The 60,948-nt window shown below is 33.8% G+C and overlaps 9 protein-coding genes across 12 annotated transcripts in view; 5 read left to right on the top strand and 4 right to left on the bottom strand.

Annotated features, from left to right (window-relative positions):
- Positions 1-5,938: 5,938 nt before the first annotated feature.
- On the top strand, positions 5,939-7,599 carry LOC7466318 (xyloglucan endotransglucosylase protein 1). Its single transcript, XM_002321051.4, has 3 exons — positions 5,939-6,330; positions 6,691-6,884; positions 6,975-7,599. The coding sequence occupies exons 1-3, from the start codon at positions 6,064-6,066 to the stop codon at positions 7,366-7,368; spliced, it is 855 nt and encodes a 284-aa protein (XP_002321087.1). The 5' UTR covers positions 5,939-6,063; the 3' UTR covers positions 7,369-7,599.
- A 7,682-nt stretch (positions 7,600-15,281) lies between these two features.
- LOC7466317 (phloretin 4'-O-glucosyltransferase) lies at positions 15,282-17,027 on the top strand. Its single transcript, XM_002321050.4, has one exon. The coding sequence runs from the start codon at positions 15,404-15,406 to the stop codon at positions 16,805-16,807; it is 1,404 nt and encodes a 467-aa protein (XP_002321086.4). The 5' UTR covers positions 15,282-15,403; the 3' UTR covers positions 16,808-17,027.
- A 72-nt stretch (positions 17,028-17,099) lies between these two features.
- LOC7462011 (uncharacterized) lies at positions 17,100-20,917 on the bottom strand. The gene is made up of 2 exons (XM_002320395.4): positions 20,019-20,917; positions 17,100-18,065 (listed from the first exon to the last, which is right to left on the bottom strand). Exons 1-2 carry the CDS (start codon positions 20,586-20,588, stop codon positions 17,370-17,372), a joined length of 1,266 nt encoding a protein of 421 aa, XP_002320431.2. The 5' UTR covers positions 20,589-20,917; the 3' UTR covers positions 17,100-17,369.
- An 8,189-nt stretch (positions 20,918-29,106) lies between these two features.
- On the top strand, positions 29,107-32,940 carry LOC7462010 (secoisolariciresinol dehydrogenase). Its single transcript, XM_024585787.2, has 3 exons — positions 29,107-29,337; positions 29,504-29,578; positions 31,966-32,940. Exons 1-3 carry the CDS (start codon positions 29,315-29,317, stop codon positions 32,768-32,770), a joined length of 903 nt encoding a protein of 300 aa, XP_024441555.1. The 5' UTR covers positions 29,107-29,314; the 3' UTR covers positions 32,771-32,940.
- A 1,341-nt stretch (positions 32,941-34,281) lies between these two features.
- LOC7462009 (aspartokinase 2, chloroplastic) lies at positions 34,282-41,124 on the top strand. 3 transcript variants are annotated; one of them, XM_024585784.2, is made up of 14 exons: positions 34,282-34,537; positions 34,685-35,171; positions 35,256-35,338; positions 35,423-35,463; positions 35,673-35,827; positions 36,864-37,013; positions 37,148-37,243; positions 38,463-38,579; positions 38,969-39,088; positions 39,168-39,260; positions 39,352-39,474; positions 39,608-39,724; positions 40,290-40,352; positions 40,596-41,124. In XM_024585784.2, the coding sequence occupies exons 2-14, from the start codon at positions 34,791-34,793 to the stop codon at positions 40,740-40,742; spliced, it is 1,686 nt and encodes a 561-aa protein (XP_024441552.2). In that variant the 5' UTR covers positions 34,282-34,537; positions 34,685-34,790; the 3' UTR covers positions 40,743-41,124. The 3 variants fall into 3 exon arrangements, with proteins under 3 accessions (XP_024441552.2, XP_024441554.2, XP_002321084.3); XM_024585786.2 differs by having other exon boundaries at positions 34,681-35,171; positions 39,352-39,468; XM_002321048.4 differs by having other exon boundaries at positions 34,681-35,171.
- A 935-nt stretch (positions 41,125-42,059) lies between these two features.
- LOC7466316 (protein PXR1) lies at positions 42,060-42,930 on the top strand. Its single transcript, XM_002321047.4, has one exon. The coding sequence runs from the start codon at positions 42,212-42,214 to the stop codon at positions 42,788-42,790; it is 579 nt and encodes a 192-aa protein (XP_002321083.2). The 5' UTR covers positions 42,060-42,211; the 3' UTR covers positions 42,791-42,930.
- Positions 42,931-44,427: 1,497 nt separating this feature from the next.
- On the bottom strand, positions 44,428-45,798 carry LOC7466315 (light-regulated protein 1, chloroplastic). Its single transcript, XM_052447205.1, has 2 exons — positions 45,143-45,798; positions 44,428-45,030 (listed from the first exon to the last, which is right to left on the bottom strand). Exons 1-2 carry the CDS (start codon positions 45,322-45,324, stop codon positions 44,832-44,834), a joined length of 381 nt encoding a protein of 126 aa, XP_052303165.1. The 5' UTR covers positions 45,325-45,798; the 3' UTR covers positions 44,428-44,831.
- A 110-nt stretch (positions 45,799-45,908) lies between these two features.
- Positions 45,909-52,911, bottom strand: LOC7466314 (sialyltransferase-like protein 1). 2 transcript variants are annotated; one of them, XM_024585756.2, is made up of 11 exons: positions 52,658-52,911; positions 52,462-52,553; positions 52,294-52,380; positions 52,122-52,199; positions 51,949-52,040; positions 51,651-51,852; positions 51,314-51,404; positions 50,324-50,382; positions 49,826-49,974; positions 47,027-47,108; positions 45,909-46,910 (listed from the first exon to the last, which is right to left on the bottom strand). In XM_024585756.2, the coding sequence occupies exons 1-11, from the start codon at positions 52,758-52,760 to the stop codon at positions 46,518-46,520; spliced, it is 1,428 nt and encodes a 475-aa protein (XP_024441524.1). In that variant the 5' UTR covers positions 52,761-52,911; the 3' UTR covers positions 45,909-46,517. The 2 variants fall into 2 exon arrangements, with proteins under 2 accessions (XP_024441524.1, XP_024441525.1); XM_024585757.2 differs by having other exon boundaries at positions 52,462-52,550.
- A 5,117-nt stretch (positions 52,912-58,028) lies between these two features.
- Positions 58,029-60,948, bottom strand: part of LOC7462008 (uncharacterized) — a 5,710-nt gene continuing 2,790 nt past the window's right edge. Inside the window, exons 4-9 of the mRNA XM_002320392.4 lie at positions 60,637-60,725; positions 60,051-60,153; positions 59,866-59,970; positions 59,297-59,408; positions 58,495-58,671; positions 58,029-58,328 (exon numbers count right to left, since the gene is read on the bottom strand). Of these exons, the coding sequence (XP_002320428.3) occupies positions 58,174-58,328; positions 58,495-58,671; positions 59,297-59,408; positions 59,866-59,970; positions 60,051-60,153; positions 60,637-60,725 (741 nt within the window). The 3' untranslated portion in view covers positions 58,029-58,173. The remainder of the gene's footprint in view (positions 58,329-58,494; positions 58,672-59,296; positions 59,409-59,865; positions 59,971-60,050; positions 60,154-60,636; positions 60,726-60,948) is intronic.

Here is a 60,948-nt window from a genome sequence, read left to right as displayed (position 1 = left end):
CCCAAATATTTTCTTACTTTTCAAACCCAGATTCCAGGATTTAACTTCGAAAGTTGGTGACAATATTTCTCCACTGAAAGGATGCATGGGAGCCACATCCCTTCATTGATTTTGGTGCGATCCAAACTTGCTCGGCTGTATTTAGCAATGAAACAGTTGGACTTCGTAATGTTAACTTCAACTTTTTTCCTTCTTTTTTTTTTAAGAAATCCCTTCTCATAAGTAAACGTTAGTCACCGATATAATATTTATCAGGGGTGATTATTTTCAGTTCGGTTTGGTTTTTATTAAAAAAAAAATAACCAAACCGAATTTTTTTAAAAAAACCGAAACTGGTTCAAACTGACCGGTTTCGGTTCGGTTTTTTTAGGACAAAAACCGGTTCCAACCTGTTTAGCTCGGTTTTTTTTGTTTGGGTTCGGTTCGGTTTTAGGCTTATAAAACCCAAAGATTTTTTCAAAATTTTAATCGGTTTTTTTTCACGATTTGATTTTTTCGGTTATTTTTTTCTGGTTTTATCGGTTTTCTCTGTTTTTTCTCACCCCTAATATTTACTCCCACAAGAAAGTTGCTACAACAACTTGACAACAGGTTTACACCAAGAACATAAGAGAATTAAGGTGTTTCGATAAATTGAAGGACATGAAATGAAATGGTTAAAAGTCTTTGTCCCGTTTTGTTTGTTTGCTTCGAGCGGTGGTTGCTAAATGTTCAGAGTGTGGCTACTTTATGTCGAGGATAGAAGGGGCCTTTTGGCTGCTTTATTAACTTTATTATACTTGTCTATGATAAGAATGTAACGCCTTATAAAGTAATCCAGCAATTTTAGCTTGTAGCATATGATTAGATTTATAGTAAATTAATATTTGAATTAGCACTGATATTTGAATAATCATGAATGTTTGATTGTTGCTGGTTTTGATACATATCCTTTTTCGGTTGTTTTTATATTCTTAATATGTTTTTATTTCAAGGTAATAGATCTTTTTAAACAATTTATATATTAACTAAGTCTAATTTAAGGTTGATGAAAACCATGGAGAGTGTAGCCTATAGTTAGATAATTTCTATTTGGCTAGGCGAAACTAAGAAAAGTGATCAATTTATACTTATTAAATAATTTTTTAAAAGGCCGAGAAGAACCGATTAAGAGTTAAGCTTGTACTAATTTTTTTTAAAATGGTTAAGGGAACTTAAACAGGGTGAGCTTATATTTAGAATTTTTTTTAGAGATTGAGGAAGCTCATGGAGGGTGGAGCTTGTACTTAGAAGACTTTTAAGTGGTTGAAGGGAACTCATTGAGGGTGATGCTATTACACTAGGAAGACCAAGTTTATCCACTGGAAAGTAATGTTATTGTACTAGGAAGACCTTATACCCATCACTTGAAGAGTAGTGTTATTGAATTAGGGAGACTTTCTACCCATCCCTCGGAGAGTAGTGTTATTACACAAACATTAATGCGATAGAAATATGTTAAGCCATTGAAAGATTTTTTATACACTTAAAGGTGTAAAAAGAGCATAATCCAAATTGTAGCTGAGCTTATGAAGGTTAGGCTCTTTCCTAGGTTAAGCCTATGACATTCGCTTTTTTTCTAAAGTTGAGCTTATGAGGGTTAGGCTTTTTCCTTAGACTGAACCCATGAATATTTAAGTTTATGTATGTTGCATGAGACCGTGTATTTTTAGATCTTTAAAGGATTTTTAGGCTCATAAAATTTAGGTTTATCACAAACCTTGTAAATGACTAAATCAATCATTTAAGATTGCAAAATATACTTAATGGGTTGAAATCTTCACATTCACTAAGTGATAATCTTGTGAGAACTTTCTGATTCTTAGCTTATTTTATATTTTGAAATTTCAATATTTTTACTTAATTTTCTAAAAACTAAAATATCACTCCATTACTAAACATAACATGTTAGGTATTTAACATCAAATTATCATTTAAAAATAAACAACCGAAGAATCGACATCTTTTTTTGTGAAACAAACAAAGAAGGTGTCGAGAGTATGTAAGTACGTTGGTGGTGTGTGAAGCTATCTTCCACGATGAAGAGGATGTTTCCTTGTTTCCATAACGATGATGTTTCTCTGTTTTAGCTTTGAGATTACAGGTGTCACGCGTCTACTGTGATTTTCCAACTAGAATCGAATCTCTTTCATATTCAAAGGAACCCACTAGTCATATGAATAATGTAGCCGTTGGCCCTACCCACACCCTAGCTAATTAGGAGCACCGCCGCGCTTCCAGGCAATGCAGCTTACTTAATTAATTAACCCATGAATGAGTAATCATACTGCTAATTACTTTTTTCAAAATTAATTGCAATCTTGTATATATATGCAAATTAAACATTTCTTCTCTTACTTTTAATTATATATATGGCCTGTATATATTTCTCCCAGCGTATATAGCAACCACTCCGACAAGAATTTTCATGATACCACCGACCATAATATAATCTCTAATTAATTATATGGGACCTGCCTTTAGTTGTTGATCATGGGGTTGAATTTATGAGCTTATGTTAATAGCCAATTGTTTTTTTTTTTTTTCTAAATCTTGGTATCTAAAAGTCTACTAGGCTTCATCTAATCTGATCGAGCCATGTCAGTTCACTAAAAAGATAATTTTTTTTAATAATAATATATTTTATTCATAGTAGTACTCGAACTTAAGATAGTTAATTGTTAAGATGCATATAGATTAACTCTACTCAATTAGCTTTTGGAATGAGAATTTAGAGTAAACGATATATATATATATATATATATATCCCCGATTTATATTAGTTTTTTAGCTAAATCATCAAGACTATTAAGAATTCTTAATTGCATCCAGCAGGAAGCCAATAACACTCCCATTTACGTTGGAATATTCCCCATGGAGTTAAATATTATAAATATTGTTAAAAAAATATTCCTTATTTTTTAATTGTTAGAATTCAAAGCTTAGATAGAGTATTAAGAATTAAAATTCTCATGAATTTTCAAGTCCAAAATACGATATCAAAATTTCTTTGTTCTTGTCTTTCTGTCTCTTCGAATATTAACATCATTGGATTTGATTTTTTTTCTTAATTATGAGTAACTAAAATAACATGATAAGTAATCTATGGTGCCCTTGTTTTCCCGATGGCTCACGGGCTTCAACTCTCTCACATTTCCTAAACTTCCACTCATTTAATTTAGAATTTGAACTTGGAAGTTTTTGACATTAAAATTGCGTCTTCTAGGATGAATTTGATGATCTCTCGCATGTGACAAGATGCAGAGAATATTTTCGGTGCTCAATTTCTTCACATCGGACCATCTTCTTGATTAACATCTCCATCATTAGAGGTTTCTTTTTCTAGGTGTTGTAATCTACCCATTCTTTCCAAACTAACTCCCTTTTCCTTTTCGATATATACACACACACACGACGATAAATGTTTCCATTACATAGGATGGTCACAAGATTATAGTAACAAGAAGTGTCGATGCAAGATAGGGTAATTGTCGAAAACACAGATTTTGTAGTGAATATCTCAAATGTCTTTTATTTTTATTTTATTTTTTTTATTCACGTGGGATGTTCGGGTCAGCTTGCGCGTACCTCGACTAATCCCCACGGGCCCTGAAGTTAACGATCGGGTAAGCCTCTAGTGATCATCATTATTAGCAACCTCAAGACTCGAACCTGAGACCACATGGGGAGCAAACCCCTTGATCCCAAACTCTTACTACTGGGTTACCTACTAGATGGTTCTCAAATGTTTTTTTTTATTAACGTGGGTGTCCAGGTTAGCTTGCGCGTACCTCGACTAATCCCACGGGCCCTGAAGTTGACGACCATGTAAGCCTCTAGTGACCATCATATTAGCAACCACATGGCTCGAACTTAAGACCACAGGGGGAGCAAACCCCTTGGTTCCAAGCTCTTACCACTGTGCCACATACTAGATGGTTTCAAATGTTTTTTATTGATATTAAAGTGAGTATGTACACACATACTACAAGAACCCTTATGATTTATAGGGATTCATAGAAGATCTCCTTGAATACTATTTCATTGAAATTATATATATATATATAGAGAGAGAGAGAGAGAGAGTAAAAAATTACAGAATAATTATACTAATCTCATAATAAATCAAACACACCCAATATAATAAAAAAATGATCGTTATTCAACGAAGAATAAAAAAACCCAAAAAATCATAGAGAAAGAGTATTAATTAAATTATAAATTTAAAAATTATTTTTAAAAACACACACAAAAAATCATTAATATAAAAACAAATTGAAAAAAAAAGAAATGAAGCTAGGCCCAATAAAAAAAAGGCCTGAGCACATGCTTTTTTTTAAAAAAAAAATTAGTGGGACGAATGACGCGTCGTCCGCTCCAGCTGGTTGCAACAAAAACAGACAACACGTCGCCTGTTAATCCTAGAATCAGGCCACTAGTTTGGCCGGAAAAATGAGGTTTTTTTTAACCCAAAAATCCATTTTCAACAAATTTTTAACCCAAAACACCTAGGCAATAACACCCCTAGAAATTTTGTTAAACCAATCCATGAACTCGAAAAGCATAAAAAACCGATCCAAAACCTGAAATCAATTCGGAGCCATAAATCTTTCCGAGTTTAGATATGTTTTTTTAACTGTTTTGAAGCTAAAAAATTATCTAATAAAAACCTCCTTATCATATATAATCATTTGATACTAAAATCAATCATTTTGGTGGCCTAAATCTTCCTTAAGAACAACTTTCTCTCTTTAAGTCAGAATCCAGCGGCCCTATCTCTTTCTCCCACAAAAAAAGACTAAAAATTAAGAAAAATAAAATTTTGTATCAAAATATCATTTTAAAAAATTACAGGGACCGATCATCTAATAGCTTTAAAAGATAAAGAATGAAAATAAATTTTCTAAGAAAATTCTAAAGAACTATCTATATTACATGCATGTTTCACTTTCAGTCAATTATTTTTTAATTAAACCCTCACAACTAAAAAATATATAATTAAAGATTAATTTAAACTCAAAATAGCCAAATTTTACAAAATATAAGATATAAGATTGAGGATAATAAAATGAGAGAGTAAACAGTAGCCTAACTGTACTAAAAGAGCCCTAGGCTTTATAAGTTCTTATAATATTTCACCACCCGTGACAAGATGCCTAACTCCGTCGCAGATTCCTCGGCAACGAGAACCGCCACCAATCCATAGTCGAATATTAGGCGTCGCCGGTTTAATATTGAAATAAATGGTAAGAATAGAAAGTAGCTTAGAACTTTCCGTGTTACGTGGCAAGATCCGAATGGGCAAGTGATAAAGGTGGTCCGAAAGGAGAAGAATTGAACTTTATTCTCCCATACCATACGCCGTTGTCATCCACCACCATTTTTCTCCAATCATGACCGAAGGACCCTACCCCGGGGGTCCATGATTTTCTTTTGTTTGTTTGGTTTCTTGTTTAATAGCATTTGGATTAATAATTCTCATTTATTATAATTAAAATTTAATTAATCTCTGATTCAGTTAATGCATAAACTAATCAAATGTAGTGTTTTAATGCTAAAAACCAGAAAATAAAAAATAAAAAAATACAATTATTTTTTAAAGTGTTTTTTTATTTAAAAATATATTGAAAATAAATATTTTTATTTTTTAAAATTTATTTTTAATATTAATATATTAAAATATCTAAAAATATAAAAAAATTAATTTAAAATATAAAAAATAAAAAAATTTATTTTTTTTAAAATACTTTTTAAAAACGAAAAATAAACCTGCTTTGAACCACCAAAAGATCACAAACAAAAGCTTCCAGCTTTGGTTGTGTGCAAAGCTGGCGCCAGCTTTTGGGTCTTTAGCTCCACCAGTAATATTGTTCACGCGTCCCCCACCTCCTCCATACTCATCTCTTCTTTCCTCTCACAACAATAATTCCTTTCTCTCTCTATATATAACTCTCCATATAAACCCTACCACCACCACTCCCAACATTCACATCAAATACATCTTTCCTTTCCTCTTCTCTTCTCTCTTGATATAACAAAAAAAAAATGGGGTTGTTTTGTAATGGATTCTCCTTGTTTGTGATAGTATGCTCTATGGCGGTGGTTGCTTCAGGCAACTTCTATCAGGATTTTGACTTAACATGGGGTGACCGACGTGCAAAGATATTCAACGGAGGACAGCTTCTGTCTTTGTCTCTAGACAAGGTTTCTGGGTCTGGATTTCAGTCCAAGAAGGAGTACTTGTTCGGGAGGATTGATATGCAGCTCAAACTTGTCGCTGGCAACTCTGCTGGCACTGTAACAGCCTACTATGTACGTACATGATGATTCTTCAAAAATATAGAGATGGTTTAATTCAATATATATATATATATATACACAGTCACTTTCAAACCAGAATGATTTTGAAAGCAGCTCCATATAAAGTAGAATGAAATGGCCATAGCTAAAAGTTCACGAGCATGATTACTACCCAGCCCTGCTTGCACACTACTTTTCTTTCAGGAAACAACACATAGACGTCCACTTTTCAAAAAAATGCATGTGACTTTGTGTCAGCCACTTCCAGATTAATATCAAGTTTAAATTGAATTAATTGTTATTTATATTTATAATTTCCTTTATATTCACAGTCTAACTAGCTAGTAGTGATTTATTTGTTTTTTCATGCAGTTGTCTTCGCAAGGACCAACGCATGACGAGATCGACTTCGAGTTCTTGGGAAACCTTAGTGGCGACCCTTATATTTTGCACACTAACGTATTCACTCAGGGGAAGGGAAACAGAGAGCAGCAATTCTATCTCTGGTTTGACCCCACGAGGAACTTCCACACTTACTCCATCATCTGGAATCCTCAGCACATCATGTAAATTAATCCTGTGCTAATTCTGATATTCTCTACTTTGAAAAGTTGGCTCCTGTTTCTAACACGATATTTCTCACCATCTTTTTTCAGCTTCTTGGTGGACAGTATTCCCATCAGGGTGTTCAAAAATGCTGAATCAATTGGAGTTCCATTTCCCAAGAGCCAACCCATGAGGATTTACTCTAGCCTCTGGAATGCTGATGACTGGGCTACAAGAGGTGGATTGGTCAAAACTGACTGGACTAAGGCGCCCTTCACCGCATACTATAGAAACTTCAAGGCCAATGCCTGTACTTGGTCTTACGGTACTTCTTCTTGTGGTTCCAAGCCTTCCAGCGCTTTCTCTGACGGTGCATGGAAAACCAATGAGCTTGATGCTCCAAGTAGAAGAAGACTGAGATGGGTTCAGAAATATTTCATGATTTACAACTACTGCACTGACCTGAGACGCTTCCCTCAGGGTCCCCCTCCTGAGTGCAAATAGATTCATGGATGAACCCTTTCTTGAGATTTATGATATTGAACTTGAAGTCCATGGATCGATGGAGATTCTTTGCACATACCCTTGTACTCCAAGTTACATTTAATTAGCTTGATATTCCGGGGCCGCCAGAATAAAATCCTATTCTTTTGCTTCTTGTTTATCTATATATAGTACTTCCTTTTGTCAGGATGTTTCTACGTTCTCCAGATAATAAAGAATCTTGTTGGAGTATTAGTTTCTCTAAATCAGTGGTTATTTATGAAGGATTATTATAATTATGATCAGTACTATCATCTTTTTTTAATTTTAGTTTCTCTAAATCAGTGGTTATTTATGTAATCCAATCGATTAATTTTATTGGATGTCATATAATTAAATTGCGAACAAGGCAATTAATGAAGAATTAGTCGATCTGTTGAGAAAATTAGAAGAAGAAGAAGAAGAGTTTAGAGCCAGACAGCCCAGTTCAATCCTTCCAAGCTTGAACTATATATTATAAAAAAAATAAAGATCAAATAATACCCAATTCTTTTTTAACTTTCTTGACTACGTACCCTCCTAGCTCAAAACTTGATAACATAATTGTCAAACTTGGCTCGGGATAAGAGCACCTCTACAATGATTCAATGCAGTACTAGTCACCACTATCCCAGTTATGCATGCAGCTTTTCTGTCACCTAGAATGAGATGCAGCAGTTAAAAGGAATCGCCATACATAACATAACAAAAACACTAAAACTGAAAGCGAAATCCTGTAGTTACTTTTATATCTTTCTTTTTCTTTATTATATATATTTTCGTATGGAATAATAGTTATTATTGATTTATTTGAGGTGTTTTTTTTTTCAACATTTTGATAAACAGTAAAATAATCAAAATACCTCTAAGAGTAAAAAAAAAATAAACAATTTCGGGTAGAGGTATTTAGGCATTTTTGTTTTTTAATAAACAATAAAATTACACATGTGCCATTGGATCTAATAAATGTAATTCATTGGGATCAGGGGTATTAGGATCTTTTAGCATCAATTGTTTTTGTTAATTATTAGTTTTGTTAAAGATATTAACATAATTTATCATTAAAAATATCTTTTATTTTAAAAAATAACATGTGACAGGGCGTTAGAGACGCCATGTACTTTGGGCATCACGTGAGGGGGCTCTCGATGGTAAAAAATATCGCCTTCTTTTCCATTATAAGTGGCGCATGTCGTTTAAATATGGTCGGTTTATTGACAGTGACCTTCCCCACCTTCCCCCCTTTCATTTCTCTTTTCTACCCCGATAAAACCATGATCTTCATTGTTATTGGTATTTCAGATTCAAACCTTTTAGTTTTGATTTATGTATTTTTGTCATTTTCTCTTTTGTTAAAGTTTTATTTGTTTTCAATTTAACTTTTGATTTTTAATTTGTGTGTATATATATATATAATGTTTTTCGATTTGGTCCTTCTACTTTTAATTTCTTATTTTTTTCCTTTACTCTTTTATCAAAGTTTTTATGACTTCAATTTTATCTTTAAAATCAAGTTTATGATTTTTGTTTTTTCAATAATAATAATGATTTCAATTTCATCCATTTTCTTTTGATATCTTATTGTTTTCTTTGGTTATTTTATCAAAGTTTTTATATTTTTCAATTCTATTATTCAAATCAAGTTTAGGGTTTGACAAAACATCCCGTGTTGACTTAACCTTAATTAGCATTATTACAAAGTTATTATAACTATTTTTTAATCCTATTTTAATATTTAAATATCATTTTTATAAAAATAATTTATAAAAATAATAATGATTCCTGTAAAATATGATAGAAGAAAACAAAACTGTTTGTGAGAATTTTTAGCTAATGTAACTGTTTGGTTTTACATGTTTTTTTTTTTACAAAATTAACCCCGAATCAAAACTTGATCGATCTGGTTTCTGGTTTGATTTATTTAGATTTTAAAAAAATAATTAATTATTTTTTTAAATGAAAAAAAAACAAAAATTATTCACCCCTAATTTTGGCCGGAAATGAGATCAGGTTAGATTTTTTTTCTTGAGTGGTTAGAGTCTTTGACTTTGATGATCAAAAGAGAAAACTCAATATTTAGTGCCGGACATTTTATCATTTCATTTCTCGACTTGATTGTCTCTCTTCTCTTTTTTCTCATTTCATCAATCTGTGAGTTTTTCTTTTCTCATTTTTTATTGAGTATTATCTAATGTTAATTCACTCTATTCTCTGCTAATGAAATATAAATCTTCATTGGTAACCCAACATTTGTTTTTTAATTTACTGGGTGTTAAGGTGTCTACCTCTAATAACATGCGCTATAAAATAATCTTAATAAAAAATATATAAAAAATGAAAATCTACAACAAGATAAGGGGCATTTTGGTTTATGAAAGACCGTTTGATCCTTTCAGCAAGTGACACCGGATGTTTCTAGCAGTGAGACGAGGAGTAATGAATGATCCTCTCAAATTATTTGATGAGACAGAAAATCTCTAGCAAGCAAGTGGGTCACGATGAGCACCACAAAGGCTGAGTTGTGCAAACAAATCTGGAAATAGACTTACATGGGCCAACTCGAGTGGGCTAGAAGCCAAGCGACAAATATGACCCAAATCAGAGGTAGCAAGTACTCATCAGTCAAGCAACAAGAAGACTAAGAAGAAATGGGGGCCTATTTTTCAAAACAGGTAAAGATGCATGCATATCATCTAAACTTTAAGACATTGGATAATGAGTTTTTGCAAATTTCATATGAGAAAATTCCAACGGAATCCATCAAGTAGAAGACCAACTTGAAATGGCCAAAGATCGAAATAGCTATTGAAATTTTTTATTTTTGAGAATTTGTCATCTTGGGCAGGCCGCCCATAAGAATTAGGCCACCTGAAAAAATCTGTGTGTTTTTCCACCTCCTTTAAATGCGCCTTTGAGCCTTTGATCATCATTTTTAGAGCGCTTTCAAGCCCCTTATCTCCTTCAAAGCGCGCCTTCGAGCCTTATCTCCTTCCAAATACGCTTTCAAGCCCTCGCTTCTCTTCAAGCGCCTTTGAGCCCTCGCTTTCCTCTTCGAGCGCCTTTGAGCACTCGCTTTCCTCTTTGAGTGCCTTTGAGCCCTCGCCTCTCTTCGAGCGCCTTTGAGCCCTCGCTTCCTTTTCGAGTGCCTTTGAGCCCTCGCTTCTCTTCGAGTGCGCCTTTGAGCCCTCGCTTTCCTCTTTGAGTGCCTTTGAGCACTTGCTTTTCTCTTCGAGTGCCTTTGAGCACTTGCTTTTCTCTTCGAGCGCGACTTTGAGCCCTCGCTTTCCTCTTCGAGTGCCTTTGAGCACTTGCTTTCCTCTTCGAGTGCCTTTGAGCACTCGCTTTCCTCTTTGAACGCCTTTGAGCCCTCGTTTTTCTCTTTGAGTGCCTTTGAGCACTCGCTTTCCTCTTTGAGTGCCTTTGAGCCCTCGCTTTTTTTTCGAGTGCCTTTGAGCGCTCGCTTTCTTCTTCGAGCGCCTTTGAGCCCTCGCTTCTCTTCGAGCGCGCCTTTGAGCCCTCGCCTTCCTCTTCGAGTGCCTTTGAGCACTTGCTTTCCTCTTCGAGTGCCTTTGAGCACTTGCTTTTCTCTTCGAGCGCGCCTTTGAGCCCTCGCTTTCCCCTTCACGCGCCTTTGAGCCCTCGCTTCTCTTCGAGTGCCTTTGAGCACTTGCTTTTCTCTTCGAACGCGCCTTTGAGCCCTCGCTTTCCTCTTCGAGTGCCTTTGAGCACTTGCTTTCCTCTTCGAGTGCCTTTGAGCACTCGCTTTCTTCTTGCATTCTTTTGAGTGCGCCTTCGAGCCTCTCATTTTCCTTTTTTTTATACTTGGGTAGGTCACCTATCATAATGAGACCACTACAAAAAAAAAAAAAAACAAAAAAATATATACAAAAACAAATGGGTCGTCTTCCAAATGATTTGTTTCTTGATTTCTACATCTCTCTGTAAAGGTCGTGTGTCAATCTATTGCTTTCAAAGTTTTCAAGACTTGAAAAAAAAAAGGTTCTTCTGTATCTACTTTTCTTTATAAATTTACTACACAAAGCTAAAAGAAAATAAAATTTTCTAATATCTTTGCATAGTAAATATTATAAAGAGGGGGCAACTGTCATAACCCAATTTTTGACCATTTTATTTTTATTTTTATTATTATTATTTTATTTACTGAAAATAATAAAAAAATAATGAAAATAATAATAATAATAATGGAAAAACAAGTAAAATGAAATAAATGAAGGATGAATTAAAATTTGGATTAAGGGAAAAATGATTGGAAGTTTTGGGGTTTAATTAAACTTTGAAATTAATTTAATTAAGCTTGGGATTAATTAAATTAATCCAATTAAGGGTTTAATTGGAGAATTGATAAATTTTTAGACTTAATTAAGCTTGAAATTAATTTAATTCATCCAATCAAGGGTTTAATTGGAGAATTGATAAGTTTTGAGACTTAATTAAGCTTGGAATTAATTTAATTAATCCAATCAGGGGCTTAATTGAAGAATTGATAAGTTTTAGACTTAATTGGACTTTGGATTTAATTAAATTAATGAAATCAGGGACTTAATTGAAGAAATAGAAAAGTTTGGGGTTAATTGGGGACACGATTGCAGCAGATTAAAGTCCAAGGAGTAACTTGTAAAAGGCGCCGAAATGCAGGGAAAACTACTGTTTAAAACAGGGGCTTAATTATAAAAGTTTCGAAACATCACGGGTCAAAGTGAAAATGGCCACTTTTTATCTCCAAACGGCGTTGTTTTGAAGGGACGCTGTTCATCTTCCTCTTTAAACCAGCGACCGTTTTCCACAGTAAAGGCCGAGAGACGTTGCAGCAGTAAATCGTCCGTTGGTTTCAGTTATGGGCGCCTTAATGGTGGTCGACCCTCAGCATACCGCCGTTACCAACCCGCCGGGCTCTATATAAGCAGAGGAGCACCGAAGAACAGTGGCTGGTTGGAGTGAGAGAGAGGGAGAGGGAGGAAAAAGGAAGAACCCGAAGACAGAAACAAAAAAACACAGAGGGGGATAAAAACAGAAAAATAAACCCAGAAAAGGAGGGGGATCACAGAAACGAAAGGAAAAAAAAGAGAGCCACGAATAGAGGGGGACCAGAAATAAACAAGCAGAAATAAAAAAGGAAGAAACGCTGAAACAGGCCGGAGAGATTACTGGCCCTCCTTCAGAACTCCAGCTTAGGGGATTCCAATTTCCCCTCTCCCCAGAGCACAGGCTCAACACACCAAACGCACAGAGACATAGCAGAGGAAATGAAGCAGACTCAGGGGGAGAAAACGAACACCAAAGGAAGGAAACAGAGGACTAAACCCAGCTTTGGTTTAGTCCCAGAATTCAAGCATAACACAGAATAAAACAGAGCAAGAAAACAAAGAAAAAAACAAGCAGAAAAGGAAGAATCACCCGAGAGAACCGACATCGTCATCTTTTTAATTCCTTCATCTCAAGAACTGAGAAAACAGAGGAACGCAGGAAAAAAAGCAGAAAAGGCGGTGGGCAAGGCATCAAAGGAAAGCAGAAGGGAAGAACCTAAGCAGAGGAAGGCCACCGTGACCAGCACCATCGTTGCTACTGCTTTCGATTTTTTTCAGAACCAGGTAAGTAAGCTTCACTTCCCCCACTTTTCATTTTAATTCACTCCCTTTACCTGCACATGCACGCGTGATTTAATTCACGCGTGCTTTATGTTGCCCAGCCGGGTCACTCGCTTGGGCTAGTGACCGGGCTGGGCTGGCTGGGTCTAGCCCAGCCCATGTGGGCTAAGCTGGGCCCAGCCCAAAAAAACATAAAATAAAAAATAAAAAATAAAAAATAAAAGAAAATAAAAGAAAAGAAAAAATATGTGTATGCATGAATAAAAATAATATAAATTTACCGGTTTATTCACCAACGCCAGAGTCGGGAATAAAATACTGGTTTAAATTTATATTATTTATATTCGTTATATTTGATTTTATTTAGCTAGAAAAATAAAAAATATGTGCATGTTTAAAAATAAATTTATTTTATTTTTTTATTCACAGACGCCAGAGTTAGGAATAAAAATATTGATCCAAATTTATTTTATAGCTACGTAATATTTACCAATGCCAGAGTTGGAATTATTCGTATTTGAATATTCACTGGCGCCAGAGTCAAGAATATTGCAAGTAAACTATCAGAGCATAAACCAATAAATATTTAGCAATTTAAGATAAAATCAGAAATGCAGTCTGCCTCAGACAGAACGTTTAAGGGGTGATAATATCTTCCATTTTATGCAACCAATCCCGTATCATAGAATCTCTGTTGACCAGTTAGGGTTCTTAGTGACTATAATACTAGGTGGCGACTCCTCAAATAAGACCTTTTCTCTTAAAAGAACCAGATGCCAGAAATCTGTTCTTTTTCCATAATCAAGAGATTATTTTTTAGGGCCGCCGCGATGTCGGGTACGACATAAGTCATGAGTTTTTTAGGTTAAGGATTTATTTTTTATTGATTTTAATAAATAAGGTTAGTAAACACAATCAGGTGGATGTCTTATTTTGTGTGGTTGAATATCTTAATTTACATTTATCTCTCAATTTTATCAATTTTTCTTTTGGTTATTGTTGACAAATTTTTTTTCTTGTTTATTTATATAAATGATTATTTATATGTTTAATGACACTTGTATAGACTTTTCGCTTAGAAATATATCAAAATAATATTTTTTTTTAATTTTTAAAAATAATTTTCGATATCAGCAAATCAAAATGATCTGAAAACATAAAAAATAATTTTTAACAAAAAAAATTAAAATTTAAAAAATATAATTTTCACCGCGTTCCTAAAAAATCTCTTAATAGAACAAGTAACCAAATTGACTGTGTTTGTTTCTCGGAAAGTGGTTTCCGGGAAATAACTTTCCAAACTTTCCTGTGTTTGTTTGCCAGTAGGAAAGTTGGTCAACGAAAAATACTTTTTGGTAAACGGAAAACACTTTCCAGTCAAAAGAAAATTTGGCTTAATTTACAGGAAAGTGTTTTCCTTTTATTTTGGGCAGAAAACACTTTCCGGAAGTTGTGAAAAATTTAGAAATGTCATGTTATTTGCTAATTATATCAAATTTGGTCCTCAAACTTTTGATTGCTATATATATTTTGTTTTGAATATTTATTTTTCAATTTCATCATTTAGAATTTAATTTTTATATTAATTTTGGTACTCATTTTTATAATTATTATTTGTTTTTCCCTTATCATTTTTTAATTGAAATTTTTTATCTATCAAATTTTGTCCTCATTCTTTTGATTGTTACTTATTTTATTTGAAATAATTTATGAAATGTTAATTATTATTATTTTAATTTTTTCATCTTTCAATTTTTTTTATTTTTTAGAATTGATCTCTATTATTTTGATTATTATTTATTTTATTTGAGATAATTTATGAAATTATGTTTTTTTTCAATTTCATTCTCATTTAACTTTTTAATTTGTAAGATTTTTTCCTCATTATTTTAATAAATTAGAAAAAAATAAAACAGTAATAAGTTATTTTCCAGCTTATTTTTCATGATATAACCAAACACTGAAAAATATTTTTCAATTTATTTTTCATTTCACTACTAAATATTAGAAAATAATTTACTTTTCTGAAATTTACTTTTCTAAAATTTATTTTTTAAAAAAATTATTTTTCAACAAACAAATAAATCTAAACCTACTTAAGAGCGCCATTAATAATAATAATAAAAAGAATAATATCAGGTCGGCCCGCAATCATCCTTTAAAAAAAGAACAAGCACGTCAGGTTAGGATTTTCTTGCGAATCACAACTGCGCACTTCTCCAAATCGTCATCACAAACGTCATGCTTCAATCCATCCTTTATTATTTAAGCAAGCTTGTCCAATCCTTAGAATGCATGCTCTCACTCTTTCCTTGAACGTTGTTTCCTCCTAATTTCCACCTAGCTTGCGAGAAAAGTCCTCGACCTAGTCGAACTCTCCACTCCAGTCCTCTGCCACAGAACCAGTCACCATGATCAAGCAACCTCACTTCCTTCTGGTGACCTTACCTTTACAAGGCCACATAAATCCTTCCGTGCAATTCGCCAAGCGTCTAACGCTTATTGGTGCTCGTGTCACTCTTGCTACCGCTCTCTCTGCTCAACGCCGCATGTCGAAAACTCTGTTCCCTGATGGTTTGTCATTTGTTACCTTTTCGGATGGCTACGACGATGGGCTCAAGCCTGAAGATGACAGAGTGCATTACATGTCTGAGCTCAAACGTCGAGGCTCACAAACTCTCAATGAACTCATCGTAGATAGTGCAAAAGAAGGAAAGCCCATCACTTGTTTGGTTTATACAGTACTTCTACCTTGGGCAGTGGAGGTGGCACGCGCACAGCATCTCCCAGCAGCGTTTCTTTGGATTCAGCCTGCTACTGTCTTTGACATCTATTTCTACTACTTCAATTGTTATGGTGATATTTTCAGTAATTGCAAGGACACTTCTAATGTTATTGCATTACCAGGGCTCCCACAATTTGCTAGCCGTGACCTTCCCTCGTTTTTACTTCCTTCAAATACTAGTACTGCGGCACTCCACTTGTTTCAAGAGCAACTGGAGCAGCTCGGCCAAGAAACCAACCCAAAAGTGCTTGTCAACTCTTTCGATGCATTGGAGTTGGGGGCTATGAATGCCACTGAAAAGTTCAGCTTGATTGGAATCGGGCCATTGATTCCATCTGCTTTCTTGGATGGAAAAGATCCATTGGATAAATCCTTCGGAGGGGATCTTTTCCAAGGCTCCGAGGATTACACTGAATGGTTGAACTCGAAGCCTAAATCATCAGTGGTTTATGTATCTTTTGGAAGCATTTTGGTGTTATCAAACCGACAAATGGAAGAGATCTCTCGGGGGTTGGTACAGGGCGGTCTTCCATTTCTGTGGGTTGTAAGGGATGAACAGAATAAGAAGAAAGAGAAAGAAGAAGATGATCAATTGAGTGCCTGTAGAGAGGCAATATTGGAGAAACAAGGGATGGTGGTGCCTTGGTGTTGTCAAGTGGAGGTCTTGTCTCATCCTTCGATTGGATGTTTTGTGACACATTGTGGGTGGAACTCAACTTTGGAGAGCTTAGTTTCGGGGGTTCCAGTTGTGGCATTTCCACACTGGACGGATCAAGGAACAAATGCCAAGCTGATTGAAGACGTGTGGAAGACAGGAGTGAGGGTGGTAGCTAATGAAGAAGGGATAGTTGAGGGTGATGAGATTAAGAGGAGCTTGGATTTGGTCATGGCAGATGGAAAGACGGGAGAAGACTTCAGAAAGAACGCCAAGAAATGGAAAGATTTAGCCTTGGATGCTGTCAAGGACGGTGGTTCCTCGGATAAGAATCTAAAGGCTTTTGTGGATGAGGTTGGCAAGGGCTGCTTCTAGCTTGCCAAAGCCCTTCAGTTCCACGATATGCCATATTTGCTTGGTTGTTATGATGGACGGGTTCTTTCTAACTCTGCCCCGATTAAGTAAATGATTAGGTGACTAAACCTTGAGATACTGCGTGAATTAGTTAATTAAGAACAAATTAATGATGTAGTAGGCATGTCTTAAGTGAAAGTTCCCTCTTGAATGAAACAATTCAGTGAAAATTGTCAGCTCATTCTCCCTTCTAAAATAACTAGTTTTCTTTCTTCCCACAACGTAAAAGGAAGAAAGAAAAAGTATCTGTCACTTCACAACAACAATCGTAAATGCTATAGATCAAAAGAATCATCCAATACAAAAGCCAACTTCCAAACCAATCTTTTTTTGTTTGATGTAAGTTGGCAAATCTGTAAGCAAATATACCAAAATTACAACAGGATGCAGAAGCAGCATCAATTCATGTGAAATCATGAGCCTAAATGCATCCATAAACAGAAAAAATAACAGCTTCTGCTCAATAAATTAACAGCTCATTATCCCATCGATAGCTCCAATTGAGGAGTTGATAATTCTCCACTTAGAGAAGTCTCAGATGTGCAGTATCATTCAAGCGTTTAATCTGCCAACCTGTTTTACATGAATGCTGTAACACTGTCACCGAAGAATCTTCTATGCAGATCTTACGCATCATTACTGGGCTGCACCCTAGGATGCCTGTGAGTAGACACTTAATAGGAATTGAATGCGTGAAAACACCCACACATGAAGATACTGGGGAGGATGAGTTCCTGATATTCAAATCATGGATCGTGTGTTGGTGGCTGGCTTCCCTAAGTGAGATCTCATCCTCACCCTCGTGATTGCCAGTAGTAGTCACAAACTGTAGCCTGCTCTTACCAGACTTTTTCCTTGCGAGGCCCTGTCGGTGCCTATGAAGCATATGCTGCATATCCCAATTTGAAGGTGGTGGTAGAGAAGGCCCATCTCTGTCATGAGAAAACCCATGGCTCTCATTTTGATGGTGCAACAAGAAATCTGATCCCAACTTTTCAGGCATTCCCAGGACTGTCCTATTTAGGAACTGAACCATCCTAAATTCCACTTGCCTAATTGATTCTCCAGATGGTGCACAAAAATCGGGCTGAAGATTTTCAAGCAGGCTCTGAACTTCAGGTGTATATATATCTGAAAGGGAGCAACCTTCCCAAAGCCCCATGCTCAAATCCATGAGTGCATCCGATGATTGTATTTGCTCCTTGGCAAAATTCATTTCCTGCAAGATTTTTATATCTGGACAATTCGCTCCACTGTATAGCACAAGAAGTAGGAAAATATTCCTAGTAATATCAAAGCAGCTCCTATCTATCGCAAACAGACTATGAGGGGATATATAATCATTGATCACAAACAAACAAATACAGTTGATAACTAAAATCTATCAATTTCAGATTCCAATATCATAAATAGAAAGTTAGCAATTTGAGCACCGCAAGAAAAGATGCAAAGGAAAAATTTCTAGTATTTTCGAAGCTGATGTACCTGGAAATAATATTATAATAATGAGATAAATTTTCAAAATTGTAAGTGAACAAACACAATCAATGACCAAAACTTCTCATTTCTCTCTCCTTTTTTTTTTATAACAAAAAATTATCATTTATATACCCAAATCTGAAGCAGGAGCATTCCTGATATTAAAAAACTAACATGGAAAATGAAGATGAGATAAATGATGCTAAAAAAGGTTTGGGACAGCTGAAAATTCTCACAACAGGCTCAGATTTTAGGATTAACTTCAAGGTAAAACATTATTTACTCTGCAGAAAACACCAGGCAATCCAGTCATGACTAGAAAGCTACGTGTGTCATGACTAGAAAGCTATGTGTGTCTGGCTTCCAACGCTTCAAACACTGCAAATTGGAGTTTCCTAGAGGAAGCGATGACAACTTTACACTCAAGTGTGCAGGCTTTCAGGAAATCCAAAATCTCTTCCTAGAATTAATTTTCTCTTGCATATTTCTGCATGCTTCAATAAAATCAAAGTCTAGAACTAGGGATAGAAATCACATCTGGCAGCCTTGGTAGAAAATCTGCCACCTTCAAGATTAATGACCTACTAGCAGCTACCTGGTTTGAATTTCGTGTCTAGATGTAGAAATGTAGGTTTCGTTATTTTCATAGTTTGGAGGTTTGTTCAAGGTATAAATATGTTTTTTTTCATTAATTTAAAGGGAGTTGAAGTTGAGTAAAAGCAAATTGAGCTTGTTAAGCTTTTAACTAGATTTTGTAAAACTCTTTGGAGGATTCCATTGAGTTGTGAGCTATCCCAAACTCTAATTTCTGAGTTGTAAAACTCTAATTTCTGAGGTGCAGGATTTCTCTATCCTTGGACTTCCTGAATATAACCCTTGTTAGAGTAGTGATTTTCTATATCTCTAAAAGGGTGGAACATCATCCATCTTTAACCCCCCCCCCCCCCCCAAACCAAAAGAAAAAGAAGAACAAAAAGAAGCAGCATTGAATTGTTCAATTCATTCTAAGAGGTGTTTTCCTTCATTTTAGAGTGGTTGTTTCAATCCCCATCCTCCACACCTCCATTCCATCCTCCACACTAACCAGAATTTCATTAACACATACCTTAAGTATTTTTCCAATATCAAAATCATTAGTAGTTTCATCACCTACCAAAAGCCTTAAATCTCAACCATTAAGTGCCTCTATTTGTCTATCATTGACAGATTCCCCCTGGAATCGAAATACATGCAACACTAACCCTTCTTTTCTCAAGTGTATCACCATCCTTGATCCTCAAATTACACACATTTCACTATAATCCTGAGAAATATTCCGCAAAATTTGAAAGGAATTTGATTGACAAATGATCAAATGCGAGAATAAGCAATCGATTAGAGGCGGCTTTCAATGACTATTAACTAGATGTCACGCAATTCTTTGTTAACATAATACAATGTTACCAATACCATTTACCCTTTGTTTGTCGGTAAGCATAACGTACAGACATTGATATCCATTACCATGCATTAGCTCTTTGCAACTCAGTTTTGGATAGCTTGAAATGTATGGATAAGTGCGGTAAATGCAGAGATAAAAGTCACAATTGCAAGCAAATATCATTAAAAGAGGCTTCCATCATCAACAGCAGATTGCCTGCTAAATTCACCTTTTTTATTAATCCGAGAGAAAATAAAAATCTTATATATTTACCTGACAAACGGAGACAGCCATTGATCTAGCACGATTCAGGGGCGACGAGTAAACGGAATGGAAGCTGACCCCTTGAGAGTTGAAGAAGACAGCAAGAGCCCTAGCTTGTCGCTGCCCATTGGGAGTCAGAGCAGACACGTGGCACCTCCCACCGACTAAATCAGGCCTCAAATTGAGCTCGCACTCTCCGTGACTGATCAAAAACACCTCCAAAACGCCAACTTCATCGGAGGAGGAGGAGAAAATAGGCAATGACGGGGGCGGGGGAGGGGGCGGTGCGAGGACATTGTAAGGGTCCCACACCTTGATAGAAGGGCCGAGCCTAGGGGTACCTAGAGATGAGAGCTGAGGAGAGAGAGGCGATGCTGATGCGTAACAGGGCAGCATCTCTGGCTCCTGTTGTAGAACCTTCTTGACTAAATTATTGTTGCTGTCAGTAATTTCTCTCGCGTTAGGCTGTTCCAGCTCTTCTTCTTCTTCTTCTTCGTCGTCGTCTTTATCTTCTTCTTCTTCTTCTTCGCTTTCTTCTCCGTCGTCTTGAGCTGCTTGGGCGGACTGGGTGGAGCCCATGATTATATATGTATGATTCAATTCAATGGTGAATTGGATTTGGAATTTGGAAATGCATCATTACAAGAACATGTTTTCAATGAATTAGTGCTATATAGAATTGTAATGGAGACAGAAAGAGAGATAGATGACGATCCGTTTATGTTTATGCTTTGTGAGAAGAAATGAAAGGAAGGAAAGGAGGAAGCTGTAGCAATCAGACTCGGTGGGTTAGTGGTCGTCGTGCTAGATGACGATCTGGTGGGAATGTGTCCTGTCTTGCTTTTTCATTGGATTTCCAGGCCTGTGCATGGGCCCTAAATGATTCATTTTCTCATGCCTCCCACACGATCCATTCTCAGTGATACTTCACAACTTTATGCAGTTTAGGAATCCGTACGAGGCCTTACTTGGTTTGGGCTGTACAGTGATGTTGATTGTCCTTAATTTAGTAGTTTTTGTACTGAAAATTAGGGCTGTAAAAAAAATCAACTCGTGTGTAATATTTGCATTATAAGATCTGATTTAACTTATTAAATTTAGGTAATATGAAAATTACATATGATAATAGGTTAAAAAAACCTAAGAAAAAAGATGTTACGAGTTTAATGACTGGTCATGATTTATAAAACTCGGTCAATTCATGTCAATTTATATAACTCATTGAGTGAGTGTAACCATACAAAATCCTTGCAATAAATACTTTTTTTTTTCTTTTCCTCTTTTCTTTTATCTTCTCACCACTCAACTTCTCATTCCTTTTCCTTTCCATAGAGACTTCAAACCGCATATAGTTTTTTTTTCGATGTCAATCGATCCTTCAAAGGTGTGGAAGGATTCTCAACAACAACAACAAACCCGAAACTCCTTTTCTTCTATTTTTATTGTCTTTTCTTCTAATTTCAAGTAGGGTCTCCTTTTCTCTCTATTTTAAAATAGGATTTTCGTTAGTTTTAGATTGTATTAATAAATAATAGGGTTTTTTTTATTGTTTTGATTTGTGGGTTTTACCAATTAAGGTTTGTTTAAGAATTATATGAGATTCTTCTGTTTATTAACGATAAAACCTAGTGGTTATGTGAGTTTTATAATTGGCTTGCATAATTGTTTAAAACATGATTGTTGACTTTTAAATTATTCCTTAGGGAATTTGGTTGTTTTTTTAATTTTTCCACATAAATTTGGTTGTTGTTGTACCATTCAATTAGTAAGTAAGGGAGATTCCAGTGGCTATAAGGTGGCTTTTATGATGGCGTTCAAATCATCTTGGTGAGCCTTTTATCCCTGTGTGGCTCATATGGCTAACAAACCTCTGGTTTGACGTCAACGATATTTTTCTTCTTCTTTATTTCCCCTCCCTCCCTCCTTGATTTTTGCATCTAACCCTCTAAATTTTCAAAACATCAATTCATTTTTTTTCCTTCAGATCCGGTCCATGTTTTTTTTATTATTTATTTTATTTGAAGTAATTTATAACATTAGATTTTTTTTTCAATTTCATTATCCTTCAATCTTCCTCATTTGTCATATTTGGTCCCTGTTATTTTAATTACTATTTGTTTAGTTTGAGATAATTTTTAAAATTAAATTTTTTTCACAATTTCATCATTTTTCAAAAACATTTCCTATTAAATTTGATACCTATTCTTTTGATTGCTATTTTTTTTTACATTGATATATTTTTTTAATTTCATCCATCAACATTAGATTAATTGAGAATTAAGCTTCTTGGTTGAGTTTGGGTCAAGGATTTCACAAATTACAAGATTGATAGATTAACTAAAATTTAGGTTATTTGCTTTTTATAGGATTTTTCACTGATTTTAAAAATAATTTGAGTTATCTCGAGCCTTTTTATTTGTCATTCTTTGTTAAATTTAGCTTTTTTAAGATAATTTTTGTTAAATTAAATTAAATTAATTGATTAAATATAAGCATGATATGCTCACTTCATAATATTTTGTTTGATTTCCTTTCCAAGTCATTACTCTTACAGAGCGTGTGATCTCTTTCGGTGTCATTGTGGAACCTTTCAAAGTGGCGTTAAAATCATCTTAGTGAGCTCCTTCTGGTGGTGAGGCAATGTCCATGGCAAAGCGATGATGAATCTTCAAAAAGCTTTTCTTTCTTCTCCTCCTAAGTATTATATTGATAGCTCATTTTGTATAATTAATTATTGCTATTTTTTTGCTTTATTTACTATCAATGTCTTTTTTTAATCATATTATTAAATTAACCAATCTTATTTAAACTAATTAAGTCAATGATTTAGGTCTCAAATTTTTCTTATTTTGTTTTTAAATATTGACATCACTTGAACATCTTTTTTTTTTTTTGCATTAAGAAAAATTTAACTTTGCCAATAGCGTAGCTTGAACCACCTATCTAATACTGGCTAACAAGAAACATAAAAATTCATCAAGGTGGGTTCTAAAAAATAATATTATGACAAAAATTGTTCTGATATTTTGTAACATTCAACAAAAGTTGTTTGAAACCGATTAATGACAATTTTGAATGAAATTTGATCACAAAAGTCATAAAATCTTAAATCAAAGTCAACAAAATTACAAAAATTGCCACCAAATCTTTTAGTTTTGTTATTAATATAGTTAACAAGGACAATCATTGAGTGAGATATCTAACGGTAACCCACAAGAGTCACTAGTGAGAAATCTCGTAAAACCTTTTAGGAAAAAAGGATTGTTATGCCTTATCTTGCTAACACTTTTCTTTTGTGTTTTTGGTGTTTTTGTATTATACTCTACTCTTAGAAAATAAGATGCGTAACTTTCTATCTATAAGGAAAGCTAAAAACTTTATAAATAAAAAAAATATTAATTTGCTTTTTAAATAATATCACATGTGTTATTTTAGGCTACTTTTATAAATTTATTCAATCATGTCCTTACTTGATTGTTTATATGTCTAGAATTGCAATCCTCTATATTAATGACATTCTAGTCCTTAATTTCTAAAATTTATTTACAATCAAGTCACACTTGATTAATCATCTCATTTTAATTTCTAACCAATGATTATTATGTGTGTAATCCATTAGGTTCTCTAATAAGTTGATCAAAATATAAATTATAATTATAAATAAAATAAGGTTAAATAAATTAAACAATTTAATTTATTATCGATTCAACAATTGATTGACTTATATTTGAAGATCAAGTACAATTTCTAACAATATATGATGATATGACGTTGCTATGCATTCCTAACTTCTTCATTGACATCCTCATCATGAGTAAAAGGAATTGGATTTTCAAGAACATAAAACATTTTATCTTGCTCGAGAACAATTCTCACATTGCAATACCAGTTCAAGAAATTTAGTACAATTAATTTGTTAGAATCAAGTATGCTGCGTATGGATATGTTACTACACATTTTAATCTATCAACCTACTCATGTAAAGATACCGAGTATTATTTTCATTCATATACATTTAAAACAAAATTCAACTAAGATTTTTAATCATAACTTGGTCTTCCATTATTTTCTTGCAAATTAATAGCTCTCACTATTAATTCAGGACATCTCGTTTAGATCTTCTAATGGGTTGTGATCCCATTTATTTTAAATCACCTTAAGTAACTTTATAAATAAAAATAAATTAAATTAGGTAGATAACATAGTTTATCAATCGCCACTTTATGTGACTCATGTTTCAGTTAGGTGACAATTCTTTGTCTAAACCGATTATATATGTTTTGCCTAACTACTGCCTCTAATATTAAATGATCATAATTAACTTATTCAAATCATATAGTTTAGTTAAGTAGAACCTAATTTTATAGTATTAAACATATTCGATTAATGGTAACCTTGAATAGAATAACAAGTTATTAATTAATAGAACTCTAGTTTTATACATATAAAATCAAAAGGCAACAAATCATGTTCTTAATATGTACCAATATATTAATGAGGGATTTATTATCGGTTTTTAATTATGTCTCATTTCGTGAAATAATTGATATATCACGCATAACAATTATACATTAATATACACCCCTAGCATGCCATTTTAATTGGATGATTATGAACATATCTAAACTAATTTCATCGAGCCATCAAATAGAATTAGGTGGTCAAAACCTAGATAGATGCTGCAAATTTTTATAAGTCTTTTGCGAGCACCATGATTGTCCTCCAACACCATTCTTTCTTCATATTGAATTATAAAATAAATTATATAATATTTACATAATTGAATAAAAAACCTCGATTTACATTAAAGGGGAATGAGATGAGAAAATAATTTTGAAACACTATAAGAAAAATAGAGAAAATGCAGAACATATATGTCCTATTTAATATTATAATCATCCAACCATAAAAACACAATCACATTGGTCTTTAATGTCTATAACCATCCATCATACATAATAACACATTAATATGTATAAATTAATATATTGCATGTTTTAATTATAATTATTGGCTTTATATGCAATTTGAATTAATATTTCTAACATTTAGAAATATTAAAGTCAAATCCAATTTGATAATTTCCCAAACTTAATAAATTTTATTTGATATAAGTTTTTCATTGAAAAAACATTTTTCAAAATTTAATAAGAAAATTAATCATATTATAATTCTTATTAATATCCTAAACTATTTAAGGAACAATTAAGTAAAAATAGTTTGGCTTAAAAACTCTATTTACTTTAGAAAAAAAACCATTTTTCTAAATATTATTTAATTTAAACATTTTAATTAAATCTTAATCCTATTAGGATATTACAAAACTAAAAATAAAAATTGAATTAGAAATTTTTAATCCAATCCTAATGCTATTAGAAAAAATAATTCTGTAATTAATTTAATTTAGACCTTTTAATTTAAAATGTAAAATCAACATTTTATACATGGAGGGGACAAAATCATGATCCCACCCCAATTATACTCTAAATGTAATTAGATATAAGTTGCACGGGTAAGTTTATAAATGAAACCCAAAAACCCCCTAAATAAGGCTTCGGGGGCATAATCATAAATCATACCCCTCCTCTTCCTTTGGCTGTTGCAGCCGACAATGGGCTCATTGCCCACCGCTGGCTGCCATCACTAGCAATAGTATCGGTAGTGACAGCATGACTGTTGCCACCCACAACAACACCAAAATCATATGGTCCTGCTGTGGTGAGGTAGCAATGCTGACGTTGTCGTTGATGGTTTTCTCAGCACCAATCCTTTTTTGAAAAACAGTTGTGAGTATTTTAGCTAGTTTTGGAAAATCCAGCCAGACCTAATTGAAATAGTAATTAAAATATTTTTTTAAATCATGAGAAAAAAATACTTTTAAGAAAAATCAATATGGACACAAAATTAATTCACAACTAACACCAATAACAATTAAAATATGCAATTAACAACTTGAATTGTCTAATGGAGGCTCTGTTACCACTATTGAGTTTCTTGAAACATATACACGCAACGAAAATGGTAAATTTAAAACTTGTAGGAGTCTAAAAGATTTCATCAGATAGATGTTGTTTAAAGTTTATGTGAAGATTAATTGAAGATCAAATGCTTTTTTAAACTTTGAATATTTGCTTCAAGGCTAAGTTATTGCAAATCACAAGTTCTTCAAGTGTCTCACCTCTAACAGTAGTCCACACGAACCATCAGTAAGAAATCTTCTAAACTCTTTTTAACATATTATGCACCGATCTTGACAGCTCTAGTTAATTTCAAGTTTTAAACAAACATTGATTATGAACAATACTTCGATGTAGTAGGAATCTCGTAATTATAATAACTTTTAAAATTTTATATTTAAAGTATTTTTATTACATAAACTTTATCTTTATTATAAATTTATTAATTAAATATTAAAAATAAAAAATATTAATAAAAAATATATTTTTCATGAATAAAATTATTGCTACGTGATCCTTTCATCTCCACGGAGGGGTATCACAGTTACTGATTCAAATCAAATCCATCCACTGGCAAACCACAAATCAAAAGTCTTCTAAAACTCAGGATCTTGTCAATCGTTCAGCACAGTAATCTGTAAAGCGACCTGTAAGATCATCGCCAATACGATTTTAAAAAAGTACATAATTAATGATTAAGACAATTAATTATCGACAACATGCTTGTAATTACCGTTAGCGTGAAGCTACTTTAATGAGCATCATCATCAACATGGGATTTATAATTAAGAGACAGCAAACAGTCCAGCTCGTAGGATCGAAGAGTTGTCCGATGGTTGTCTCCACCATGTCAAGGAGATGACAACCTCGTTATTCCTCTAATGACCCAATTATTTGTAATTATGATCGTGATTTAATACTTGTTTAATCCTCTGTGCTTCTTTCCATGGCTTTGTTTTGCGTTTTATAGGTTAGGTGAGCTAGCCATTGATAAAGATTAAAGACAGCGTTAAACCCGTTGATGCACCGGGGGGCCCACCACTGATCCTGGTTTTCTTCTTGATTTCCTGGATCCTGTTGCTTTTGGCCTCAGACTTTCAGACTTTTTATATCTTATCCTTGTTTTTTAGAGTCTAAAGTGCTGTTTAGCTGCTGGTTTGAGAGCTCATTTTGTTGCGTTAAGGTAGTGGTTAGTTTATAATGTGTTTTTTATTTTAAAATATATTGAAGTAATATTTTATTTTAGACTAAGATAATTTTTTTAATTTGTTATCTTGATCATTAAATTGAGAATATCTTACATGGAAAAATAATATAACTTAATTTCTAATAAATCTAATAATGAATAATGAATTATCACTATTATCATTATAGTTATCATTATTATAATAATTATTGTTATTATTGTGGTCATCGTCATTGCTATCATCAATATTACTATTGTTATTATTATTATTATCATTATAGTTACTATTATTATTATTGCTATTAATAAAACTATTATTACTAATAAATAATATTATCATAATTATTGTTGTTATTGTTAGTATTGTAATCACTACTACTATTATTACTATTACCACTATTGCTATTGTTATTATTATTATCATTATTATTTTGACTATCTGTATTATTATCTAATTATTATTATTATTATTGTCTAATAATATTTTGTTCATATTATTTTTATTTGAAAAACTTGTAAAAAATTGTTGATAACCTTTAAAATATGTTTTCCAAACTCGGTATAATATTGAAAAATTAAAAACTAGTTTTCAAGTCTTTCTTTCTTTCTTTTCCAATCTCATTTTAAAAAAAATAGAATATTACTATATTTTTCAACAACCTCATGATTTCTCATTTCCTTTTATTTCACAGATAACAAAACCTTGAAGAACCCTTTTTCAGCCAAAAACAGAAAAAAAAGAGAAAAATATTAGATACCCAATCCTTTTAGGTGCATAGAAAACCTTAAGAATTTAGTTAGATTAGTAAATAAAATTGTTTATATTCCACAATGTCATCATTCAATATTTAAATTTTAAAAAAATGTAAAAAAATAAAATTTTGTAAATATATCAATTTGAACACAAATAATTCACGGGACACTTAATCAATATGAATAGTATTGAAAAGAAGTAAAAAAAAGGACCCTTGTAGTTTAAAACCAAGATAAATTAAAAAATAAATAAAATTGAGCAAGGAGCTCCTAGGGCAGGGGCTATAGGGTAGTCTTTTATAAAGTTCACTTTCACAATAAACTTGACCTCAGGGATAATAATAAATAGATACGGTCGAAATATATGGTCGGTCCAGCCATCAAGCTTGCGTGAGAATCCAGAATCCAAATCTTATGATCTCCCTTTCCCTTTTTCCCCTAAGAATTAATTGATAGCCTAGTAATTCCCATCTAATGGGTATCGATATCACATATTTTTAGATCAAGATATTATTATTAAATAATCCTTTTCCGTTCATGATTATCAATTCAAATGTTCAAATATGAACAAAATAGAGACCATAACTGTAGCGGCGCTATTTATCCTGCATTTATTTTTGGAATAAAATCAATTTTAATATGTTGATGTTAAAAATAAATTTAAAAAATAAAAATATATTTTATTCAATGCATTTTAAGTGAAAAAACACTTTAAAAAATAACCGCTTCCATAAATAATAAACGGGCTACTTAATGAATCGGCAACCTATATCATAAATCACAAACCAAATTGTTACATTCAGTATACTTCCTTCTATCACAAAAAATAAATTCCCAACAATACAAAATATAAAAAAACGCAACCCTCCCTTCATCATCATCTTATACATCATAATCACTAGATAATAATAATAATAATAATAATAACAACGTCTTGTAATGAAATTGAAAGTTTTTTCAAGTGAAAGATTACTATAAGACTTCTTGTTTAGTCATGTTCTGAAAGAGTTTTTGATATAAAATGTTAATTTTAAAGAAATCTTGATGGTTGGAGCACTGATTTGCGAGTGTCTATGAGCGTCAGGGATGCATCTGTAGTTATCCATAGTTTCCTTTTCTTTTATGTGTAAGGATGCAACTAACACGAAATTAATACAAAGGAGCAATAACTTCCATTGGAGAATCATTAAATAGGGCGGGTCACTAGTGCCTCAAGCCATGTTCATACTCTCTCTCTCTCTCTCTCTCTCTCTCTCTCTCTTTCCTCTTCTCTCTGCATGGAAATGTGTGTCTGATATAAGCTGCTGCAATCACTTTCAATTTGCTCCCTTTCCCACTTCAGCACCACTAAGCCCTTCCTCGGTAGATCCAACAGAGTCTTCTTCTCCCTCGAGTCTTTGGCTGCAGACATGCTCAGGTCATATCTAGCCAGGTATCTGCAATTAAAACCTGAGCCTGTGCTTCTGATCAGTACTAACACTTCAGTGACCTGCAGCATGCCATTTTATTTCTAATTATATTTCCTTTTCCTCGGGTATATATATATATATATATATATATATATATATATATATATATATATTGAAAACTATATACAGAGGGCTCAGGTTTATTGCTGACGATGTGTTGATCAGTAGGCAAGGAAGGAGTTATTCCACTGGTAGTGGTAGACGGTAAGTTCATCAACTTCACAGGCTATTTATAAATCACTTACGATAACATAAATGTTTTCTTGATTCATACCATATCAATTAATTTGGATATATAGTCGATGTTGAAAAAACCTAAAACGTTACAGAAGTTTTCTTGATAAATATTTAGCTAGAGATTTTTGCTTGAATCACCCCCAGAATTCAGGCTTGATCACGTATGATAACATGGATCTGCAGTTTAATTACTGTATTATGTTTAAATTTGTTTCACGCATGCCTATGTGTTTTTCTGTTTTTTTAGTTTCCCTAATATTTATTAATATTGTTTTAAATCTCGTCGTAATTGATAATTTAAAAATTATGGATAATTTATTCATGAGAGGACGTTGACTACTCTCACAAAATATTATTTTCTACGAATTGTCTGTGTGTTCCAATCTACCTCTGTTTATTAATATGGGACAGTCAACAATAGCTAGCAAAGCATCTACATCATTAATCAACTGATGTCATATGATTTGACATAAGCACATATTATTAACTGTAAGCATCTAAAACGATTTTCTTTTGGATTCTGTCGTAGAAAAAGAAAATTCATAGAATAACACAATGTAATAAATATTCAAGAAATAATATAGTTTAAAGAGTTGCTTATTACATATCTAATTCGCAAGTTGTAATTGTTATCTGCCACTCAAATTGTACAATTTATAGAAACATGATTAAATAACGAGAGATATGAGAGGAAAAAAAAAACCTGAAAAAATACTGAAACCTTGATAACAACATCACTGATATCATTTAAAAGATCTTGATGGGATGAATTTAGCGATACTGAAAAATATCATCAACGATGATTGCAAGTGATCCCTAATATCTTTGGACGACTAATGTGGTCTACTTTGTTCACCATCTGTGATATTTTTTTGTGTCATTGGATTCTTTTTGTTGAGATCTTTTCAATGACACTTGTGATATCATTATCGAAGTTTCAATATATCTATGAGGTTTTTTTTTCTTATGTTGTTTTTTGTCTAGATCTCCTCTTCACTCCTTGTAAATTGTGAAGATATATGAGAGTAAAAAAGGAAAAAAAATAAAATGATCCTAGAAACACATTAAAACTCTAATGATAACATCACCGGTAATATTAGAAAAATCTTGATAAGACTAATCCAACGAGATTAAACAAGGTCACAAACGATGAACAGATTGAACCACACGAGCCTCCAAATGTGTTTGGGCTCACCTACCTTTGGGTAACTCGTGTGACCCATTTCGATCATCGTTGGTGATATTTCTTGGTATCGTTGAATTCATCTCGTCGAGATCTTTTTAATGATATCGATGGTGTCGTTATCAGAGTTTTGATATGTTTTCGATATCTTATTCTTAATTTTTCTTTCTTTATTGAATTACTTGTTCAATAATTTTGTAATTTAAAATAATCGCAAATAATATTTATGACTCGCGAATCACAAATTAAGCCACATTGTGACTCATGAATTGTAATTATGAATTTTTTAAAATGTGATATTTTCATTTATGTTTTTCGCAATGTTTATTTTATCATATTTTTTAGATCTATGTTAGAATCCCAAAAAAACTCCATATAAAACGTTTGAACATGTGAGGCGGTGCATCTCCATGGTATAGCACGAATTGGTAGGCTTCCCCTTCCCGTACCGGCAAGCTTAGCTGATTAATTTAGTAAAACAAAATAGAGGTGACTGCCGGCCTCCTCCATACCGACAAGCTTTTGAAAACGTGATGCCTGCACAGGAAACTGTCATAAGTTCCGCATCATTGCATATTCTTCATTTCAACAGATCTAGCATGGCCATGCTTTTTCCTAACTCTTATTGAAAACGTGTCGACTATCTTTATTAACAAACTAATTACTTCAAGGGTGATGGGGAAATTAAGTGTAAACTGCATTTGATCTGACCAGAAAAATGGATTTAGTTTTGAAGTGTAAGAATTAGTCTAAAAATACCCATAATTGTAAAACCAGAAAATAAACCAATATTTACATGGCTGCTCTCGTGTTTTGCTGGCACAGCAGATGCTTTGGCCTTGGTTCAAAGTTTGAGCTGCTATACAGAATCACAAGACAATGCTGTGACAACTTCGTTGTTTGTTTCTATTCGAGTAATAATGATTTGTAAAATAATTTCTTAAAGAAAATATCACGAATATAAACACGAAATAAATAGCCAGAAAATATGTTAAATCACAATTACCGCTATATTTTCTATATATTCGATGTTTCGGTCGAAAAAGTTTTGTTATTTATAGCACTACATAACATTTGATTGTCTGCCAAGACAACAAAGCAATGTTCACAATCTTGCTGCTGCGTATTGTTTATAATATATACTGCGCTCGTGTATTTTCTTTGTAAGCAGGCTAGAAGGCAAGGTGGCCCTCATAACAGGAGGTGCGAGTGGCATTGGCAAGACCACAGCCCACGAATTCATCAAGCATGGAGCACGAGTCATAATTGCTGACGTCGACTCAGAAATTGGTCCACAAGCTGCCAATGAGCTTGGTCCTGCAGCCCACTTTGTCCAATGTGACGTGACAGCAGAGGCTCAGGTAGAAAAGGCGGTGGGGATTGCACTGACAAACCATGGGAAACTTGACATAATGTACAACAATGCTGGTATAACAGGGCCATCGTTTCCACCAAGCATCGCAGACCTTGATCTAGATGAATTTGACAAGGTCATGCAAATCAATGTCAGAGGCATGGTGGCGGGGATCAAGCATGCAGCACGGGCGATGATACCCGCTGGCTCAGGGTGTATTCTCTGTACATCAAGTATTAGTGGACTCATGGGCGGGCTTGGCTCACATTCCTACTCAGCGTCAAAATCTACAATCCCTGGAATCGTCAAGTCCGTGGCGAGCGAGCTATGCGAAAATGGGGTTAGGATCAACTGCATTTCACCAGGTCCGATTCCGACCACACTCTCCTTGGCCCAGATAGGCTTGGTGTATCCTGGTGCTTCCCAAGAACAGTTGATTGAGATTGTGAATGGGCTCGGGAAGCTGAAGGGGGCTAAGTGTGAAGAAATTGATGTCGCCGAAGCCGCCTTGTATCTGGCATCAGATGAAGCAAAGTACATAACTGGGCATAACCTCGTCGTGGATGGAGGGTTGACCTGCTTTAAAAATCTTTCACTCCCTTCTCCTCGTGAATTTGTGTAATTTAGCATCTGCCATTCTCACACCTTTTGGCTTAATCATCAATCGTTCTTGTTTCTTGTGAAGGTGATATCAGCCTACAAGGACATAATTATATATTATTCACTTACAAGTGAATCTGACAGGGTGTGTTTTTCCATCATTTAAATATCCTCTTTAAGTGATATTAAAAATATATTCTTCACCATATCTTAATATATTAAAGAAAATAAGTTTTTTATAAGATGATGGCGATTGGGTGCGTGAGGCGACCATTCAGTTCCCAATGGTCCCCAGCAACAGGAGAGCATCTCTCACGTGGAGTGATAGGGAGGCAGACAGCCAGTGAAGTCCACATTGGATTTCAACCTTTGAGACTTTGACAACGCACGCCGATCGACGGTACACGCAGCAAAAATCAATGCGCTCTCGGCAAATTCTGTTGGCACAGCCGATTGATTTATCGTAATGAGAAATTTATTAGACAATCTACTATCTTGGCCGTCGGATTGAACTGAAAAAACGGGAGGGAGGATTCATAAAATCATTAAAGAGTAAACTATTCTTTTAGTCCTTAGGTTTTTGACTCAGTTATAACTTAGTTTTTCTTGTTTGATAACAGATAACTTAGTCCCTTTGACTGAATCCTGATTTGAATTTTTTAAGTTAACTCTATTGCCAAATATGTGACCTGGATTATGAACTCTACTATGTCAAATTATTTTTATATTTTATTATATGAAAAAAATATAAAAATTAATTTACTATCAACCCAATACTAAAGGATCAAATTTAATAAAAACACCACATTGAAGGATGAAATTAAAAAAATAAAAGATAAAAAAACCAAATGACAAAAAAAAAGGCCAAGACACACATGCTTGAGTGGGCCAGTGTGGTTAGGCCTGTTGCAACAAAGCCTACACATATGGGGTTTAAGACACCTGTCTAGACCATTATTTTTCTTCTTTTTAAAAGGAGTGAACCATTGTACATCCATTTTTTTTATATAAAAAAAATACATAGACAACAAGTCATGTGTAGCATGAAACACAAAGTTATTCTCAAAAAGAATCAAACTCACAATCTTTGACTAAAATGGTATTTGAAAACGTGGTTGTGGTTGCGGTTGCTTTTCAAAAAAAATTTTGCTCAGAAATGCATCAAAAAAAAATATTTTTTAAAAAACTTATTTTTAACATCAACACATCAAAACGATTCATAAACATAAAAAAAACATTAATTTTAAGCAAAATTAAATTAAATTAATTTTAGAAAACTTTCTTTTGGATTGCACTCATGCTAACTAACTTAGTCACAACACACAGATATTATAAAACAATTACAAAAAAAAAAAAGTTAGTGGAGGTTTAGAGAAAAATCAAAATGAGTCAGAAGGACTAATTTATAAAGTTTCCAACTTGAAGCATGGAGTTACAATAACGTTGAAAACCAAGTACCTAAATAATAACTTACCAATTAAAAACGGAAAAAGAACATTCCCCAAGCTAATAGAAAGCGAAACAACATGCCGAAAAACTCGTTTTTGAATGGAGCATTATTGCATATAAGGAAAGAGGAAATCAGAGAGAAAGAGAGGGAAGGACGGAGAGGGGCCGCCGTGCTTGTTCACCTTTTTTTCTGCCTCTCGCGTCCCTTCAGAGCCTCGAAGCTTTCTTGTTTTTGTTTGCACAGCTTCTCTGGATCTCTGAAGGAATCCACCCGTTTTTTCTTCATTTTTAGTCCTCCTGCTGCCTTTCCCTCTCTTCACGAGGCTTCTCTCTCACGAAGGTACTTGCTCCTTTGCTCATATCGTTATTGATTTTTTCACTGTTTCAATTGTTAATCCGTTTCTCTGCTACCATTGTCTCAATGGTTTGGTAAAGAGTTTGTTGTTTGTTGTTTGTTTTTTTTTTTTTTTTTTTTTTTTGTAGATAGATTGATAGAGTTGCTGAATATTAATCTCTCAATTAACTGAGAAAATTCTTTGATTTGTCGACTCGAAAAAACATTTGATCGAAGAGCATATTTGGAATAATACATTATGGCAAACACACTACATTTTTCTGCTACTCTTCAAGCTGCTCCCTCCCCTGTTTTCTCCAAGAGGATGAATAAAATGCATTGCCAATCTTTACGCGTCCAGATGGTTAATTATAATTCAGAGGCTACAAATTTGGCACTGTCTAGAAGTAATAGGGTTTTGAAAGTGAGTTGTGAGGCAGCCAGTGTTGATGTACTTGAAATGAACAAAACCGATAATCAAGCCGAGACGCAGCTAACATGTGTGATGAAGTTCGGTGGTTCTTCGCTGGCCTCTGCCGAGAGGATGAGAGAGGTGGCTGAACTTATTCTTAGCTTTCGAAACGAGAGGCCTGTCATTGTTCTCTCTGCCATGGGAAAGACAACTAACAAACTTTTGCTGGTATGACTGCTTTCACTTTGCTTTCCTGTCTCTGTTTTTTTTTCCGGGGCCAAGAAGGAGTTATAATTGTCAACTTAATTATAGGCTGGAGAAAAGGCTGTTAGTTGTGGTGTTACCAATGTAGACAGTATTGAAGAGCTCATTATCATTAAGGAATTGCATCTCCTGTGAGGATTCTACTCCTCTTTCTTTTTATTTTTATTTTGTTCCCGGAGCCATAAAATTCAATTGAAGTTGTTCTATCTTATCAGGACTGCGAAGGAATTGGGAGTAGACGAGTCGGTTATTGCTAGTGAGTATCTATTCGCAGCCGAGAAGGCTTATGCAAGTTCCTCTACTTTTTAGTAATATATATGCATTGATGTGTTCTGTAATTTACAATATAGAATGAAACTGTTTGTCTCATTACAAAGCCAACGATGCTAGGACTTGTGCAATTTCCTGTATCGGCTCTTCATCTCATGGACAAGGGGAAACCTCTTATACATACTCCTTTTGCAGAACACCTGGAGGAATTAGAGCAGCTTTTGAAGGGAATTGCTATGATGAAAGAGCTGACTCCACGCACAAAAGACTACCTGGTTTCATTTGGGGAGTGCATGTCCACGAGGATTTTTGCAGCATATATGAATAAAATCGGTGCAAAAGCTCGCCAAGTAAGTGGTTGTCTTTCTTCTTTCTCTGTTTTTTTTTTTTTTTAAAAAAAAACCATCTTAATCTGATTCTTAGATTTCTCCGTGAGCTGCTTATTCAGTCCACATATCCACAACGGCACCATGATTTATTAAATCAAACACCCGTTGATACCCATTTGCTATAATTTTTTACCCACTAATCACTCAGCCACTGAACAGTAGCAGAAAAATTTGTTCGGGATCTGATTATACTTTATTCCACTTTCTATCAATTACAAACATAATCTTATTAGATTTTGGATAGAGAACACAGGGAGAGGAGGGAGACGGACAGACAGCTTGGTAGAAATTTTTTATGTTTTATGGATCAAACGGATGGCATTATCTATCATAAATAAAGGGGCTGCATGACCAGCTAATTTTTTAAATTTAAGATTTTCTCAGTTAATGACGTTGACTATATGGTAGGATAGGCTTTAACAATCATGTGTTTACTGTGAATTCTCAATCCAATACAATAAATTACCAATCACGGTTGTGTCATATTGTGACACAAAGGAAAAAAATGTTGATCAATTGTGTGAGCAATTAAAAGTTTCAAGGGTTTGCTATGTCATATGTCTTTCAACTTCAGTTATTAAGTTTTAATACAGTTTCTAAACCTTTTATAGTTTTTGTTTAACGGAACAACTGTACTTGGTAGTAATCAAGAAAAAGACCTCCAATGAGGAATGAAGCTATTGCTCAAAGCTGCTCAACATCTCTTCTGAGCAATTCAGAATGGTAATTTTACTTCATGTAAAATGTCCAGATTGTTAATACACGGACGACAGTTGGATCAAAGATGAGATTATATCCATAGTATCTTTCTAATGAAGATTTGATGTCTTTTAGATGGAGAAAGTGAAGATAAAAAGTGCATTGCAGTACTGCAGTCATTTTCTTAATAACAATAAAGTGCACCCATTGTGTTACTATTTTGGGATTTTTACTGTGAAATGAACACTATCCCTGATAACAGCATTATAATGTATTGTATTTCCCTCCTTTTTTGCAGTATGATGCTTTCAAAATTGGTTTTATCACCACAGATGACTTCACGAATGCAGACATTCTAGAAGCAACTTATCCAGCTGTGGCACAGAGTTTGCATGGAGATTGGATTAGAGATACTGCAATTCCCATTGTTACCGGCTTCCTTGGAAAGGTCTTTCCACCAACTAATTGCTCGGGACACCTTGTTTGTGAAGTTAATGAACTCCTTATAGGAGAGAGTTTATGGAAAGCTTCATTGATATATGTTTTTTTTTTTTTTTCCTTTTTTGATATTTCTAATTGCAGGGCTGGCGATCTTGTGCGATTACTACATTAGGCCGTGGTGGCAGTGATTTGACGGCCACAACAATTGGAAAAGCATTAGGTTTGCGCGAGATTCAGGTAACTGCAGACACTGGAAGTTCGCAATAGATAGCACAGCTCCAAGGAATTTTGCCATAATTTCCCCTCCCAAATACCACAAACCGAGTCAATTTTAAGTCATTGTTTGTTTTCGAAGTCAAAGTTGAAATAATATATAAAGCTGAAGTAAGCAAGATGACTGTTACAAACACAAGATCCGGTGCAAAACCTGAGCACCATTACAACACTGTTCTAAGACCCAAGAATAGACTCTGGTGGCTGCCACATGAAATAGTAGCAAGAAGCAAGATATTCATATTTTTCCTCCACAAAAAACTCCTGCCACCGTCATTACCCCCGTTTTTCATTACTTCTCAGCCTTATCTCCACTAGCTCTAGCTTTGCTAAAACTCCAATATAATCATCTGCTCAAACCAACAACACTGCCATCATATTCATCACCAAGATCACTAGAGCCTTAATACTACAGCCTAATCTACCAGCAAACACAAACCCCAATAAACCTACACAACCCTTTGCAGGTAGTCAATACCAACAACTATGTCCCCATAATCTAGCCCTTGAAAACCATAAAACTACCAATCTAACCAACAACACCACTCCCAAACCACAAACACGACCACTCAAACCACCATGACCGTTGCCTAAAGCATCATATCCAGTAAAACAAGGAAGATATCTCACCACCTCCGCCACCACAACCTGAGACTCCGCCAGCTTCACTGCCACACCACTACCAGTCAAATTGTCAAAGCATCACTACCTCCAGCAAACCCAAATGGACAACAAAGATGGTTTTTTGCAGGCAAGAGAAGGAGAAAAGGTAGCAAACTCAGATACGAGCTGAAGGATAGGAAACCCAGATCTAAAGAATACTTCAAAATTATGAAAGAAAGTGAAAGAGAGAGGAAAATGGAGAAAAAGAGGGAGAGAATCCAACTAGGAACTAATATTCACTGTTTCTCCCTAATCCATACAGATATTGTGAAAAGATAGTTGTGTTTCAACTGTGTGTACTTGCTTGGCAATATTCTTCTTTCTTCTGATTTTTTGCAAATCTCTTTCTTCATCCATGAGTGCATTTATTAATGAAATGTAAGCATGCAAGAAATTGCTTTTTCTAGAAAATATAGAACTGTGCTGAAGTTCATAAAAGTTTATCGAGTGCATTTCTGTAGAAATTCCATTTTTCAATTGAAATCAGACTAATAATTTTTTTTAAAAAAATCTACTGTAGGTGTGGAAGGATGTTGATGGTGTTTTGACATGTGATCCTAATATATATCCACATGCTGAACCTGTGCCATACTTGACATTTGATGAGGCAGCGGAACTAGCATATTTTGGTGCTCAGGTATCATAATTTTATGGTTGTGACATAGTCGAGCATGAGTGTGAAACTTACAATTCTTGCATGGTTGATTTATGATTAAAATTTAAATGTCTTGTACAAACCATACGCGAGTAATGAATCTTTACACTTCCTTTCCCTTTCCTTGTTTTTTTTTTTTTAATATTTTTTTTAAATGACCTGAATTTGGTTATTGTTGACAAGCTTCCTAACCATACAATTTCCCCCCCTGAATTTGCATGCTTTTCACTAGTTACTTTATTGATCACAGTCAAGCTGTAGTTTAATAACAAGTAATAACTAGTCTATTTATGAAGCTCCAAATGTTAACATGAGCAAACGGCCAAAGTAACCATGTCTTCTCTAACCTTTTTATTTGTACCTTTCTGCAGGTCTTGCATCCACAATCCATGAGACCTGCTAGGGAGGGTGATATTCCAGTTAGGGTTAAAAATTCTTACAATTCAAATGCTCCTGGGACTCTCATCACCAGGACACGAGATATGAGTAAGGTTTGTATTAGATGATGCTAAATGATTGCAATGTGAAGAACTTAAAATAAAATTATTCTTTTCTTTGTCCTAATTACAGGCAGTTCTAACTAGCATTGTTATGAAACGGAATGTTACTATGTTGGATATTGTTAGCACCCGCATGCTTGGCCAATTTGGTTTTCTTGCTAAGGTTCGCAGCTAAAATCTGTTTCTAATCCTCTTACCCCCATTTATCCCAGATGTTTCAATTTTCTTATCCCTATTAAATTTTGTCCATTTAGGTGTTTTCGATCTTTGAAGATTTAGGAATATCAGTAGATGTTGTGGCTACTAGCGAAGTCAGCATCTCCTTGACACTCGATCCATCAAAGCTTTGGAGTAGAGAGCTGATTCAGCAGGCAAGCGTATGGCATCTTTTATTTGTTATGATTTGTTTTTTTACAGTCTGTGTTTTGGTATTTATTTTCCAGCAGGATATTTTATTCATGTCTACTTTTGGCATTCGATCTCATCTGTTGATGTACCTTCCTTTAACAGGAACTCGACCATGTTGTGGAAGAGCTTGAGAAAATTGCTGTAGTCAATCTCCTGCAGCATAGATCAATAATCTCTCTCATTGGGAATGTCCAGAGGTCCTCTCTGATATTAGAGAAGGTGATCCATTGCACTTTTCTTATTAGTTAAGACTGGTTTTCTGAGAACTTGTTTCTTCTTTGGGTGAAAAAAGGCATCGCTTTTTTCCTCCCTAGTCCCTAACTACAAAATCTAATCATCTATATTACTTTTGTTTAGTGATGAGAATCCTGTCTCTTCTGTAGGAACTTTTAGTTTTTGTTCCTTGCACTCTCCAGAAACTAACATGTTAGGTTAGTGGATCATGGTAAATGCTGTGTTTTCATTGATAAAACCTTCCATCTTGATTGAACGAGGACCAGCTGCAACTTCAAAATGATGACCTTGTGGGATAAATTTTTATAAAAAAGCTTTTCAGTCATACTCACTATTTTCAAAACCAGAGCTTAGCAGGAATCTTACGACCTGGAAGGAAGTTTCAAGGGAGACCTGAGTATTATATTTAAGCATAGTGTTATGCAACAACTGTTTTCCCAATATATTTTCCATCACTGTTGGGACTGTTGTGGTGAAGGATTTTAAGCTCATCTGTCTATTTATTTGCTCATTCATTTCTTGTTCATTTACCGGATATATGTTATGGCAGGTCTTCAATGTTCTTCATATCAAAGGAATCAACGTTCAGATGATATCACAGGGTGCTTCAAAGGTATCACACCTATACTATGGTTTCCCCTGCATGCCTTATTTTCAGTATGTACCATGTATGGAACTCTACAGCTTCGGACCCGAGAATAGGCTTTTGTGAGCACCCTTCATGGACGCTATATGCCTTAGAAGGATCCAGATGGCTCCTTATCTTGGGGTGCTCACTATTCCTGGGGCTCGGATGCTTCTTAGCAATTTGTTGACTGTCACGACAAGTAACTCACCTTTGGCTTTCACTTACCAGGTTAACATCTCATTAATTGTGAATGATGATGAAGCAGAGCAGTGTGTCAGGAGTCTCCACTCAGCTTTCTTTGAAAGCGACGTCTCTGAATTAGATGGGAAGTGTGTATCTGATAATGGTTCAGTTCAGCTTCGAAGTGAAGAGTAATTTAAGTTCTTAGCAGCAAGATCTTAGCTGGTAATGGTGGTTGATTTGTCTGGTACGTTTGTGTTTTTGTTTTCTGGTCCAAAGATAGGCACCGCATCTACACTCACGGCATCCTGGAATTTATTGCTTTTGATACAGCCATCTCATCGTGTAATTGAGTAGTTATTTACTAATCTTTGTAGTTTATCAACACTGATTATGTGGAGAAATTTTAAGTGATAATTTTTAAGAGAGGCACAAGGAAGAGAGAATAAAAAAGTTATTTCTCAAGTATGAGAAATTATTTTTTATAACCTATTCACTTTGATCTAACCTTTGGGCCATTGTTGTATGTATATATATATTTTTTAAAAATCAATACTTATCAAATTGTTCCAATGAATTGGGTTGTTGGTTATCAAATTTGAAAGTGTTTGTATTTATGATGTAATCGGATTGTCATGGTGTTTTTTAAGTAGATTTTTTGTATTAAAAAAATTAAATTGATGTTTTTTAAGGTTTTTTTAATTGTTATGATATGTTGATATAAAAAATTAAAAAAATATCATTTTATCATGTATTGCATTACTAAATACACATTTGATATCATAACCTTTTTTTTTTCTTGTTCAAGTATTACAATACAGACTTTAAATTTAAATAGTTCTGATTTTTAATAATTAAAAAAATATTCTAATAGAATTTAGTAGTATTATGAAACTCGATCTGATCTGAAAGATTGACTCTGGATTCGAGCGATATGATGCCTTGATCGAGTTTTAAATAAGTAAAAACCTGACCTTGCAACTGGCCCTATTAAATATGAGCAATCTGCGAGGTCAGCTTAAAACCTGATGTAACCCAGGTAAGATTCAGTTTTTTTTTTATAATTTTTTTAATAAAACCCAAAAATATAAAATTAATTTATGAATACTTAGCTTCATATATTTTTTTATAATTTACATTCACATAGATTGTCTTTTATCCTTTTAAAGTGAAATATATATATATATCTTAACTTTTAAATATGAAATAATTATATATAACCTATATGTATACAAATTGCTTTTTAATTTTTTGATGTGGGATAACTATATTACACTTTAAATCTTATTTTTTTATATAATTTATATTTACACGTATTATTTTAAAAAAAAATTATATGAAATATTAAAATTTTAAATATATTTTTTATTTTTTTAAATTAACCAGTATGATCTAAAACTCGATCCCTTAGCTGGATTACCCCTGAATAAAGTTTAATAACTTTGAAATTTAGTTCTCAAAATACAACTTGGTAATAGCAAAATAAAATGTATGTGGGAGGAACAACCTTTTAATTTATAGACGAGCACCGCCTAGGATTCGTTTCTGCAACCCGAACCCGCACCGCTGTATAAAAATCCAAACCCGTAACCTGGCCAGCGCATTATAAAATCAAAACACGTCATTTTCTCATTAGGGTTTCAGGAAATAAAACCCCAGCAGCCATGGCTTGCACGATCGACTTCCGTCGCCTTGACGAAGGCTTTGGTGGCAAAACTTACAAGCGTAAACGCGAAGAAGAAGCACTTCAATTAACCGCAACCACTGATGCATCGATGGAGATTGACGCACCAGCGGCAAAGCGAACGGCTATACCTTCATCGGATAACCCAGACAAGCCGGTTGCCGTGGGAAAGCCGACATACGATGGGGTGATAGCAGGGAAGGTGTCGGGACGCAAGTGGAAGCAACCGAGGAAACAGAGAGCGTCGGCGAAGCAAGTGAGTAAGAGGGGCACGAGATACGAGGAGAGGGAAAGAGAGAAAGAGATAAAGAAAGCGTACAGAGAGAGGAAGAATGAGCTGAAGGAGGAGATTAGGAAGAATAAAGTGGAGAAGAGAAAGATGAGAGAAGAGAGAGAGAAGAGGAAGCAGGAGAATATATTGAAGTCTGGTACCAAGTTGCAGAAGATTACTAATCCAAAAACTCTCAAGAAGATTGCCAAGTCTAAGGATAGGAAGTTGCTTAAGGTTGTTCCCGATGATCTTGTTAACAAGAAAAGGAAGAATTCTAACGAGGATTAGTGTTTTTTTTCCTGCGTTTTTATGTTAAATCTCTTCTTACTATTTAATTTATCTTGGATTTAAAGCAAGATTTTTTTTAATAGTTTTGGTGTTCAATTCTATTGTGGGCAGTGAATGGGAATGCTTACTGTATCCTTTAAGATTTGGAAATGGCACCACAAAATAGAATTCTTGCTTGCTAAAAAAAAAACATGGAGAATGAAGATACATATTTTCTTTTCATTTGGGGGATGACAGAGTTCTGTATACGATTGTATCTACAATGTTTCTTGCCCTTGAGAATGAGGGTGGCAAGTTAACCCATCTTGCATTTTCTGGTTTAACAAAATTACGTGACATGAGACTATTTGTCAAAGAAGGCAGCATCAAGAACAAGAACAATTATACAGGGAGGCCAGGACTTGGTTGGAAAACTGTGGGCTGATCTCCGTGCTGCTGGTTCTCAATTCCCCCTTTATTGTGTAGCTTTTAGTTTGTTGCTTTTGGGCCCAGTGCCCCTGAATTCACCCAGAAAAGGGTATCAGTTGTAGTCGTGATATCCGGTTGTAGAATCGGTGCTTTCTGAATTCTGACTTCCTTCCATACAATTCAAGAGATAGCAAATCCTGTGTCTTCATATGTATAGTTCATTTATTCTGGTTCATGATAAGCTGCAAGGAATGGAGAATAGGAACCTGATAGAGATGAAAAATTTTCCATGGCTGCATTCAAGGAGGGGGTTTCCCCTCCAAAAGAATCCGCTCTTTCTTGAGAAGTACCATTGCTTGAGCGGTCATTGAGAAAGGGAAATGAAACTCCCCAATTCCCAGTCAATATTCCAATAATCCCTGCAAGAGCAAAACCCATCTCTAAAATGATAAACCTGTTTGAATCCCTTACTGTAATTTCCCTCCCTACAGTTTTTGAGATCTCGTTGATTGCAGCATGGCTGTCTGTACAAGCTCGCAAGTTCCTCGCCACCAGGATCGGCGCTCCCTCCGGGGTACTGATCAGTGCAAACGCTATTGCTGAGCGTTCACGGTGATATTTCAGAGAGTCAATTTTTCTTTCATCATCCACATTCTGATGGGCACAATGGGCACAACTGGTATCAGGCTTGGACTAGAAAAAAATAGAGAAACCACGTGGCCAATTTAAAATTCACGCAAAAATTCATTGGAATCCAAAAATTTATTGTTTATTTTTTAATCTTTAACTTCAAATTTAAATATGGATGACTTAATCGACATTCGAAAAGATTATCTTGGAATTAAGACAAATTATCTTGGAATTAAGACAAATCATAATGAATATTTTTTATTATTATTAATATGGATATCCGGGCCAGCTTACGCGTACTTTGATTAATCCTACGATCCTAAAATTAACAATTATATAATCGTATTAACAATTACATAACTTGAAATTACATATTACAAATACGAGACTGTACAAATATAATTATTATGTGCAGAAATGGACTCCAAATATTTCCAATGGGAAGTTTGTTAACTAATCACCCATGCTTATTATCAATGGGTGGAACACGTAATGACCATCCAAGCCTTTTCTTTTTTCTTTTTTCTTTTTTCTTTTGCCTTGAATCGCCATTTCTTACACTTTCTTCTTCTTCTTCTTCTTCTTCTTCTTCTGGTACAATTTGTTACACTCTGCAAACCCAAAATTCGTTCAAGAAAAAGTAATAACCATCAAGCAATCAGCTTCTTCATACTTGCATGCAAGAGGTCATAGATATTACTGAAATTGATTTCTCTAGGAGAAAAGGCCTTATCAACAAACAAATATATATAAACTTGCATGTATTATGAACTAAGGTCATGCGGCTATTTATTATAATATATATACATTCAAATACAGAAAAAGAAGAAAGAAAACGTCCTAGTTTTTCTGGACAACGTTCCTGTAATCTCTTGTAATAGACTCCCCTCTGATATTCAGCCCCGCAGAATTCTCCCCCGAGATCGTCACACGCCTCAGCGCCGAAAAACCCTGTAGAAACGATCGTGTTCATATAGATTAGAACGTTCTTTAGTGCAAGACTTTAACAAGAACTAACGATATTTAACCCAGTTACGTACGTCTTTGCATCGTTGTACACAAGATATACTCTCTCAATGTTATCTGAAGCAATTTGAGCTGCTTCATTTCTTGCCTCCTCAACCTGTAGCCGTACTTGTGGAAACATATCAGCCAAACAGGCATCTCCACCAATTATCTCACAAGCCTCTGCTGGAAACACACTGAGAAACAAACCCTTTTGTTTAGGAGTAGTAGATTATCTAACTCAAAGAAGTTGAATGAGATGAAGAGATTTATGATACAAAATTCAAGATTGAACGAAAAATGACTTACGAGATCACAGAACTGCAATCAACAGTGGTGGTGTCAGCGATTGCAGTAGTTGCTTTGATTGCAGAGGAACGGGAAGCAAGAGAAGCACCTGCCTTTGGGGGTGTAAAGGTCTGCAGCTGGAATAAGTTCTTACAGGGTTTCAAAGGCAGCACAGGAGGTGCAATGAACAATGCTGCCTGCATTTTGCTTTATAAATATTATTAGTGTGTGGTGTGGTGTACGGATATGGATATGGTAATTCACTTCACTGATCATACAGACTCCGACTATCCTCCAAGTTTATAGGGCAGATACGCAAGAGCTAGATAATTGTGTGTTTTTGGACAAGCACCTCGGAGGTAATTTTTCTACGAATCTTTAGGATATTTCTCCTAATCATGCTAGGAAAAAAACATATGCATGCTGCCGAGTCATTTGTTAGGATGACTTGATTGGTTCTCGCTATTTTATGGACAATTTTATAATTTCATTTTTGATGAATAAATTCTTTTGCTTAACCAAAAAGAAAGGATTGTAGGTAAGAATTGCTTGTACAATGCATCCCCTTAAATAGAAAAGGGCATTGCCTTTTTGGAGAATTCAATGTGTTCATTGGAAAATTCATAAGTGAATTCTGTGTAAAAAAACATGAAGTTAATCTCAATGCAATGCGCTAAAGAGTTTTGCCATGAAAATTATAAAAAAAAAAACACTACAATTGGAATGCAAAAAGGGAAGGCATCTCCTAGCAAAATATACTGTAACACAAAAAGTAGAGACAGCACCATCAACAAGAGCAGGCAATTAGCATCCACAGTATATATAATACAATATAAATTCGTTATAAAACAGCTGCTCAAGTCGTGTTTTTTTTTTTAATAACAAATTTCAGCTCTATATGGACTCGTTAAAAAGATTGAAAAAAGGTACAGTTCAAACCACAGAAGTTATACGTTCTTGAGATGCTCCACAAAACTTTGGGTTAGAACCCACCATAGCTTACATTGTAGAATAAAAATGTCAATCCCAACAAAGGAATTATGGATATTTGACCCATTACGACATTTTCTGGATTTGGATAACTCTGCCTATACATACTCCCTCAGGAAAGAATCCTCACAAACCAACGTGCATTTGACCATTAAATCAGTAAAAACTCTCTCCTCTGCAGACGATGAAGCTGAGTAATCTAAAATGCCACTGATTCCAGAAATATTCAGTATGAAAATGAAATTCTGTGAGATTCCTTCAATGAAGTGATCAGACAAAATGCTCAATCAACAAATTCAATCTCCAAATCGTACATCTTCATTGCAGTTCCAAGGTGGCTCCCAGTAGAGGTCTGCTCTCAACCGAGGTTCAAAAAATACTGCCTTGCACCAACAAAATACATAGCTCATGCCTCGGATTTCAAGGAATGCCTGACGCATACTAAATCATCCAATCTGTTGCCATCCATTTTGTACAGAGACACACCTCCCATCTGAGCATAGTGATCCTGTGCTTCCTTTCTTAGACTTCCAAAAGGCATAACTTCCCATTTACTGTAATTTGAGTTTCTCCTCACATCACTCATGTCTGAAGATCCTGAGATAGGCCCACTGTTGTCAGGGTCCACATTGCCCCACACCTTGCAACTTCCAAACTGTCCCGAATCAGCAGCCTGATTAACATGACCCCTCTTTAAGCGCAAAGCCGCAGCATGAGCTCTGCTTATCATTTCTCGACTTGGCACATCTGACCAGTCTTGTGTCCTCTGGGCTCTCATGGGAGAGTGGATCCTAATGACCTGAAATGCATAAACCATAAAACACATTCAAGATATATAGCTTAATGCATAAGCTATCATCAAGATGAATCGATGAGATACAACGTTTTTCTAGGGGAAAAAGGTAGTAGCCATACACCAAGGCACTCTAGGAGCTGGTAATATGCTCGTCCTTGAAGTGGATTATGCCCTTTCCTAGGCGTAGAGAAGTATCTTGTCCTATAAGAAATATAAAGATTATAGTTAGCACAAAACACAGCAAAAGGAAATATCACATCACAAATATTCTATATATATAATGCAGGATAATTTGAAATTTTTATGAGTACTAATAAGGGCTTGTATTTAGAAATTAGGATTTGTATACAAGTCTTGAGAGTTTTGATATTTGAAAAGAGTAAAGTTCCAATTACCATGTACAAACCGTGGAATACTAAGAATTCAACAAATTGTGATGTCAAACCACTATCTTCAATTAATTAAAGACAATTGCATATAAATACCTTCTAATTCCTTAAAGTAAAAATAAATAACTAACAATTTGTTCCTTGTGTAAAAAAATGGCCCACAATATATTTGATTGGCTAGTATCAAAAGCGATGCGTCAATTTGATTACAAAATAAGAATTTAAAAAATTTCTGTCTATAAAATAGGTTTTCTTATATTTGGAGTCATTAATTACTTAAGGAAAAAAAGACTCTTACCACCCGAGTGTTTCTTTCTCTATGGACATGTGAATGTTTGGCAATTAAATAAAAATTGCATACTAGATCCGGATAAATTAAAAAACATAAGCATAGACTATTAAAGTAGTTAGCATCACGATAAAAAATAAATAGTTAGCATCAACAAAAGGCCTATTTAAGATGACTGCTAGGAAAAATAATGAACATTAGCTTGGATTTTTTTTTTAAAGGGCATGGAAACATAATGAAGACCTTCTCAAATAAAAAGAAAAACAAAAAACAAAACATGATTAAGAATAATTTGATGGCATCTGTATTTGGAATGAGTTTCATTGAAGGAGGCTGAAGCGTTCAGCATCCTACATTGCCTTCAGGCATAGTACAAATGTTACATTGTTGCAAACAAAACTCTCAACATAAAAATTATTTTTTTTATAAAAATAATTTTTATTGAGGTTCACACACGCATAATTTAACAATAGACTAACCAATTACTGGGTTTCATATATTTATTTTCTCAAATAGGAAAAAAAAAATTATATCATTTTTTTTTAGTTTTCTTTTGTATATATTTTTTTATTATGTTATTCTTTTTAGAATATTGTAAGTTGATATTATCATCGATGTCAATCTATCATTCAATGTTGAGAAAGAAAAAAATAAACTAATGATTTTGGAAGAAATTAAGGGTGATGCAAAATTATGAAACTTTGAAGGCAACATGTTCGTGCAAGCTTGCTTTGGAGAAATGGATATGAAGATGGAGATTAGAGTTAGGGAGAGGAAGATATTTATGAATAACAATTTTATCTCTATCTTAAAAAAGCAAACATATTAATTAACAATTAGTGTTATTTTTTATATATTATAAAAAGACACAAGGTTAACCTCTGAAAAGAACAGAGAGGTTAACAAAACATCTGAAAAGCTCACACTTGAGGAATGAGTAGCAGATATTTAATGCTTAAATTAATTAATCTTTTTCATCAAGCCCAAGAAAAGAATATTGTATTTTTTAATAAAGGTGAACAAAACCAGTCAAATGAAGTAAAGAGATAAATGATTTTATATTAGAGAGATTTTAAAAAAAATCTACTTTTAATAATCAATGATAACAATGATTTTAGTCAATTTATAGAGTTTTTTTTATAAGCAAAAGAATAAGACAAGAAGACATGAAAAGATTAGATATGACTGATTTATGTGTTATGAAACATAAGAATATGTTCAGAAATGTGATTAAGAAAATAAATAATAAAGAATTAAACTATGCTTAATTGCATTTATCACGTGATATGGATGCTTAACAAATAAATGATAATTATTAAACCATTAAGAGAAACTAAGGTCATAAAATTATGAAAAAAACTCAAATGAACACTATATAAATTAAATAGAATGCAACAAAAAATCAACTTAAAATAGTTGACAATGAAGATTTTTTTGTAATATACATTTTGGATTTATATTGGAAGAAAAATGACAATTAAAGTGTGTACAAAGTAAATTATGAAGTTAAACTTGAATTTTTAAGGCTATCAAAACTATGTTGTAGAGACACCATACTAATAAAAATATGATAAGTTTAGTATAATTTGAGATTATTTATTATTTATAAAAACATTAAATATTATTATTTATATAACTATATATCATGATTTTATGCAAAACATTCTCGGGTATAATAGAGTATAAAGATATTTCTAAAAACAAACATTATTTACAATTAAATATTACATTTATGATATGGTAAGAACTTAAGTGGTCTGAGCAAATAAATATATTTTAAGAATTAGATTAGAATTATAAATGATATAGAAATCATTAACTAGATTCAGAAACTAACTAAATATAATTGAAATTATTGATAAATAGTCTCTTCTATATTAGTATCTCTATTTTTTACAGGGCTCCTATATGTTAGTATTCACTCATTTATGTAAAAGAAAATAAAATAAATCATGGACGAAGCACGTATCATAAAAACTAGCATCATGTAAATATCAGGAAAACCATTTTTTTATTAAGGAAATACAAATGGAAGACGATAATGGGGGTGATGATGGAATTGCAAAATGGTGCGAAAGAACAAAAGAGACATTGTGATCTCAATGCACAATTGAGAACATATCATGATGCACTATTGAGAACATATCATGCAGACCCAAGTCATGCAATTACCAAGAACACGACTATGAGAACTAAACTAACCAGCATGAGTAAAATAGAGAATTGGGAATTAAACTTACCATTCAGTGTAGCCTGGATCAACAGTGAAACCATATATGTCTACAATGTCACACATTGAAAGTGCTAGTTCAATAGTTTTCATTCCGGTTCCTTTGGCACCTCTGCGTAGCACAATTCCTTGGAAAAGATAAACAGGATTTGGAATAAGCTGAGGTGAAAATATTAAAAATGTGTTAGTATGTGTTCACAGTCTTGATCATGTAACCACCCACAATTAAAAAAAATATATATTAATAAATTTCCATGTGAAAAGGAATTGATAATGCAAATTTAAAGATATATATAGTAAGAAAAAGATAGTAATGAAATCAATCTAAAGTTTCTGGAGAACATGAATGTCATCTAATAAATGATGCTGGCTAACCTTTATTTAAGTATTCCAGCATTACAGAGAACACATATGAAACAGTTTCATCCACTTAGCCATCTACTGAGATGGAAACCATCTAATTAAATGGAAAATAGACAAAATTAGTGATTTCAGAGATGGTTGTTACCTTTATCATTGCGTTGAAGTCTCTGTGGGTTTGACTTTTGATTATAAGCACCTCATCAGCTGCAGTAGGAAAAGCCTATAAGTACTGTCTTTTAAAATTGTGTAGAATACACACAGCTGGAGAAGAGATTTATAGCATGTGGTTTTCCTGTGATCCTCAAAGCAATTTCTCTTGTCCACATTTGTCTTCCTTCCACTTAAGGAAAAATAAAAGAGAAAAATAAAAGAAAACATTATGTTTTGTTCTTTTGCGAGTGACACAGGAGCTTTTAATTATTTGTTTTATTTCCACTTTATGTTTTATTTTAGTCAAGATTCATGTAACTATCATGTGACTTTTAAAAAATATTTGGATGGCTAGGATTTGATGGTTAATTTCAAAGTTCAAATCATATATTTTAATGTAAACCTAGTATAAATAAGCTGCGAATGAAATTTAATGGCATTGTATTATTATATTTCACCCATAAACTACAGAAACTAAAGATTTTCTTAAACCCCATAAGTTATAATTCCCAGTTCCAACTTCTGTCCTACTTGTTTCTAGCTTTAACTCTGCTGATCTATTGCTGTTTTCTTCCCAACCCTACATCAGCAAGCAATCATGAGACTTCAGCCTGTGTTCTCAAAGCCATTGTGGTTTTGTAGAGTTAATGAACCAATTAGCATAAACTAGATTTCAGTCATTCATTGAAAGCGTTTGAAGGATTTATGTACAAAGCAAATCCTGTGTGCTTCTTATGAAACATAACCACAGTAAGAGGCATTGCCCACATCTGATTGTGTCTTACATACAAATCCAACAAGAACGTCAACTACAGAAAAAAGGACTGTAGTGATTAATATGAATCAGTTGAGCATCAAAGTCATATGCCCTCATAAAACAAGATAAGAAGCACAATCCAACCAAGCATAACAAGTCAAAATATTTTCTAATAACCTCTGGAGATAACAGTTTCTTTTGGAGCATCAGAAAAAGACAAAAACTTACTCGATCCATTCAGGATCTTCACCATGTTAGCAGCAGCACCCCGAACCACAAGGCGAAAATCCCTCTTTAGCCCAACATGCTTGGCATATTTCTACATAGTATATGCAAATGCAAAATCAGAATTTATCAAAAGAATAAAGTGGGGAAAGCCACATATAGTGTATTATTGTTAAAACATATAAAAGAGTAAACGATGAAACAATGCCACTGACTTGGATATAATCACAAGAGGGGAAAGAAAAGTTTCTTTAAGGATGAAACTGAAGAAACTATTCAATCCTTCACAACCCCCCCCCCCCCCCCTGAAAAAATAAAAACTCTAGCATTTCCCATTTACCTCATTAACCGGAGCCTCATTGTCCCTTATAACAGCATCATGACTATCAATCTCTGCTCCAAACTCTGTCTTCAGGAGATCTCCCGAGTTTCCAACAACTGCACAAGTGTGAAACTGCCGGGGATGAAAGGGAGGCTTTGCAGGAAGAATCACATTGAGATGATCCTCGCAAAGAGCTCGATTGCTGCAGTTTTTAGCTCCCCTGGAATAGAACAAAAACAACCATCAGAAAAAGCTCCTCCAGCCAGAATTTGCAAAAAAATGAAACAACAATACAAAAATAAGCTAAAGATCATACAATTGAGCAATTCTTAAAGCTGCATAATCCAACCATCCATCAGGCCGAGTATCTAGATACTCCCTAGTGAGCACAGTCGTCATGTTCCGATACTGCACATTTAAGTATAGATTAGCGTTTCATGATTTCCCATAAAGCAGAATGAACAGAGCAGGTACCGACAGAACGAGAACCTGTTCCCACAACAGAATGGCGTCACAAACATCGTAATTATACTCCAATGGTTCAAATTTTTTAAATTGCTGATTGTACTGCGATGACAACAAGAAGAAGAAGAGGAAATTTAGCAGGTTTTAACGTTAATCAAGGTAATAAAAAAATTGAGAGAAAGAAGCGGAAGCAGACCCAGGTGCTGTTAGTGCCTTGTGGAAACTTAAGAATCAATTTGCAATGATCCACTATACTCGCTGTTAGACCAAACCCTCTGTTCGCCTACATCATCATCATCATCATCTCAGATCTAACAATAACAGAACCAATCCGAATTTTAAAGAAATAAAAAAAAACGCTAACCACGCATTGCTTAACAGAGGATTGGAAATCGGACAAAATCTGAATTTCTTTTTTGAAGTATTTATTGAGATCTGAGCTTCCATTATCACCTGCTATTATTATTTGTATACATACACATTAGGGTTTAATATAATAATATTCAAGAAGATAAAAAAAAGAATGGAAATTTGAAAAGAAGAAGAGGAAGAAAAGCTACCAGTGAAGAAAGAGGATTGAATGATGAAAACAGCAAGAGAGAAAAACGCAGCAACGCAAACCAATTGCAGTATCGATGCTCTCTTGTTCTTCAGAGTTCTCATTTTTTTCTATGGTTGAAAAATAGCCGAGTCTTGAAGATTCTCACTGTTTTTCGTTCAACTGAGAATTCAGAGAGGAAACGACTCCATAGCCAGGCACCAGTAAGCTTTAGTGACCAAACTATGTCGTTTCATTTTGAACGCACCTCTTCATGTATGTATGTGTATTGGATATTTCTAGAGTGTAATTCTTTAGTCCCTCAAGTCTTAGTTTAATTATAAGTTAGTCTCGTGTGTTGATTTAACTCTTGTATATTTGGGATTAGTGATACCGATTGGTGGATTTTCATCAATAAATCCATAGATTAGTCTCTTTTTTTTTTCTTTTTTTTTTTTGGTAACCCGGGGTGTCCGGGCCAGCTTACGCGCATCAAAATTAATCCCCGGACCCACTGAATACCCTACAAGCCCAGTAGGCAGGTAAGACACCGCGGGGGGTGACAAGCGTGCACGCTAAGACTCGAACCTAGGAGGCAAAGGCAAGGAAACCTTGCCAATACCGCTGGGCCACAAGCCTCGGTGCAGTCTCTTTAATATCATTAGTGATGGATTAACATATTTTATATATGTTATTTTTGTCTAAATTTCATGTTTAAAAAAGTATCAAAGACATAATGATAATCCAATATTAATGGGTGCATGTGGTTCTGACAAACTGTTAAACCTAACTTCTCTGGACTCAGTATATATAGATGTAATTGATGATCTTTATTTATTTAAGTTGTTACCTACTTTTTATCGTATTATTAAATAAATCAGGATTTAACCTGATAATCGAATATTTTTTAAATTTTTTTCAAGTTAAATAAAAATTGGTATGGCATACAGTATCTCGCGAGTTGCTATTCTAATCTAATCTAAAAGCGGTTTTGTCTTATGAGATGTTTAAGAATGTAGTTGCGATTATTTTTCAAAGTGTCTTTTTGCTAAAAAAATGCATTAAAATAATATTTTTTTATTTTTTTTCAAAATTATTTTTGACATCAGCATATAAAAACAATATGAAAACACCCAAAAAAAATTATTTTGAAGCAAAGAAAAAAATAAGATAAAAAATTAATTTTTTTTCAAAAGTACGTTTAAAACGTAAAAACAAACAGACTCTTAATACGTGGCTGCCACCTTGCATCTTATGCTTGCATATTCTATATTAAACAAAATTCTAAAACGCGTGGTGAATTCATTGTAGCAATAAATACAATTTATTGTGGATTGCTATAGTAAATTTACATTTGCATCCCTCGGTGGAAAAGTTAGAATGCTGGGATACGGGGGTTTATTGGTCTTTTTACACTGACCTATTGGTTATTAAAATATTGAACATGAGTATTATTATCTTTTTATATTATTTTGTACAGTAAAAATTGTAACATCTTCAAATTATAATGTCATGAAATCTCAAACATTTCTTTACTAATGTCAAGTATTGAATAATATGTCTAAGATTATGGAAATTTTTTTTTTGAAAATTTCAGCAGAGTTTCTTCTATTTTTGTTGATACCAAGTTATCGACAACACTTTTATTATATGTCATTACAACTTTCATCTTGTAAAACTAGTTAATTTATGATTTTTCATCCAGATGGTTTACAGAAATACTCTTCTACCCCAAAGGTCAACGAAATTTAAACTCGTTAACCAAAGGTTTTTTCTTTTTTTACTTTGCACAAACTTTAAAAATAAGTAAAATATTTTTTTGCCATTAAATAAGATAAGATAACTTCAATACATTCAAGGATGTTTTTCAAGTGCCAACGTGTTGGTGGTGATTACGCTCTTTCGACAACATGTGTGATGTTATTGTTTGTTCAAAAAATGGCCTTTCTTCGTGTCACTAGAAGTGTCGTCATGTGCTCTTCCTTTAGGTGTGGAGCGTGTCGGTGGTGGTACAACAGTCGATCGCCGATGGTCGTTTCTTTTTCCTACTTTAATCTCTCTTCCAGTTAAAGTACATGCTTGTCCTTTTTTCTTTTTCTTTTTCAATTTTAGTCCTTATGTTTTTTATTGCTTATTTTCATCCTTGACCCTTTTAGAAATGTTTTTTAATGCTTTCAATTCAGTCTTTAAATTATAATTTATCATGTATTATTTTTACCAATTCGGTCCTTATTCTTTTAATTTATCTTTTTTACCCTTGGATCTTTTGTTAAAGTTTTATTAGTATTCAATTTCATCATTCAATCAAAGTTTATGTTTTTTTTTTCAATTTAGCCTTCATTATTTTGATTTTTTTTTCCTTATGTTAATTGTTTTTTTCTTTTCGATTTAACCCTACAATTTAATTTTTAAATGCCCTTGAATTTATTTTTTATTTTGGTTTTCACCCTTATTTTTTAATTAAATTTTTTTATGTGGTTGTTTTTTTTTTCCCGGATACATCTTTCGGTGTTTGATTTATTTGGAATTGGACTTCACAGTTTTTTTTTTATTTGTAATGCTTCTAATTTAGTGACACGGGTCAAAAGTTTTAAGTGCTAATACAGTTAGAAATTCTTGTTTTCCTTGTTATATTTTGCGATTTTATCATTTTACATTGTTTTTTAAAAAATATTTTGTGGTTACCTTCATATTCCTTTTCTATCAGTTTGTCTCCGTCTTATTATCCAAACAATGGGTTTTGCAAGCTGTTTTATTTTGTGTTTAATTTATGCTGATTTTTTAATTTTATTTTACTCTATACAAGCAAGTTTTGTTTTGTACGAAAAATAGTTATTTTGAAATAATATTTCTTATATGTTCTGCTATCAATATTTTTTTTCTTTTATTTTATTCACTCTGTTTCATATGAGTTTTTATATCTTTTATTGATTTTAATGAATAAATTTAGTGGACACAAACGGGTAAATGTCTCATTTTATGATATCAAATATCTTGATTTACGTTTATCTCTCAATTTTTCAGTTTCTCTTTTAGTTATTATTAACAATTTTTATTTATTTATTTACATAAATGATTATTAGAAGTTTGGATAAATTTTTCGGGTTATACTTATAATTTATATTATGTAAAACAAACATATCAAAATAGTTTGTATACTCAAGCTTTTTTTTTAGAAAGAAAAATTACGACCCGCTACGCAGCGTCTATCAAAAAAAAGTTTTGGTTGCCCTTTAATTAATGTTTTTTTCACCCTTATTTTTTAGATCCTTTTGTGTAATTGATTTTTTCTTCTTGATTTCATCTTTCAACATTTGATTTGTTAGAAATTTGGCTTCATACGATCTTATCGCCCTGTATTTTTTTTTTTAATATTATTTTTGTAATTATCTTCAATTTCTTTTTTGTGAATTTATCCCGGTTTTATAATCTAAGTCACAAGTTTTGCATCCCATTTTTTAATTTAATTTTTTTAGAGTTATTTTGTTTATGTTTGATTTTTCAGGATGTTATGCTAATTCATTTAGTTTTTTTTGGGTTTTATACAAATGAAGTTTAGTTTTAAAAATAAAAAAATATTCATTTTTCAATAATATTGTTAATGTGTTTGGCCTTACATAGTTTTTTTTTTAGGCATGAGTTTATTTAGTCAGTTTTATTTGTGTTTATCTTTTAAGTCATGAGTTTTTTAGGTTGTGGATTTATCTTTTATTGATTTTAATAGACAAGTTCAGTAAACACAATCAGGTGGATATCTCATTTTATTTGATTAAATATCTTGGTTTACATTCATCTCTCAATTTTATTAATTTTTTTTTGTTATTATTAACTATTGTCTTCCTGTTTATTTACATAAATAACTATTAATTTATTTAATAAAATAATTTTATAAACTTTTCAATTTATACTTTAAATTTTTATGTTAAAAACTACTTACATAACCAGTATTTTTTCAAAAAAAAAAACAAATTATAATCCATCACATAAAACACGGATTAAATGGCTAGAAAAATCTATATAAGCAATGATAAGACACGTCACACCCAGCCTATAGGTACCTGTCACAAAAAAGACCTGGAGTAACCGGGAAAATTGATTGACTGTGATATAGAAGAGGAGCCCTTTTCCACTTCAGCATTTCCATGCAAAGAAAATGGCAGCACCAGTAGTATACAAGGGGAGAGGGAGATAAAAATAGGGTATTTTTTTCTCTCTCTCTCAGTGTGATCTAAAGAAAAATAACTCTAAATAAGAATATACTCCTTTAGCCGTGAAGATATATTTTGACATTTTCAGTCCTATTTTCTCCCTAATTAACATTCAACTAGCTTAAGCACAAGAAGAGAGAACTTGTCTTGTAGTAGTTGCCTTGGAAGATCCAAGTTCCTTGTAAGTCCAGGTCAAGAGGTCGATCGAACCCACCTCCTAACAAAATCCAGTCCAGTTCTGTCTTCTTAGATAAGACTCTCAGTCCTGTCAGGCTAGGCCCATGCCCACCAACCATACGGAGCCCAGAAACTCCTTAAAAGGCCTGAGACTTGCAGTCCAGCCACAGTTGAAAATAAAATAAAATATTCGGCTTGGTTTTGGGGTCTTTTATTTAGGGTACTGTTTGGGAATAAAAAAGATATTATTTTCTTATCCTATGGTTTTAGCATGTTACTATAAATTTAACCTTTCTTTTTCTCACAAGTACCCAAAATTAATAAATAAGAGGACTATTTTGGAGATGCTTTGAAAATGCTTTCACTACTTAATATTTTTTCAGTAATTTGTGCATTTAACTTTAAAATATTATAAAAAAGGAGTGACTCATTACTAACATGTAGTTTCACATATCTTAACAGCTTACATTTGCTCTTAATAACATTTCTTTTGTACTTATATTCTTAAGAATAAAATGGAGAATATATTGAAATATTTTCTTATCATCTTGTCCGCAACTATCATGTATTAAATCTTCAATATTTAACGTATCCACACCTGCATTTTCTGTTGTATTTCCCACGGAGAAGCATACACAGCCATATCCATTTATCTCTTATCCTGGTGCATTTGCTTGAAGTCCATATGGGCATGCTGTTTATCAAAGAAAAATTCGAGCATGTTGAGGCATTCACGCAATGATCCGTACAAAAGCTACTCCTGCTAGATTTAAAGATTTGTCATCTCTAATAATAAAAAAGCACCTGAACATTTTGGCTATGGAAGTGGAGCGATTATCTCTCTTGTGAACCCCACTCGCTAAGCAGTATTTCCGAATTTTGTGAGTGGAATTCGGCCACTCACCAAGATTTGAGGTTCACTGATATCAAATAGGAGTTCTACTGAATGGCATGTGTGATCCTTTCAATGGTCATACAACACAAATGGATAGTAAAAGGCACACACTGTACACAGAAAGATTCACATTTTATTCTTTCTAGAGCCATCTCCGGGTATCCGTACTAGTTCATATATAGAATTCATGCACAAGGTTGGCCTCGGGATAAAAAGTAGCTGTTGCTAACTGCAGTTGAAAAGTTAGAAACCTAAGTTTCAGTAGCGCCGACCACCAGTTGTTGATAAGAGGACTCGATTTGGTTTCTTCCCTTTCTTACTAACCTCATTCATCTTTGGCTGATCAACATTTTCTTCAGGTTTTGGTCTGGCTGTTACATTGGCAAACGATGATGGGCCTGAATTTCTTGAACCTACATAAACAAATGGATTCAATGACCTATCTGCAGAACAAATTGCAAGCACAGCCCAAATGGCCACAAGACTGAACATGAAACATGCATATGCCATAAATCTTAACCAGAGAAATAAGAGAGAGAGAGAGAGAGAGAGCAACAAAATTCCACGAAAAAGTAATACCATTTAAATTGGAAGAATTGTTTCCTGGCATGTTATTTTGTAGAGGAACATTTTCCTCAATTTTCAAGGCTGGAGAATCGTGTCCAGCAGCAAAACCAAACCTTGCAACATTTGAGAACAGTATCCTCTCCCCTGCAACTGGAGGGCTAGATGACATTGAGGAAGAAATACCCAGGGCTAAACAAAAGAAGAGCAGGGGACATAAGTGAAACACCGAGCAAAAAGTTCTAGCCACAAGAACATTTATACATTCAGAAAAATTCACTGAAAAGATTATGAGCCCAATGACAGCATTTATCATAACCACTAGCATTGAAGATTTCAATTTGTTCCAGAAAATAACTAGCTCAATTTGTAAACGACACGAAACAGGTTCTAGTTTATCTAATGTCACAATTTCTTCTAGGAGCCATGTCTAATCATAAAAAGCTAGAGCAAAATGCAAGGATCCTCAAGGGAATTTCAAGTAACAATCTCACAGGCATGCAAAAAAAACTAGGTCATCTTGGAATTTTCTGGTTAGTTAACTATAATTCATGCATTAAGGATCAAGGAAATCTCTTAACTAAGATTTAGACCATTAGAGTATCCAACATAAGGCTTAAGCTATGGTGGAAGGGTCTGTAAAGCACACAGGGCCATACCCAATTTAATTCTTAACCACTATGGGAATATCCTACAATTTCACTTTCTTTATGTCTTTCAAATGGACATTTTGTCACCTTGAAATTGCTAACAGGTATCACAATTGCCTAGTTCTTAGATTTAGCCTAGTCAACATGTTCACAAAGTGCAATAATACCTTCAAAGTCTTCCATAGAGAAATTTGGGGAGGTGTCATAAGAGGACTGTCCAAAACTGGGTAAAGTGGGCATAGAAGCAGAAGCTTCAGCCTTGATCTTCTCCTTCCGTTCCTAGGGGAAAAAAATAAAGCATATAATTCAAAAAACATGGGCCAATTTTTGTTACACATTCACAAGGAGACCAAAAGAGATGAGCTCATGAATGACAAAATCAACTGCAAGAGCACAAAAATATACAGTTTACCATGCATAAATATGAAAGGTACAGGTAACTGTTATGAATAAGCATGTGCTCTTGCGCGCAAACAAAAAAGAGTCATTAAAATTTTCATAAGATATCGATTTTGGAGTGTTGCATAGTAGAGAGGGAGAGAGAAAAACTTTCATTCATGACAACTGACATTAAAAGGAGATGCAAAACATGATAACACTGAAGAGGCACAAAATACTTTCATCAGAAAACAATTGCAGAAACTTCTGGCAGCTCAATAGATTCAGATTATTTTGTTCCAGAAACTAAGATTTATGTTGATGTTGAAAAATGTCTACACTGCCCAAATAAACATACCTTGTTGGCAAGTTGCTTCCGCAGCTTTTCACGTTTCTTGATTTCATCCATGAATGGAAGCAGGGCATTGGGAGGTAGTGCAGCATTCAAATCAATTTCACACAGCTGAAAAATAGAAGGTCAACAATAAGAAATAATAAAGATATATGATGATACACATAGAACAGTCAACAGTGAAAAGGTACCTGAAATGTTGTTGTCAATGAAAAGTGACTTAAATAACGGTAGCGCCTTCTCATGGCCTCTGACTGGGTAATTGTCTCCAACTGCAAGATTGTTCCACTTACTCTGCAATGAAAAAAAAAATCTACAATTAAGAAGACAAACGTATACTATGAAGATTTGATAAGGGCTAAGAAGTATTTAGATTCTTCCAACCCAATATGAAGAATCCCTACTGTATCTATTCTTTCATTTCGACATGATCTGGAACATCAATTTTTAGAAGATTAAACCAAAAGCTACAAAGCATTATTAAAAGCAAATCGATATTATTAGTGTAAAATATGCATGCACTTTGATGAAATTAAAAAGTTAAAAATATTTGTATAATCATATTTAGTGTCCCTGCAGAAGGTATGCCATGAGCAAAAGTGATATGGAATACAGTGCTTTTTAGATATTGAAGATTCGGTTCTAAAATTGTAACACATTTATTGCACAAGAACCAGCACATCCTTCGATACCTGGATTAAGTACAGAGAAAAAAAGTCACAGCATAAGCAATTTATCTGATTTAGGTACAGAGAAAAAAAATATTTTAGGCCAAACCTGTGAGGTAGCAAATCATAGCTCCCATAATGGTGCAGAAGACACTTCATGTTCAATGGGTGAAGAATGAGGTGCTGACCATCAATTGCCTGGAATAGACAGACATTCAGGAATAAGTAACAGAAACTTCACATCACATGCCACACTTCTACAGTAAGAAAGAATGGTATTTTCTATAGCAATAACAAAATGTCATGAATACTTGGAAGCATGAAGCAACGAGCAGAAAACTTCTTAAGAGATCATTGGCATTCTGGTTACTTCTGTTCACTGTTAAGATAACGGTACTGTCCATTTGTAATTTGCATCAAG

The sequence above is a fragment of the Populus trichocarpa genome, chromosome 14 (genome assembly GCF_000002775.5).
Source record: "Populus trichocarpa isolate Nisqually-1 chromosome 14, P.trichocarpa_v4.1, whole genome shotgun sequence".
Taxonomy (NCBI): Eukaryota; Viridiplantae; Streptophyta; class Magnoliopsida; order Malpighiales; family Salicaceae; genus Populus; species Populus trichocarpa.
This window is presented reverse-complemented; position numbering and strand designations above follow the sequence as displayed.

Excerpts from the sequence above, each read along its gene's own strand:
- LOC7462011 (XM_002320395.4), bottom strand. The coding sequence starts at position 20,588 with ATGGGCTCCACCCAGTCCGCCCAAGCAGCTCAAGACGACGGAGAAGAA. Across the intron at positions 18,066-20,018 it reads TGGCTGTCTCCGTTTGTCAG|GAAATGAATTTTGCCAAGGA; the intron begins GTAAATATATAA and ends AAAATCTTGCAG.
- LOC7466318 (XM_002321051.4), top strand. The coding sequence starts at position 6,064 with ATGGGGTTGTTTTGTAATGGATTCTCCTTGTTTGTGATAGTATGCTCT. Across the intron at positions 6,331-6,690 it reads GCACTGTAACAGCCTACTAT|TTGTCTTCGCAAGGACCAAC; the intron begins GTACGTACATGA and ends TTTTTCATGCAG. Across the intron at positions 6,885-6,974 it reads TGGAATCCTCAGCACATCAT|CTTCTTGGTGGACAGTATTC; the intron begins GTAAATTAATCC and ends ATCTTTTTTCAG.
- LOC7462010 (XM_024585787.2), top strand. The coding sequence starts at position 29,315 with ATGCTCAGGTCATATCTAGCCAG. Across the intron at positions 29,338-29,503 it reads CTCAGGTCATATCTAGCCAG|AGGGCTCAGGTTTATTGCTG; the intron begins GTATCTGCAATT and ends AACTATATACAG. Across the intron at positions 29,579-31,965 it reads TCCACTGGTAGTGGTAGACG|GCTAGAAGGCAAGGTGGCCC; the intron begins GTAAGTTCATCA and ends CTTTGTAAGCAG.
- LOC7466316 (XM_002321047.4), top strand. The coding sequence starts at position 42,212 with ATGGCTTGCACGATCGACTTCCGTCGCCTTGACGAAGGCTTTGGTGGC.
- LOC7466314 (XM_024585756.2), bottom strand. The coding sequence starts at position 52,760 with ATGAGAACTCTGAAGAACAAGAGAGCATCGATACTGCAATTGGTTTGC. Across the intron at positions 52,041-52,121 it reads CCATTCTGTTGTGGGAACAG|TATCGGAACATGACGACTGT; the intron begins GTTCTCGTTCTG and ends TTAAATGTGCAG. Across the intron at positions 47,109-49,825 it reads GATCCAGGCTACACTGAATG|GACAAGATACTTCTCTACGC; the intron begins GTAAGTTTAATT and ends TATTTCTTATAG.
- LOC7462009 (XM_024585784.2), top strand. The coding sequence starts at position 34,791 with ATGGCAAACACACTACATTTTTCTGCTACTCTTCAAGCTGCTCCCTCC. Across the intron at positions 35,339-35,422 it reads ATTAAGGAATTGCATCTCCT|GACTGCGAAGGAATTGGGAG; the intron begins GTGAGGATTCTA and ends CTATCTTATCAG. Across the intron at positions 40,353-40,595 it reads TATCACAGGGTGCTTCAAAG|GTTAACATCTCATTAATTGT; the intron begins GTATCACACCTA and ends TTCACTTACCAG.
- LOC7466315 (XM_052447205.1), bottom strand. The coding sequence starts at position 45,324 with ATGCAGGCAGCATTGTTCATTGCACCTCCTGTGCTGCCTTTGAAACCC. Across the intron at positions 45,031-45,142 it reads GATTGCAGTTCTGTGATCTC|TGTGTTTCCAGCAGAGGCTT; the intron begins GTAAGTCATTTT and ends TTTGTTTCTCAG.
- LOC7466317 (XM_002321050.4), top strand. The coding sequence starts at position 15,404 with ATGATCAAGCAACCTCACTTCCTTCTGGTGACCTTACCTTTACAAGGC.